The 72,089-nt window shown below is 35.6% G+C and overlaps 4 protein-coding genes across 11 annotated transcripts; all 4 read right to left on the bottom strand.

Annotated features, from left to right (window-relative positions):
- Positions 1–214: 214 nt before the first annotated feature.
- LOC108977624 lies at positions 215–7,969 on the bottom strand. The gene is made up of 10 exons (XM_018947392.1): positions 7,777–7,969; positions 7,477–7,697; positions 7,225–7,406; positions 5,957–6,114; positions 5,260–5,539; positions 5,003–5,110; positions 2,898–3,060; positions 2,580–2,767; positions 2,422–2,501; positions 215–309 (listed from the first exon to the last, which is right to left on the bottom strand). The coding sequence occupies exons 1-10, from the start codon at positions 7,967–7,969 to the stop codon at positions 215–217; spliced, it is 1,668 nt and encodes a 555-aa protein (XP_018802937.1).
- Positions 7,970–11,491: 3,522 nt separating this feature from the next.
- Positions 11,492–34,130, bottom strand: LOC108977648 (proline dehydrogenase 1, mitochondrial). 5 transcript variants are annotated; one of them, XM_018947433.1, is made up of 13 exons: positions 33,964–34,130; positions 28,842–29,570; positions 22,102–22,223; positions 21,310–21,396; positions 21,071–21,252; positions 15,754–15,792; positions 15,428–15,492; positions 15,181–15,359; positions 14,946–15,120; positions 14,728–14,889; positions 14,470–14,661; positions 14,220–14,397; positions 11,492–12,823 (listed from the first exon to the last, which is right to left on the bottom strand). In XM_018947433.1, the coding sequence occupies exons 2-13, from the start codon at positions 29,406–29,408 to the stop codon at positions 12,618–12,620; spliced, it is 2,154 nt and encodes a 717-aa protein (XP_018802978.1). In that variant the 5' UTR covers positions 29,409–29,570; positions 33,964–34,130; the 3' UTR covers positions 11,492–12,617. The 5 variants fall into 5 exon arrangements, with proteins under 5 accessions (XP_018802978.1, XP_018802976.1, XP_018802977.1 ...); XM_018947431.1 differs by lacking the exon at positions 22,102–22,223 and adding an exon at positions 22,430–22,551 and having other exon boundaries at positions 33,964–34,128; XM_018947432.1 differs by lacking the exon at positions 22,102–22,223 and adding an exon at positions 22,430–22,551 and having other exon boundaries at positions 33,888–34,128.
- Positions 34,131–36,441: 2,311 nt separating this feature from the next.
- Positions 36,442–51,330, bottom strand: LOC108977652. 4 transcript variants are annotated; one of them, XM_018947461.1, is made up of 4 exons: positions 51,246–51,330; positions 38,056–39,154; positions 37,914–37,995; positions 36,442–37,855 (listed from the first exon to the last, which is right to left on the bottom strand). In XM_018947461.1, exons 2-4 carry the CDS (start codon positions 39,099–39,101, stop codon positions 36,590–36,592), a joined length of 2,394 nt encoding a protein of 797 aa, XP_018803006.1. In that variant the 5' UTR covers positions 39,102–39,154; positions 51,246–51,330; the 3' UTR covers positions 36,442–36,589. The 4 variants fall into 4 exon arrangements, with proteins under 4 accessions (XP_018803006.1, XP_018803002.1, XP_018803003.1 ...); XM_018947457.1 differs by lacking the exon at positions 51,246–51,330 and adding an exon at positions 47,674–48,044; XM_018947458.1 differs by lacking the exon at positions 51,246–51,330 and adding an exon at positions 41,048–41,122.
- Positions 51,270–53,748, bottom strand: LOC108977653 (translation factor waclaw, mitochondrial). The gene is made up of 7 exons (XM_018947462.1): positions 53,625–53,748; positions 53,210–53,564; positions 52,939–53,157; positions 52,615–52,883; positions 52,058–52,545; positions 51,492–51,937; positions 51,270–51,426 (listed from the first exon to the last, which is right to left on the bottom strand). Exons 1-7 carry the CDS (start codon positions 53,681–53,683, stop codon positions 51,301–51,303), a joined length of 1,962 nt encoding a protein of 653 aa, XP_018803007.1. The 5' UTR covers positions 53,684–53,748; the 3' UTR covers positions 51,270–51,300.
- Between the last annotated feature and the right edge of the window lie 18,341 nt (positions 53,749–72,089).

Consider the following 72,089-nt stretch of genomic DNA (forward strand, 5'->3'; position numbering starts at 1 on the left):
TGTGAATACGTACCCAATAGATTTTTATTAAAAATATGCTTTAATTTACACTTTGGTAAAACGCAGAAAAAGGGAGAAATTCCAATCAATCATGACGTGAGATAATATTTATATATTTCGACCGCTCCTTCGGAGGATAATTCTTGGATGATTTTCTCTTCTGCAACATTGTTGAGAAAAGGAACTACACGGTGCCTTTCACTTGGTTGAGTGATTAGTGTAGCATGGCTGATGTGGGACACACGCCTACCAATTCTTCTCGTTTCTCTTTTAGGAATCTTTCAGCAATTCTGTTATTTTTCACAAGAACTGTGAACAGAAGTAATTAGGAAAATACTAGTAAGCGAAAAACAAAACGTCTTGTCGGTACGAGAGATGTTTGATGACTCTAAATGACAGTAGTGAAATTGCGTTCTTCAATAATGTTCAACACGATCAAGCAGTAATCCCAGTAATCTCCATTTGTGAACTTAAAAATGAAATCAAAAGACTTAAAGTTAAGAAATCGCCAGGATTCAATCTAATAACGGCAGAAGCATTAGAGCAGTTATTATACAAAGTAAATCTCCCCTACCTTTTGAATCTAATACTTTGTCTGAAACATTTTCCAAGTGTTGGAAAAAACCAGTTATTCTCATATAGACTAATTCACCACTTCTGCAAAGGTTAAAATTTATCATCAATGAAAAGCAGTTAATTCAAACGCCCCAGTTCGGTTTCAGAAACAAGTATTCAATAATACAGGGTTTGTATAGAAAGTAATAGGGCTGATTTTCTTTGCCACGACAGTACTTCGAAGCGTACGGCGCTCCTAGCTAACGAACGAGCGGCTAGTCAGATGTCTCCGAGCACCTGGAGAGTCAGCCTAAACCTTTTTCGAGCGACGTGTTTAGGACAAGCCGAAAATGCAGCGTTCGTTAGAGCAGAGGTACGCGATTAAATTCTGTGTTAAACTCGGCAAATCTGCGACAGAAACGTGATCAAGCAGGCCTACCCAGATGTTGCTTTAGCAAGAAATGGTGTGTTTTGGGGCGCCAGGCCTTTTTGGAGGGCCGGGAAGATCGCTGATGAAGACCGTGTTGTGATATTCGTTTAATTGCCCAGATGTTAAATGCATCAAAATCTGTGGTTCATGACAGAGTGACAGAGCACTTGAACATGGGCAAAGGTGTGCGCGAAAATGGTTCCAAAAGTGCTCACTGATGGCCAGAAATGGCGGCGAGTGGTAGTATGCCAAGAAAATTTGAACATGTGTGAAAGTGACCCAGAATTTTGAATAACGTAATCTCAGATAACGGATCATGGGCCTTTGAGTATGATCCCGAGACAAAGAGCCAATCCTCCGAGTGAAAGGTAATCAAATTGAGATGACAGGGGGGCTCCAAGCAGCATGCACCTCGGGTCTTAAGGATATTCCGGAGAGTGTCTTCAAGACGCCTTCAATGCTTGGAAATCGAGCTGGTAGCACTGCATCGACGAAGAAGGAGGCTATTTTGTTAGTTTTTAAAGAATTGTAAAGATTGATTCAATAACATTGGCCATACTAAGATGCAAAAATTTAACCTAACGTTCAACTGTCAAAAATGCATTGAATTGAACGACGAACAACATAATCAAACTGCTCGTTGATTTTATAAAACTGGTTGTAGTGCTAAAAATTCAATTCATATAATACCCTAAAATCAATGTCGCCCGTACTTAGTCCTTTTTAAACTTTTTTTTATTTTTTCCGGATTTCACAACTTCTTAGTCCTTATACATGTTTGTATATTTTTGTATATATTTGTCTGTTGTTATGTTAGAACTGCTTCTTGTAGAAGTGCAGAAAGAGGTCCATCGAACAGAACGTGGAGAAGAAGTGCGCTCAAGTATATCACCAGCAAACACCCCACAAAAATTGAAAACTGTAAATTTGTTGTGTTATTAAGTGTGATGAAGAAATTGAAGAATGAATTTTCCAACTCACCGTTTGTCCGACGGAATTGTAGATAGGCGTGTCAGCTGTAAACACCAACAGCCGAATTACAATCGGACCCACAAGTAGACAAACCGGTGACAGTCGTTCCAAAACATAGAAAATTTTCCCATCAAGCAGAATACTAAGAGGTCTCCAAGTCTGATAGTTTTCAGCTGTAAGAGTGGTCCAGAGCAGCATCAGTGACCACATCGCATGCGAAATAGTGAAGAGTGTTGCTTGGCACCAGCGTCCATATGCCACATGAGGCAGCAGTTTCTCGTAACCGTATTTATAGCCAAATACAAATAAGCCCGCCATTAGCAAATACGCAAGCCAACCTTTTGGATATCTTTTTGAGAGTGTGAAATTCCACAAAATTCATGCAAAATTACCACAAATCAGCACCACCAAATTCATTTTTAAGTTGGATTGCGTCCGTTGAAGAATGTATCCAACACATATACCCATTATATACGGAGATATGCGGAGGCATATGTTGTCGTAGACCAAATTGAATTCGGCTAGCTCCTTATGCATAAATGTTCTGTGGTAAAAACGGAAGAAAATGATTCATGGGGTTGTTAAAAACTTCTTTCAATTATGTTGTTATTGTGCATCATACCCTAACGAAAATTCCGCGTTGGTGATGGGATCCGATTCCCATACTACCGAAGCAAATATGGATATCATAAAGGTAGCTACGCCAATTATTGTAGCATACGCCGAGTGGATTTCAGCGAGGAGGAGAACCAATGAGGCCACAATAAAGAACAGCATTTCCAGCGAAAGAAACCAGGTCCAAGGCATGCACTGTGAGTAAGAGTTGTAAAGAATTAAGAATGAAATGATTAAATGATTTTTGTCATCTTCTTGTCAGGGAATCGTTATATCAGTGCTAATACTTAGAAGTGAAATGAAGTAAGGAAGAATTTCTTCTCACCCGTTGCTCCAGTGCATAGAAATTGTCCACATACAGCACGTTGCTTAATTTCCTATTGCATGTTTTGTAGTCTAGTGAAGGAATTTCTAGGGCAATGTTGTTGTAAAAATGTTTATCGAGTAGATGCTCAGCGAAGGTGCAAAACGCAAACGATGGAGTTACACTGGAATATACAAAATACGTTATTATTAAAATAGAGATTCTTTAAAATGCAAAGGTGGCCATAGAAAATCTTGTACGTTTAGCGTTCTATGATTTCTGCTTAACGAAGTTATCAACCAGACTCCACAGTGCATGGCGACATCTAGTGTCAAAATAATAACGTAGTATCAAAGCAGAGAACGTCTATCATAAATACGTTCTCTGTCTACGATAGACGTTCTCTGTTTATTTTATACGTTCTCTGATAAAATTTTATTTATTGTCCATGTCAAGCTATGGCGATGGGCGTGGCACCGCTTCCATTTAAGCAAAAACTCATATCCCAGGACCCACTCGACCGATTTCAACCCAATTCGATAAGTTATATAGTCCTGACATTGTGAAATTTCATCTGATTATTTCACATAAATCAAAAACCAGTGGATATCGGGGTCATAACCAAAAATTGTCAATGGCGGACGACAAATATTCAAGCCCCCACATGTGGACATCGGTCAATCTGTGATATGTATTATAGAAATTCGGAGAGAAACCTTTTGCAATAATGGTAAGCCTGTATGTTAAAAATGGGTTGATTCGGATCAATATTCCCTCAGTCCCAATATACCTAATATAAAGATTTTCGAACTTTCAGGTGACTTTACACCGCATTAATGGGCCAATTTGTGAGTTATCATAATGATAATGATAGAGCGTGTTTTAAAATAACGGTTTCATCTTTTAGCATAATATCGGGTGAAAATTTGCCGAAACCACACATAACAAGTAACGGGATTTTCAAAGATCTAGTTGACTGTACTTACTAGGTATTCGTGTTGGTATGTGAGATACCCTTAATGAAATTTAAATAATATATAGTGTATATGGCCAAAAATAGATAAAATCGGGTCAATATTATCTCCCAACATATGTATAAGATCTTCAGCCTCCGCCAAGTTAAGGGGGGAGATACCTTTAGAATTAAAAAAAAAGAATTAAAAAACTTTTGTCGCTCTAGTCAATTGAAAAACTATTCAAAAATAAAGTCCCGAAGAAATATATCCTAGAACCATTGCACTTCATGCTGCGGCTATACAACCGGAGAACTTTGAGGCTCGTTTCCTCGAAACTAACTTTTTCATCCGTCCGTCAAAATTGCGAGCGCTTTATCTGACCCATTTACTTGAACTAAAGCGTATTTTATAGACAATTTTATACTCAAGTGCGTGATAGAGCACTTTTCCGAGAAAAATGGCATTTTGCTAGTTGTTTAAGTATTTCGATCTCGAAAAACGCAAAAAATGGCACTTTTTACAAAATCTTGGCCTACATCCCCGATTTTTCGAAATTTTCAAAACCCCTCTACTATGCACTTGAAAAAATACTTTTTTCATTCGGATAGGAAGCCTAGCCAGGAAGTTGACGGCCGGTCAATCAACGGTATCTTTGATATTTCCGTCATTTTGTTTTTTTTTACATAAAATAATTTTTATTTTGTAGTTCAATAATAACTCTTAATATATATGCAAAAAAAGCGGATCTGATCTGTTTTTATCCTTTCATAATAAAAGTGAAAAAATTGCCGTTTTTGGAGGTACTAGAGGTATCCCACCCTTAACTGAAAGTACATAACCTAATATTTAATATACTATAGCATAGGTAATGCCGAAACTATGTGAAATTGGTCTATGAATTATCTGTTATTCTAAGAAATCTTTAGTTATGCTATGAGTTATTTATATAAAATTACTAAAATTTTGATCCTCTGGTTAAAGTTTTCCGCCTTAAGATATTTCCCTCGCTTTGGGCCTGGTTAATTGCAAGAGTATGGAATGTTCGGTTATATCGGAACTTTGCCCTTCCTTACTTGTTTATTTATAAGTCGGGTGTGACCCTAACCCCTCTTTATAAATATACAAATATATGTATCTTTTGTTGTTATATGAAAAATTTTAAATACTTACGAAAGAGCTTTCTGCAAAGTTAGCTTTAAAACAAAAAACATTTGCTGCGAGACCTGATACTTTTCTCTGGGGAACTTTTGTAAAAACTCAGCCGCCAATTTGGAACCACTATTGAATAAAAGAGAGACTTTTAATATTTTAAGACGGTTTTAACAAGTGAAATGAACTGGGAATTTAATTATACAATTCGAAATCAATCATTCGAAATTAAAAATTCCACAGGGGTCTTTGCACTTCACATTCTCAAATGACTTAACTTTACAAAGAAATAGATGTCAATCAGAAAGCTGGCGTACTGCAGCGCGGGAACTGTTGGCGATTCCATTCCATTCTTCTGTTCCATGTTGCTCGAAAGAACTTTGATTTGTGTGTCCAGGTATTCGTAAATAATGAGTAAAGTAAAGACCACATAGAGAAGTGTTTGCGGTGTTATCTCACCAACGAAAGCGTTATAGAAAACATTATGGGGCGAAATGGCATTCAGTATGTCATCCAATTTGTACGAGCGTCGCTTCGTCGAGATTTGCGGCATGTTGACTGCGGAAGAATTTTGCAATGAAGTATAACAGTTTAAACAAAAAATTTAAGACATGTCAACCAAGAAGACTTAGGCAAAAATACGTAGATAAATTATAAATGTTATTGACAATTAAATCAAGTTACAACAACACTAAATACTGAAGTACTGATAAGCTTTGAACAATGTTTGCTAATGCACATATTTACAGTTGAAATTGCGCGGTAAGTTCAAGAGTGATAGAGATGCCATGCCATGCCATGCCATGTCTCAAATGAAGGAGCCTTTTATTCCATGTCGCCACGAATCGACTTCAATCATATGGCAGTGTTCCAAAAAGGAATGCGACGAAAGTATTTCTCTTCAATTATTTTACTAAATTGACCAGGGGCTCCAAGCACGGAGGCAAATAGTATACAATTTGTGCATGAACTTACCTCCGAATTTTATGTCCACAGTTCCGGTGTTGGTTGTAGTTTTACGAGCAAATCGTTTCATATTTCTTAAAAGAGAGTTTTTGTAATCTACCACAAACCCGAAATTATTTCCAAAGGGATCAGTGTTAGAGTCGGAGTTACTGATGATTGAGTGATAGCTGCGCATAACAAAGAACAAGGCATAAACGAAAAACGAACTGCAGACGAATGTTCTGAAATTATGGAATAAATATGCTGTATAAATGCATAAACATACGGTCGAGGGCTAGGGCTAGGGAGATAATTACATACATATTATATATCTGGGCAGGACCAAATAGTTGATACGCTTACAAATTGTAGAAATATATAGGGTTGAGAAGGACTGAATCCTATTCCATAATGTTATAAATAAGTTATACTCTTCTATAATAAATATGAAACATCATACCAAGTTTGTTTGTTCTAATTAAATTAGTTATTGAATGATCCCAGTTTACATTGTGTTATGGACAGGGCCGGCCCAAGACAATTTATTTCCCTAGGCAAATCTATAATTCTTCGTCCATTCTAAGCCTCTTTGACTTAACAAGAAAATTTATAAAATTTAAAATACTTACTTCAAAAGATTATAATTAACAAGTTATAAATTCTATCACTCCAGATAAGGATGATATTCTACTCCGATTTTCGCCATTCCCGAGAGCACTAATAGTAATAGTTTACATGTTTAAATTTACAAAAAAGCTTAAACAAAAACTGAATTTTCTTAGGCAGGAATCTTGTACCGGTAGATAACCATATTTCGGGCCGTGACGAAGTCGTTTAGCCTTAACCCATTTGGGTATGTTTCATCGTGGAGTCTCAATTTACCGACCGTAGTGCCAAAGATAGTAGTTGCGTACTTTTAAAGATTTAAGCATACAAAGAGACATAGGACAAAACGACTTTTTTTTATACTATGTATTGCTATGGGAGTTGAGGTAACATCGACCCGATTTCATCTATTAACTATTGTCATGACACATACTAAAAAATGTTAACTGGATTTTAGTGAGGCACCTCATATACAATCGCCAATCATATGATGTAAAGTCAAGATGTTCGATCTATTTTAGGCACAAAAATACCCTGTTATGATGGTATAAAGTCACCTGGATGTTCGAAAATCTTTATGTTAGGTATATAGAGGATCAGGGAAGGATTGATCCGGTTCAACCGATTCAATCATTATTTCTAAAGTTTAATTATACATATATCACACACATAAGCGATATTTTTATACTCACATCAAAATATAAGAATCCGTGTCGTTTCGAATGCTGTAGACATCGCTGAGGACCCGATGCCTCAAATAAGTACTATTCCTTACAACATGATTGCTTTGAAAGAGGTAGACATCTAGGATCTGCTGCAAGTCCTCGGCAACACATGACGATGGAAAGCAAATGAGCTGTTCCACTTTTTCAAACTAGGTTGTAAAATGAGAATGAAAAACTTTCTGACGAAAACAATTTCCATATATTATTAAAATTTTTCACCTTGAAACCACCTTCATAAACAATCTCCAGTAAGTAGTGACCCACAATGACTTGTACGGCGAAGGGTACGATTGTTTCATTGGCAAGAAAACTCCACGTCGTGTGTTGCACCTGGTCCTTGTACTGATGCAGCAAGGATCGACATATGTTCGGATTGTGGATCCGCACATTTGCTGCACCGCCCAATGCCCCACCCCCATAGTAAGACGTCGCATCATACACTTCAATGAGCATTTGCACAAAAGGAATTATATTTATTGAGATTAATCGATAGAAATCTCGGTGTTACCGGTAACTCACACTTCACAGCCCAAAGAGAGCCACGTCGGAGTCCCTCCAAAAAGTTATACATGTCTCGTATGCAGTTCTCACTTATGTTCCAGCCTTTATCATTGAATTCGAAAAACCGCAATGTTGCATATGGACTGAAGCCTTCAAATATGTAATTGACACTGGTGACAACGGTGGCGCTCACATGACCCGATTCACACATTAATAACAGAAGGCAAGAGCAAACTCCAACTGACGCTGACCACTTCATTTTGCACTTCTGAGAAAATTCTGAATAAATTATAAAAATTTAACTTTGATGACCAATAAGTTTTGAAATTAACGGTGGATACACACTCTAAGCCTATAATTTCGCAACTGAAAGCAAAGCCACGTTCGATTTCTTCATACTCGCTGCCGTACCACTTCTGTGACTGAGCGACTTCAATACAATGATTATGTGCATTGAAATTTTCATGTGTGTTCGGCAATACGCACGCCGCTGCAAATATGGAGTACATTAACACTGCTCTGAACTCTGGGTGAAAAGGAAAGTTAAAGATGAAGATGTTACTTTTACTGCTTTTAGTTTCATTCATCAATAAGCGACACTCCATATATTTCAAAGGGGTTCACTCGCAAGGCACTAAAGCACATTGCGTTACTAAGTCTAAGGATCCAACTGTCGTGGGAAATAATTTTATAAGGTATCCGAGCTTTTCTTCTGCGTGTTACAAACTTTGAGGAAAACTTAACTGCCGGTTCAGGGCATTATTAGATTAAGATAGAAAAATAGTAATAAGATAAGTCATACCGACAACATTTAAACCACAGGGGTAAATATTAAAAAATTAGGTCTACTATGCTCAGCCGAAGGATCGATCTATTTTGTTTTAAGCGTTTCTTTCTCCTAAGATTTCTTGGTATGCTGTAAGTATAAATGAACATCTACACATATATTCCATCCATATTCCGCGTATTGAAGTAATGTCAGTTATAGTTCTAATATACAGTGTTGGAAAAAGTAATAGAAACACGTTAGTTACATTTGTAGGAAAGTATATTTTAAAATTTTTTAATGACAATCATTTATATGAAAATTGAAGTCTTTCGCTTGAAATAAGTAATAATAACATAATGCTTAAGACTTATGTTGGTGTACCCTTATTTGAGATACAGTGAAACTTCGATAAGTCGTAACCTCGATAAGCGAAAAACCTTGATATTTCATTAGTATTTCTTCGGTCCCTTGGAAAATTCGTGAAAAATGGATGTATTTCGGTCCCTTTGATAACTCGTATTTTTCTTGAGACAAAAATTGAAAAATGTGCATCAAAAGCCTCTACAACTCGTATTTTTTTTCACAAAAAACCATACGTGACGAAAACATAGTACGTTTTTTAAAGAAGTTGTTGCTAAACTGCTTGAAAGCATCGAGGAAAAAAAGGATTATTCCATTTCGATTTATGATGCAATGAATATTGCTCATAAAGCCTGGACAAATTTCAGTAAATCGACTATTAAAAACTGTTTTCGAGCTTGCGGTTTTGTTAAGGATCAAAATGTAGTCGTAATCAGCGAAGATGTACTTCGCATAGCAGAGTGGGCTCGTGTTCCACAAAATGCAGAAACACGTGYAAACTTTGATGACTACATTCATGTTGATGATGAGTTGGTGATTACTGGAAGCCTCAATGATGATGAAATTCTGGGGTTCGAAAACATCGACGACGAAAACGATGGAACATTTGAAATTCCCTCAGTTTCCACAAAGGTTGCGAAAACTTCAATTGAAAATTTGCGTCTTTTTTCATGGCATCAAATATTGAAGACACTATTTTTAATGACATTGTAAACATTGATAATGCCATAGATAAAATACGCCAAAATAATGTCCGTCAAAAACATATTACGGATTTCTTTTAAAATGAACACTTTTCTTAATTTTTGTGTACAATTTTTCAAAATACATACATACATATATTGATTGAACAACATATGTACTTTATATTTTAAATTTAAATAATCGCACATAAAGCTGTATCTGATAAAAAAAAAGTTTGCAAAAACTATGCCTAGAGATGCCAGTGGCAGTTGTATGTCTGAAAGAGAAATTACTCAAATTTAGGGAGATAAAAATTAAAAAGGGAATACCCTAAAAACGGATAACAGCTTTGAAGAATACCTGAATGATCAGTAAAATCTCGTCTGAAAATGTTGTCCTTAAAATGCATATGCTGGCCTTTCCTCCGTATTATTTCTGGCGAATTTGAGTGTTCTGAGTGACGAACAAGGCGAGAAGTTCTATCAGGACATTTCCTTAATGGAGAAGCATATGATGAATGCTATCACATTATTGTTAGAGATTTAAAAAATTCATACCAGACCGAGATCACGAGTTTCAATTTCAGGCATCAAATAGTCTGTTGTCACCAGCATCGTTTTTGAAGGAATGTGGGGCTACAAAAAACACCAATCCGTTGCTTTTTCTGAAGAGACAACAATTTTGCTTGTTTGCATAAAATTTTGAAATATTTAGAGCGAAGTCACTTATGAAAGTCGAGTGGCTACTGTTCTTGGCCAATCTGTATTTTGTTCGCTTTTAAATTAAGATCTGGCCGTAAAATGCGCCAAGTCGTCCTATACGTCGGTCCGAGTTGCTGCGAACGGCGCCGTGTTTACTCTTAGCTACAACTGCTATATTTTTTTTCATTGCGTGCTGGACGTAGCCTATTCGGTTGAATATTATCTAATCATTAAGTGCTGGGTCTCAAGATGGGTGATGGTGTTGTGTCAGTAGGGCGACTATGTTGACCATAATTTGAGTGAAGCGCTCGCAACACATTCTTTAGAGAACATGAATTTTCGTAATAAAGTTGAACGAGTTGTAAACGATGTTTAGGCTTAAGTTTTTCATGATGAAATGCCAAACAATTCTGAACAAAAATAACATGTCGGTTGACACGACTCACACGAGATCTGCCCGTAAACGGGCTATAAAAAAAGTACCCCTACTTGGTTTACTCGTTATAAGCTTTGTTTATGTTATTAGTTCACCAAATCCACTTCAGGAGTGTCTTACATAAATTTGTAATTTCATGTGTTTCTGCCATGAAAGTGGCTAAATAATAACACTTTAGATGTAATTTTATTAATTTTTTATTTTGTTCAACACTGAAATAAAGGAATTTTTCTTGTATAATGGAATTTAATAAATACATATGTATACGAACAGTTTACCATTAACGCTTAACTTGCTAACTGTTTTGAATCCCCTTATTCGAATTACTGAATAAAGCATTAGTAACTGTTTACAGTTTTTCAGTATTAGTTCTCGAGCAACTTCTAGCTTCCTTTCTGGTTTAAAGGTATATCTTTAATATGCACATATTATATTTTAGAAACACTAATTGAAGCTGACTAAAACTAAAAAAAGTCCTTTACATTTACAGTTACAATATAGCATAGTAGATTTAAGTATCGTAATCAACATTTATTTCTTTGGGTAAATATGGTAAATATTGGGGTATAGACAATAATTGAAATTTAATTCCGGTGCGGCTGCTTCGAAAATTCGTTATTTTTTAAAATTACACATTTTGTTTATTAAAGTATGTCCATATATTCTTGTAAATGTGCTCCTAACGATGCTTAGTCCACTTTAACAGTTTATTATTGTCATTTCAATATCGAAAAAGTCAACATTTACTACATTTTGTATAGTGAATGCAAAGTGCGGCGGTCGTTCTTGCTTTTGCTTTCGTTTTTTTACGGGCTGAAAATAAATATTTACCAAACAGAGTGGCGATTAATAAAACTGAAGCTTGCGGAGCGCATGAACTTTTGGGCATTACAATCACTTGTTTATTATTTATTATAATACTTGAATATAGTCATAAAGCATATATTTAGGCGCCAAACAAAACTAAATAATAAGCTACCATATGATTTTAACAAGAAATTATACTAAATATCTGTATGTATGTGTAGGTGCATTCAATGATCTAAAAGACTCTCTCGAAATAAAATTCAAAATGTTTACATTGAGTTAATTTACATTCGATTCCACTAGATATTGGTAAAAATATATTTTAGGACTGAAACATCTCGAATACATGTGGGGAGAGAGGTGCTTAGATCTATCTCGCTTACATAATTAAAATAATAAAACTAATACGAGCAGCACTTGCAGCGCTAAGAGGTATGTATGTTGCATACATTAGCATAGTTTCTTAAGGATAAAACGCGCCACCACAAAATATGTCTTATAATTAAAACACGAACTAGATCGATCAACTTAAAGTAAAATAGTGACGAGATTTTTGAATTTTCGAGCAGCGTTCGAGGATTATGCCTCCGCAGTTCGTACACACATGCATGCACCCAACTGCGTCTTTTCTTTCCAGTGAGTCCACAATGTTTGCGTGCATAGGACTGTCTCAGACGCAGTTGCACTTTAATTTGACTTCAGCACTTAAATACATATATACACGTATGTCCGAGTAAACATGTGCCAAAACATCGTTAAGCACATGGTAGCAATCCTCAAATGTGATGTTGTTGTTGTTCTCGAAAATTAGATACAGTTTTCAGGTATGTAAGTCGAATGTTTAACATTTTTCATTTTATATCAGTGGCTTCACATTTATTATAGATACAAATATTTCATAATATCAATTTCTTGTGAGTTTCGGTTAAGGATTTATTTGTATAAATAAAATCTTACACATTTTGATTTTTCAGCAATGTTTTATTGCATCTATGATCGGCAATTGGTGATTCCCATTCTGTATGCTCGACGTACTATTTGTATGTGTGTGTATGTAAGTTTGTTTTCGATTTGTGTGATGGACCTTCTAAGTGGGGCAAGTTTATATGGGCACATAGTTGCCCTTAGGCTTGTAGAACATTTTGCCAGTCAAAAACCGACGCCGTATTTCGGAAAGTAGCAAGCGTTTCTCCTTTTGAATTTTCTTCAAGACACCTTTATTCTCCTGTGCTCGCCGAGACAAATATGGCAAAACTTCATTGACTGGTCCATAGGGGATGTACTTGTACGCTGAGTAGCCGGCTTGACCTGAAATACACCGTAGTTACATATCTAGCAAATATTTAAAAATATATTATGACAAAAAAGCACCTGGAAATTGTAATTAAATTCCCCGCCTAATGGTATTTCAAAAAATGTTTTTGCTAAGTTGGTAGAACTGTTTTCAATGGATAAGAATATCGGACAAAGAATTTGTCTCATATTTTGTATTTGTAACCATATTTCGTGTGCGGAATCGTTGCCAATATTGGAAACGACTTATGGTCAAGAGATCGTTGAAGACATGCCTCGTTCTGAACGATCTTCGAACTCTTCAAATGATGAAAATGTTAAACAAGTTAAATATATAGTGCTTGAAAATCTTCAGGCAATTGTTAGAGAGATAGCAAGAGAGCTTGACTCTCACGTGAGTCCGTTCGAATGATTTTCTTGGATATTTTGGGTATGAAACGCGTTCTTGCTCCACCCGTCCTGATATAGCTGAATTTACCGTAATCCGGTCTCTTTGGACATGCTTAATCCTACGAATTCCACAACTGTCGATGAGACATGGATTTATGAGTTTGACATGTAAACAAGTCAACAATCAGTGGAAGGGAACTGGTTTTGCAGTCGATCGAAGAGATAAGACAAAATTAGCTGAAGGAGCATCACAAAAAGTGCTTCAGAAACATGTTTCGAGGACTGGAAAATTCATTGGCAAAAATGTAGTACACCTGGTTGGGACGACAAAATATGGATGAATTATTAAGAAATTGTCTCAGTGGAAAAATTTTTTTTGTTGCATTATCGGATAGCATACACTGTCATTCTCTCAATCGAAATTCAAATTATTACGCTCCCAACAGCGTTTCCTGCGAAAAGGGAACAGAGTTGGGAACGTAGCGACTCCACCTCCTCTGAAAGGAAGAGGTTTGAAGCTATCTAGTTTTAATTTGGAGAGAATATTTTTGACGTCATTCGCCATCGCGCTTTGGAAGCCTTTTTTTAATTTTCCTATTTATTTTTACGAAAACCTGTTTTATCGGGGTCAAGCTAAAATAAAAAAAAGCATTAATTTTGTTTCTTCAAGTCAAAGAGGAAAATAGTAGGCTTCGAAATGCTCTTTCTACTGTTATTCAGTAAAAACGAACACAAAGGCGCTGAATCTATCATTATGTTCTCATTAATATCGAGACAATTTTTTTTTCGATCAAAAGTCTCTGTGGAAGTAGCGGTATACAGATATGTTCCCGCAAGTATACGAAAATAAATATGTGTACCAGTATTTTACATTGTACATGAAAGCTTACTTTATGATCTCTTGCGAAAAATCAGTCGCAGCCTTAATAACTTTAACTTACCAATTATGTAGATCACTGTCTACCAGTGTTTTAATATTGTATAGTATATGTGGTTCTAAGGTGTAAGAGCCCATACATACCTAGTGGGAAGGTGATATAATCGCACATTCCTAATAATTGACCAAAGCAGATGACTTTATCCTCGGGTGAGATACCAATTTCCTTCATTCTTTCGATAGCAAAGCGCACTGTGTCCTCGTTGTGTGATGCCACCATAATTCCAATCTTCTTAGCGTCCTCACCGGAGTCTTTCAATAACTGTAAAATAAATAGAGCAGGTCATATTTTCAGTTTGGTCTTGAAGGCGCAAATACTCGTCGCTTTACTCACTTTTATTCTTCGCAGGCATTCAGTCAATGTTTTGTGGTACATATCAGTGGTGGCCTCATAATTGGCGCAGATAGGATCCGGATAGTCCATGCTAGCCGCGCGCTCTCGCTCCTGTTCCATATAGGCGCCACGCACTAATTTGGCGCCAAAATAGAAGTTCTGACGTTTCGCTTGTTCCAGATCAGTGCACACCTAAAGTAAATGTGGAAATCAATGAGTTCATGGAAATTTACTGACATTTAAGAGACTATTATCTACCTCTCCGAAGGTTTCTCGCAAGTAACACTGATATGTGTTGAATACGATGGCCTTCTCTTTGTTGTATTTTCGCATCATTTCCAGAGTGATGCGCGTAATGGCAGGTTGGAAATATGTCTGTTCAGCGTCGATCATTATGCGCACGTCCAGATCCGCAGCAGCCTACAAAGCAACAAAATTAGTCAAACAAAAAAGTAAAGTTGAAGGAAAATAATTACTTTAACAATAGTATTGACACGGCGAATCATGTTCCTGAACATTTCCTCTTCTTTGGGCGGAATCTGTGAGATCAGTCGACGCATTTGTCCGGTCTGTGGGTCTGGCACACGGAATGTGTCACTCAACTGAGAGTCCTCATCCACAATGCCAGACCAGGGGAATAAGTGGAGAATACTTCAAAGAAAAGATGTACTTGTAGCTCATGTGCGTATGCAATGTCGATGAGAGACTCACCCTTCCTTGTCCGAAGTAACATTCTTCAAGAAATCCTGCACGTTTTTATTGTCACCCAAACTGGAATAGTACTTTTCCAGATCTTTAATCGTTTTGTGATGAGTCAGTACATTACCCTGACCACCGACTAGGTCCTCCATGTATTTGCGAGTACGCATTATCACTTCCGAAACTTGCAGCTGAAAAGAGGGAATTCCAAATGATTTATTATAAAGTTAAGTCTTTTTAACAGCGTTTTCAAACTCACCAAAAGCTGGGGCCGTCCAAGCGCCGTAAGCTTAATTGCCGTAATACCCGTACCAAAGGTGGCGCCTAGGTGGGACAAAATCAATTAAAAGCACGACAGTTAGAGCGATGGATGCTACGACCTTATATAGCTTAATAGTTATATACAATTATATATGTATTTACATGGCGGGAATACTATTCTATTTATTTACCACAGCAGCAGTCTCAGGTGTACATACATACATACAAAGGACGAAACATTTATTCGTATGTACAAAATGATAAATGCTTGGCCAAGCTAGAATACAAACATTGTATATCTATGTAAATCCATGTTTAGCTTACCCTCAGCAACGGGTCGGGGTACAGTTTTGTGATCGTCATCTTTGTTAGTGGGTTAGTGGAAATTATTGGTTTTGATTTCATAAGCAGTAAACCAAATTTGAGTGAATTCATTGGTGAGGGAAAAAATCAGTAATGTGTTAAAAATAAATTTAGTACCAAAGTAAATAAGTAGTGTAACATAACATTAACATAGCAATAAAAACCGAATAGTTTGAATAATAATTATTTTAAAATAACAAATACACTTTTCATAAAGCAATAGATTTTGATGAAATTTTGTTACAAAGATAAGTTAATAAAACAACAAAGTTTGATGGTAAAAGAAAGTTCTGTACCACTTTTTAAATTTGGTGCGAAAAATTTGTATTTTTTTTGGGTGAATTGGGAAGGTTCAGTATCTGAAAAACTAATGAGAAACAAGTAAGGAAAGGCTAAGTTCAGATATAACTGAACATTTGATACTCGTCCAACTTGCAAGGATTAAACCCGGGTCATATCTTCAAGTACAAAGGGTTTATTATATATCCGACTTTATTCATTCTAAGCACGAAGGTGTACCGTTATTATTAGATACGCTCTCTCAATTTTATTCCTCATTGTAACATAAGTATGTTAGAAGAATGTTATATAATAAATTTGGTTGAAATCGGTCGAGCAAGTCTCGAGATATGTGATGTCATCTAAATGTAGGATGTGCCACACCCATTGTCCAATTTTGAACTCGATTGTTCACTTAACGGCTGAATGTATCACATAAAACTAATCGTGATTGATATAGTGTTATATATATATTTAAATGATCAGGATAACGAGACAAGTTGAAATCTGAGAGAGACTGTCTTTCTGTTCTTCCGTGCAAGCTGTAAGTCGAGTAAAAGTTGAGGTATCTTGATGAAACTTGGTATGCGCCTTCCTTCGTAGGAGTTCGTAAATGGGAGTAATCAGACTACTGTAATAGCAGGAATAGCCAAAATGGCCACTCACTTCGTTCCTTTGCCTTCCTTAGCGAGCAAAATGTGTCAAAAGTTGAGCCCCTGGTAAAAACGCAGAAATCAGCCGTCTTTGTTTGTTTTCATTTGAACAATGTTGCCATTGCTCAATACGCATGTATACTTTTACAATTTTTCATAATATAAAATATGAAAACTGAAAACAAAATATTAAAAATAGTTTATATATTTATAAATAATAGCATTCCACTCTGATTTTCAGTTATTTTAAGAAAATTTCAAACATATTGAAGACAAATTTTATAATTACTACAGTATATCGAGATTGGCAACCCTGCGTTGTGAGACAGCAATCAGCTGACACGTTTCTACGGAAAAAATCCAAATGCTGGGGACTCCTACGGCAACCTACGGAAAAGAGAGAAGGGAGTAGCGTTTTTCGCTGTTCACTTACATTGCACGCCCATAAGATAGGTCGTATCAGCTGACACGGGCCACGGGTATACGTTTTTGGCTGTTTATGCTATAACTCCCACAATGGATCACCTATGTGCAAAAATACTATGAAAAAGTGGACATAGACCCTTCCTCTAATAAATGTAACTGCTCCTAGGTATCAATTATTTTTTAACTAAGTATTTAATACCGAATATATCAGCTAATATGTGAGATATCTTAATAAAATTAACAGAGCGTGTTTTTCTTATAACGGTGCGTCTTTGTGGTTGGAAGAAATAAAATCGAGAAATGTTCGGGTATATCCGAACTTATCCCTTCCTTACATGTTTGTTTTTCAAAGAATCCTTATGTCGAGAACGAGACTCTTTTTGCCACCACTTGAAGCGAATTATGAATATGTGTTTATTAGTTTATTTTTTTTTAATCCCAAATCAAATAATTAAAAAAAAATTAAATAGATTGTCTCGAAACTCGGCATAACTTTCTAAGGTTGTAACTGATGTAATGGGCAAGACTATATTTATGGTCACTAAGAAATTCAGTGCCTTTAATTTGTCTCCCACTCTGGTATACTTTTCACCCAACAGTTGTTAAATATTACATTAGGTAACCACTATACTCAATAATTTCAAAATTTTGGTCTTATTTACAAAATTTATTTTAAGTCCCTATTGGGAAAGAAACCAATGTTACGCTACTCTTTGCAAATATTTGCAAACTCATAGAAACTCCTTAAACTAATTAAGCTCATCCTGGTGCTTACTGGGAATAAAAAACGTACTTTGTTTATTACAGTTCAGGGCGCATTTGAATATAATCTCATTTATTTATGTGAGTGAGCGCAATAAGTGCTCTCCTATTTTAATTATAATGAGTTCACCGCTTTGAAACTCTTTTCTATGGTTTTATATTCTGTGTAGAATTGACTGTCGTCGCTTTTCCTTTGGAAATATTATTTTTTATACATAATTACTTATTTGATTGAAATAAATAGAAACGAAAAATTAATTTGGAAAAAATTGGGGTCTGCGCCTTTGATACGTAAATAAAATATCTTTACAGCGTTTTACTCAACCAGTAACGGAAATTTTCATTGCATTAATTAATTGCAACTACAACTACCTTCAAGAGTTGGGCTAACACATTTTTGAGAATATTCATATTATCTTAAATTGTCACAAGGAGGTATAAACAACGGAGAACATTCTTTTAAACGCAATTTTCTTTTGTGCGAAAACAAATTTGGTGTTTCGATAGCAAAAGCTCTTGGTACAAATGTATTTATGACCATCTGTACATAATTTGTTTGCACAAATGATTTATATTTAGAACATTTGGGACTCATAATGAGTATAAGCTTATACATAGAAATTTATGTCATTGAGAACCTTATGCAAGGAAAATATATTCTTCACAATTTAAAAGATTTTATGTGCAAACATACTACAACAACACAAGCAAAATAAAGAAACTGGTTTTAAATTTTAAAACGCAATTGGAATGCAGACAATGTCGAATAAAAAAAAATCGAAAATCAATATTTTAAATCTTCACTAAAGTGGGACATTCGACATTAAGCCTTAACTTGTTGCTAAAGAGAGTATTATAGTTTTGTTCACATAACGGTTGTTTGTAAGTCCTDAAACTAAAAGAGTCAGATATAGGGTTRTATATACCAAAGTGATCAGGGTGACGAGTAGAGTTGAAATCCGGATGTCTGTCTTTCCGTCCGTCCGTCTGTCCGTCTGTCCGTCCGTCCGTGCAAGCTGTAACTTGAGTAAAAATTGAGATATCATGATGAAACTTGGTACACGTATTTCTTTACTCCATAAGAAGGTTAAGTTTGAAGATGGGCGAAATCGGCCCACTGCCACGCCCACAAAATTGCGGAAACCGAAAATCTATAAAGCGTCATAACTAAGCCATAAATAAAAATATTAAAATGAAATTTGGCACAAAGGATCGCATTAGGGAGGGGCATATTTGGATGTAATTTTTTGGAAAAGTGGGTGTGGCCCCGCCCCCTACTAACTTTTTTGCACATATTTCGAAAACTACTATAGCTATATCAACCAAACTGTATAGAGTCGTTTCTTTTAGGATTTTCCATATACAGTTCAAAATTGGAAGAAATCGGATGATAACCACGCCCACCTCCCATACATAACCTTTGTAAAATCACTAAAAGTGCGTTAACCGACTAACAAAAAACGTCACAAACACTAAATTTTACGGAAGAAATTGCAGAAGGAAGCTTCACCCAGGCTTTTTTTAAAAATTGAAAATGGGCGTGGCGTCGCCCACTTATGGACCAAAAACCATATCTCAGGAAGTACTCAACCGATTTCAATGAAGTTCGGTATATAATATTTTCTTAACACCCTGATGACATGTACCAAATATGAGTGAAATCGGTTTACAACCACGCCTGAAATCTCGATTATCACCATCATGCGAGGGTATAAAGTGTTCGGTGACACCCGAACTTAGCCCTTCCTTACTTGTTATATTGTGGTATTATTACTGTATCAGTATTTACTGCGAAGAGTGAGTTGGGGTGGATGCAGGACAATACCATAAGCGTAGTAATTGAGAAGAACGTTTGAGAAAGTTATAAGAGCCGAGAGCCAAATAGGCAACGTACAATCTTCTACAAGAGTGTACAATTGCTGGCGTATGGCGATGATTTTGATATTATAGGTCTGAAAAAAATCACCGTTAGTTCTGCTTTCCCCAGGCTAGACAAAGAAGTTAAGCGAATGGCCCTGCTGATGAACAAGGACAAGACGAAATATTTAACTCCTGTCATCAAACAAACAGTCAGCGCATTCGCGTCCTGGCTTCTACGTCACTGTTGTCCGTCATAACATTGAAGTTGTAGATAATTTCGTTTATCTTGGAATCAACATCAACAACACCAACAATGTCAGCCTTGAAAACCAGCACAGAATCACTCTCCTAACAGGTGCTACGTTGGTCCGAGTGAGCAATTCATAAGTAAAATCCTCTCTCGACGAATCGAAATTGGTCTACACCAATGTAGTGATAGTAGTAGTATTGGGGAAAGTCGATAGGCGATTTTCTTATAACGGCTGAGCGTTTAAATAAGCTTGAAAGTTTATGGAAATAAGATAAGGAAGAAAGGAGTATATTTCAAAAAGTTGCAATAAAATAAAAAATTGTATTAAATGAATTACATAATTCAAGTAAATGAATGCCATACGTTGGCCACTATAAAACTGGGACTTTATGAATATTTGTCCATATTCGTTGATCAAGATATGCGAAGTTTTGGCTAATATTCGGATATTATTTAAAATTGATTTTCAAAGATAAAAAAGATTCGTGGACGTTTCTCAAAACATCTTTAAACAAAGAAGGAACACATTAACAGATAATCATTGTTCAAGCTTCTTTACGTGTTTTTATTTTAACGTATAAATGATCCTATCCCTATGACTCCAAATATTGGAGTTTTCGGATAGATGGTTAAATGATTCGAATGAAACTCCCAGTTGTACTCATACATTTAGAATGTACAAAAATGCCTATAAATATCATTATTGCCATTATTCGTCAAGTTCAAAATAGACTGGGAGTAATATTATATATTTTCACGGTGGAAATAGGTTCGGAGGTTCGACGTTGATTGCCGTGGGTCGATTGCTATGTAAGACAACTTATTTCGTTCCACTCTCTACACTCACAGTGGTAATTACCCTTCAGGGGTTTTCGTATTTTAGGATAACAACCACAAGGAGACAAAACTGATTTACACATTTCATTATTTATGATATAAGGTAAGTTTAGGAAAATCATTTTGATTAGTTTATATGATATTAGCATATTTGAAGCACTAATAATTGCATTGCTTTTAAACGTATGGCAACTCTCTTTTACTCCCTTACCTGAGACGGCTTCCAAGCATTTTATGAAAATCTCCATGTTACGCTCGCAAGTAGCTTCATTCAAGTAGAAGTAAGTTCGCGCACTGCTCACTTTGTAACGACGGTCGGCGAAGGACTTCTCGACATGATATTGCGCTATCGTACCATCATCTTTGACATCGCCAGCGCTAGAAACTGAAGATCTGTAACAGAAAAATTTGTAAGTAATCACCAAGCAAGTAGAAATAGTGGAAACTCACTCAACTTCACGTTTCTCAGCCTCTTCCTGAGAGAGATCCTCCTCCACAGAGTAATCGAGAATCGGTTTCACACCAAACGAGCGCAACCTGGAAAGTTTCCATAACATGTAGTAAAATCCATAAATAGCAGATAATCGCACGTGTGTGTTAACGGTTATTAAGTTGCATGTGCATTTTTCTGGGTTTCGTATTTGTCATGAACGAGAGTTATTACGGCACTTATGGGCACACATTATTACATGCGGAATTTGTATGGAAAGTAATGGATTGTTAGATGCGAGTAGTCAAGTGAACTGTGACATAATTGCTTTACGCCTTCTGGGTTTGTACCTGCATTTACTTGTTTACTTACATACCATAAATGCAGGAAACTGTTTTCAATAGCGCTGCATCATTGAGAGCGAAATAATGGACAAGTAAATGTCACGAGTAACAGTTCGACTATGAAATTTCAATTGCGGTGGTGAGTGCGGGGATTCACAAATACATATGCATGATTATGGATTATTGATGCTGTTCCGTTTAGTAAATTACCCAACCACTATGGGTCAGTATCATGTGACACACCTATATTTAGTTACTCTATGCTTGTGTGTGTGTGTGTCGTAAGTGTACACAGAAATAATTTGATAATTATTTAATGGTTTGAACGTTAAGTTTTAGTGAATTCTATTTTTTTATTATTGTTAGAGTCATGCCACATGCTTTATTACACGAGTACATACGAAGTTATAAGTATGTATGTGCATGAATATATTATAAACTCGCATAGGTGATATTAATAGTAGAAACCTTTCAAGAGTAGGCACGATAGTACGTCTATTTTCGCCCGCAACAAAGTGTCCATAAAAAGATAACTTCATCAGTAACGCAAAGAGCCGGTCACCTATTAAAGCGCGTGTAATTTTCATTATCTAGGAAAAGCGGCAGCATAGCACGAAAGCCGTTAGCAAGAGTCGTAGCCCCAAGCGCAAATTGTGATTGTATTGAAGCGTTTACGGGGGATTTATTGCGTTTGTCGAAAGCGGGCAATTATCGGTGTGGCATGAATATGGGTTGGCACATGTGAAAATATAAAAAAATAGAAAGAAGTGTTAGTTTCGTTTACTTTGGAAATTACCTTTCTAGTGTTGGGATGATTTTGACTTGATCTTCGCCAGCTACAAAATGACCATAGAACGTAGCCTTCATCAGCATTGTAAACAATTTGTCGCCGAGCAATGTATTGGCGATCTTCATTAGCTGTGATATGTGTGGTATATACAAAATGATGAATATCAAATGTGCATTTAAAGGATATGTAAATAATATATATATTTATTAATTATTTATAATAAATACTTGTGACACAACATATTGCCCCAGCTATATTTTCATTAATATAGTCAAATGAACTGTATGTTTCTAGCTTAGGGTTGACCTTAATTTCCTAACCACAACCCTTAATTGATTCCATATAAAGTTTTTGCTCAATTGCAGGCCTTTAGAAAGACTGAAAAATTAAAAGTAAGATACAATATTCCTATGTCCTTGTACTTAAGATCTGGTCACGTACATATGTGTACATTCCCACTCAATTACTTCATCAACGGAAACTTTGCATCTTGAACCCCTCTGAAACTGTCTCCTGGCATTGAAATAAGTCACGCATTTGATGAAATCTTTCAAGAACAACCCTAATGTAAAAATTACATTTTTGAAATATCAGAATTTTCATTTCGCCGCTGTAAGAGGTGGCAAGGTTTAAGATTTCTGTGCTGGATTCTTAATTTAAAATTTCTAAGCATTAATAATGACTTCTACGCAGGGATAAGGTTGTAAACGCCAACTATTAACGTCTCATAAAATAGTAACGAAATATTTTAATTATTGTCTAATGAAATAAGAAAGTGGCAAACGAATGCACAAAAGTGATTTTCTACTTTAAAATATGAATGATTATTCATTGTCATACATACATATATACTTACATAAGTACATTTAATTGTCTAATATGACTGAAATAAAATATAATTTATGATAATTTATCCACTGACTTCGGCAATGTTTATGAATAAAAATGTTTTTTTTTGTGACTGCTACCTTTCTCAATAGAACCAAACGATACATAATACATTATATATATATAAGTATATTATACTTATTTACTATATAATTATATCTTCAACAGCGCGAACTTAGATCGTACATAACGAACGTGCGAGTTTAGAAAACAAAAATTTTGCACTTTTGCTTGTGAATCTATTTCTGTCAAATATTTGTATATTTTTCATGGCCCGCAATTGACGTGTAATGTTCTCTTAGGAACATTTCAGAACGATCATATATGTATATGAGCAGATGTCTCAATATGCATGTAGGAGCGAATATATGTATTTGTGGTCAGTTTGTACTCGAAATACCTACATATAATATGTATCATTATACAGTGGTGGGATGAACACCAACGTGCAATCGTCACAACATCAAGGCCGCAGTAATTCACCCAATTTCAACCCACGATGATTAGCCACAAATTATCTTAAACACTCGGTCGCCAAATTTAAACTGTCGGATTGTCAGCTTTTCAGATGTTTTTGTTATTTGTAGTCGCTAAATAGATAAAATCTGTTGAGTTTACACATGCTGGTGTATACTGGCCCTTAAGTGGAACTTTTTTAGTAGTTAGTTTTAGGTGATGCGTACAACCGTTGCAAGAGTATAAAAATATATATAATATTTTCATACGCTATACCATCAGTGAGGTAATATAATATATTCCGTTAATATAGCTTGAATCATACCATTGAGACATTCGTTCCGATTATAAATAACTCCCTTATACGCATTCCATATTTTTGGAACATATTACTGGGCATTCACTTGATTCTTGTCTTGAGGTCTACAAGGTGCGTTCCAAAGTAAACAGGACTAAAAAAAAAACAGAACAAATGGTGTTTTACGGCAAAATCAATTTATTTTATTCAAAATAGTCTTCTTCTGCTTCAATACAGCTTTTTGTACGGCCCAAAAGCATGTCGAGCAAGTGTTTTAGCTCGTTGGCCGGTATGGCCGCCAGTATGCCGGTGCCAAATTTTTGAATGACCTCGTCTGCATAATGCTTTCCTTTCAAGGGCGAATTAGTTTTTCCGAAAAGGAAAAAGTCGCGCGGTGCCATATCAGGTGAATCCGGGGATTGGTTAATGGTTGAAATTGATATCCTTCGAATGTTGCATTCTGATGAATTTTTGGTCGTCAGTCAATTTGTGCGGAACAAACCATGCACATACCTTTCGTAAGCCCAAATATTCAGTAAAAATGCGATAAATCGATGTTTTGGAGATGTTCAATTCCATTTCCATGAATTTCAATGATGATTTCGGCTGACTTTTTAAAGAATTCACGCATAGTTTGGATGGAATTTCCGGTGATCAAGAATTTTGATTTTCCCACATGTTGATCGTCACTTTGAAAACGTTGAAACCACTCATGCACTCTGCTAGGGGATAGGCAATTATCGCCATAAACTTGTTCAATTCACTCAATTGAAACATTTCGGTAAAAGTTTTACCAATTTAAAAACAAAATTTAATGTTGGCTCATTGTTCGAAGCTTATTTTCGCACCGATAACACAAACATACTGACACTTAAAACGCAATGACTTCACTTCCAATAGACGAAATGTCATGAAATTCTCACCAGACAGTTGATAAAGACAGCAGATTCTAACGCATCAGTCGACATAGATACATATATGTACGTGGCAAAAAGTCCTGTTTACGCACCTTGTATAAACACTTATTTTCATTCGACGATCAATGGATATTATAAACAGATATAAACCTTCAATAGATGATGTTGCCAATTACTTGGAATAAAAAATGACGCAGTCATAAAATAAACCAGAAACAGAGGACCGTAAATAGAAAATTCTTATAACTTCCTGTGCTACGGTTTCTTAACCAAAAAGAATGTGAACTGAATTTTTGTTCAGTTTTTGAATTTCTGCAGGGATGTATAAATCCTTTAATAGTGGAAGAGTTCAATATCTAAGTTAATCAATTAGTTTGCAATGTTGCAACAAGAGACCAATTTATAAAAGCATCAACGGTTTATTTAATTCAAATTAGGCGTTTTTGCGCACCATCTTTCTAAGAACCCCCACTAGACATATGACTTTGAAACAGTGACTATGGAAAATAATACTATTAGCGTAGACAATGTCCATTTCATATAAGGAACTACTTTTTTTTTATAAGTTAAGTGATTAAGTAAGTTTTAATACGTCGGGAAAAGTGTAGTAAAACTTGTTAATTAAAGTTTCGCGCAGAAACTAAATTGGTGAAATATTTTTCTAGGTATGACTGTCAGTGACATCTTGTGCCAAGTGCCATATCAAAATAATCATTAGTGTTTAGTATATACATGTCTTTCTGAAGTACATAAAGGGCATTGGGCGACTTTTACGATGAATGAAATTATTCAACAAAGAAGTTTTAATAAATTTGGTGTGGGCAATAAAATTTTTGGTGCTGAAACATTCAGAATTTTGGAAAAGGCCTTTGGTGATAATTGTTTGTCGCGAGCAAGTGTTTTTGATTGGTAAAAATTATTTAAACAGGGTCGCGAACACGTTGATGGTACCAACTCAGATCAGAACATCAATAAAATAAAGAAATTTATGCTTGAGAATCTCCGATTAACAGTCAGAGATGTAATTGGCATCGTTGTAATATCGGAAGAATCAGCAAAAACCATTTTGAAGGATCAATTGGGCCTAAAAAATGTGAAAGCACGATCTTAAATATGTTTATTGCGTTATTTGTGAATATTCTAACCTCAATTATTAAACAAATATACATACTCATTATGACTTATTTTGCTTTGAATAAAAGTTAGTCGCAATAATTGAAATCTATTTTTCTAATATTAATTAAATATGCACAATCGAGTATATTATGTTTTATATATTGAAGGCAATATCAATATTCTGAATCCTAAAAGGGCTCTAATTGCGATTTGATTATGCCGCTTACGAAAAGGAAGCCCTAGAAAAGGAAGTCCGCACTAGAAGCCATTTGTGCCATTAGTGCCATTAGTTAATTGCTTCACTGATGCTTCTTTGAGGGTTATTAGAATGCATAAAGTTTTTTTTTTTAGCTGCAACGGCGCGCCTCTAAACGCAAATCAATCACTTAGGAATAGATGCGGCACAGTCATGCGTTCATTTGCGTACATCATTACACATGTATGTACTGCTATTTTCATGCTCGCAGCTGTATATTAATTTCCATGAAGTTACTTAACCACAAATATATTTCTCATTCGAATTATGTGCGTTAAAGTTCTCTAAATTTTATACAAAGATTGCACAATAATAACATACATACACATACATACATACATATGTATTAATCGCATGCCTCTAGTTGGAGTAGATAGTATATGGTACATATGTACATGTACTAAATGTAAGTACTTTATTCGTCCGCTGTTTGCTTAAAGATGAAAGTGTTCTTAAACCATAAACCTGCAGCTACGAAAAACAAATTATATAAAAGCGACTGGTTGAAGTTCAGTTAGTGAATCATCTGAAAAGAACACGCCAATGCCAACGTAATCACATTTTGGCAGCAAAAGAATGTGGTATGACGTCGAACGTCCCCTGTTGGCAAAATTCAAAACTTTGTGAAAGAATACCACATGCATTTCTCTTAATAGCATTTGACACAGCAATACTACCGCATTTTGTGTTTCTCATTCAAGAGTTTCCTACTTTTATTTAACTTAAGATAAGGGAAATACTTTAAATCTCGATGGACGTTGTATTCAGTCAGCAGCAAAAATATATTTTCGGTGTCGTGAAATGGTGTATAGAGACGTCACGTGACTTTTGAAAAAGCTGCTTTGAAGAATATATTCAAAAAGTGCTAATCAAATACACATAGGTTCATACCACTACACACTTGGCATGTAAAAATGTAAGTTCATATATTAAGGTGTGTGTGCATTATTTCCGGCGCCATAAAATCTTTTCATATTGAAAATTTATCTGCATTAACCCGCGCAAACTTTTCTACGGCCGTCAGCATGAGCGAATCACGCGACGGCATGACGTTTGCGCTCGTGGGCGTCTATTTGCTGGTACTCTCCATTGTCGGTTACTCGGTGGTACTCTCTGGTTTATCACGTTCGTTCGTCGTCGAATACATACATACTGCAAGTATTCGTGTTCTTTCGTGTATATGTATGCCTTTCTGTTGGCCGGTTTAGGGGGCTTGTCGTTTGATGGCGTCACCACTATCAGACCTGCGATGCCGGTGGCAATAAATTCCACCATCTATTACACACAAACTCTTGTACATATACATATCTACATAAGCATATACTACTTACAATAGCACGAGGAACCCGTTTTATATAATTTAAAACTTTTCATGTAAGTATAATATGTACATTATGTGCAAATGCAGTGTAAAAGAAGAATCCTAAGAAAGTAGGTGTATCACGCGACTAACCGTCATAGCCGGAACAAATCGCCACACCTGATGTAAGTGCAACATTTGCTTAATTTTTTTCAACGAGTGAAAGCCAAAACGTCGGACTCGTGCCTTCGATAACAGTTGGCTTATGCACTTGTCTAGCTATTTATTTTTGAACTCTTATGTACTAGCCACCTTTTGAACCTTTGAAAGAAAATCGGTTGATTTGCCATACATTTGAATCACAAACAGAAACATTGGGAGCGTAATTTATACATTACATACAGACTGAGATTTAATTATTATTTAGTTTAATAAAAATAAAAGAAAATTTAGCCTTCGTTGTAACCTTCTTGATATAATAATTTGATATGCTACTTGGCTAGTTCTGTTAGGAACTTGCGAGTTTATTATTCCTCTATCTGACATACCCGGTTGTCTGATATGATTTATATTATATGTATATACTATATTTAATTCCCTAACTCTTAAAATTTTAATGATTTTTCACAGAAACATAATTGTACTGTACAATTCCCAGACTTGGCCTTGTTTTGCATTGAAATTAACCTGTTCTTCGTATGTACATATGGTATATCATGATAGAATGAAACTTCATAGTAATATTTATCTTCTTTTTCATACAAATTTTGTCGAAAATTTCTCAAATTTGGAAAAAAATTATGTCCATTGGCGAAATTGTATTTAAGCATAAGTAGTTCAATCAATAATCCCCCCTTTCATATCCCGAATATATCCAGTAATTCTGACTTATTCCGAAATTGTTAGCCCAAAATAACGATTCTCTTAATACAAACTTGGAACACAGAATATATAATTAAAACCTGTCTCCAAAAGTATGAAATAAATGAGTATGTTTTAGTTGTAAAAATAACACGATATTATTTAAAAGAAAAAGAACCTTTGGCAACACTTCTGGCGAAATGTCAGAACTCTGACTAGCGACATTTCAGATCTGTTCTATTTATAATTTATAGGTACATCTACATATATATGTATGTGTATAATTGCATGCGTGCTCTTAAAGAATATGTGTACATTTAATTTACCTTGAGATTGTTCTCCACTACAGGTTCAATGGAACAAACGGTGTACACCAAGTAAGCGCGTATCAGCTCCCATGTTGTTTTGCTCTTGAATGCCGCGACTGGATCATTGAAACTGACATCCAGTGGATCACGTTGGGGATTAACAGGAACATTTGGTTGTTGTTGTGGGGGCTTATGAGATCGGGGTCGTTTTACTTCAGGCTCAGCCTCTTGCCGAGCAGCAACTACGGATCGATCAAGCGGACCTCTCGTGAATAGTGTATGCCGTGAGCTGTAGGCAGGTGAGAAGAGAATGCTGCTGAGAAGTTGGCGTTGCTGCTGCTGTCGTCGACTTAACTGACTCTGTGTTACCGCTGAGTATTTGGGATCGTCTGCTTTACGATTGCTTACATGACGTACTTGCTGCTGGTTCGTTGATCCTAACAATGCCGATGTCGATATTGATGGTGTGGCGGTTGCCTCACCACTCGATCTCCACACAGATGTTGCGCTCCTATTACTTTTATTGCGACTATAAACCAAATTTGATGTGGCACGTTGAGCACAAATGGAACGCAAAAACGCCATTACATACACACACACTTGTATTAAGTTTTAAGTTGTACGACGGGAACAGGAATCAAATCAAACTGATTGTTGCACTGATTAAGCACCCACTATTAAGTTGTCGGCTGTACTATTTTTGGGGTGATTGTGTATTTCTTCCGTGATAGTTCCGCACTTGTATGGCTATATTGGATATGAGAACAATGTGTCGGTGCAAATCGCTAACTTTACTTCAGAACCCCGCAACAAACAGTTGCCAATTGACCACTAACAGCAAGCTTTCCACAGAATTTGATTACAATTCACTCTTTTCAACACAGTTATGTACGTACATATGTATGTACATGTATCCAAAGACTAAAATTTGACCTAACTAAATTCGATTGACGCATGCGTTTACACACCCGCTCTTCAGTGTCGACCGTCACTTGGCGCTCCTTAGATTTTGTGACCGTACTCACAACCGCATATATGTACATACATACGTTTGTGTATATGTATTTATATATAGCAAGAATTCTAAAATGAACGGTTAACTATATTTTATTTTTTATTTTCTTTTAATGTGAGATAGATTTTTTTGGTTTAATTTGGACATGTAATACTTCAAAAGGAAAAATAATAAAAAAATTGATTGTTAATAACGAATAACGTCATATTTTTTGACTTGTTCTATTTGCCATTTTCGTCAATCGAACGATGAAATGAATTTACACCTCAAATTAGGAGAGTTTTATTCATGAAAAGATGCTCCAATTTGGTTACGGAAAAGGTGTACATGTGTATTCTATGAGGTAAGCATATAACCCGTAAGCTAAGCTGTGGAAAAAATCCTCGGATGCTCCACACACGTGCGATTTCCATTAAATAAATGCTTCACATTTCATTTGAAATACGAAATCATTCTTAATCATTAGTTTATTAATTTAAGGATATATAATACATATGTCATATAGGTACTATTAATTATATCACAACTTTAAGATATACTTTGCTTATCTGTTGCTTTGGTGTGGCGCATACCATCATATCCAAGTACATAAAAAAATTAGTGTAAATAATCGTTTCTATTACCGTTTGTCCTTGGCTTTGCTACTACTCCGTAGTAAAATCACTTCATCGTTGAATGAAAAGTGTTTACTTTCTGCTTTACTACACACTGCTTTATTGACAATTCACTACACCGTTATTAATGTGGCAACGCGGCATAGAGCCAAGATTGCGGTATGATTATCAAGCTAACGAACTTTTAAACAGAAAAAGCCTTTTCGTCTTTTAAGTCCAGAGTATTCCAAAAGAGTAACCGCACAAAACTTTCGTAATCCCTTTTTCGGCCTGAAGCGGTTTTTTCGCATTATAAAATGTAGGATTTATGTCATTTATCAAGGTTTTTTTTTTTTAATTATAATGAAGACAACTTTATATTTTTGCATCAGATTATCCTTCTACGATATTTGAGTGAGCAATCGACAATCGATATATGACTATGTAAAATGTAAATGAACTGTGCGAATCTTTGGGTACAAGAAATCCGTCTTTCTCATGTACCTTTGTAACTAAAAATTACCGTTTGTGCTTATAAGTAGTCTATATTTGAGAGTATTTGTTACTATATGCACGAAAACGCTATCCTGTAAACTAATAATGAAAATGCGTAGTTAACGATATGGAGTGAAAGCTGATGCTTACAGTAGTTATTTCCATAAAAGTGCATACTGAATATGCAAATGGGAAGATATTCACACAGCGCTAATTGTAATAGACACAAAAAAACGAGTTTAAATCAAATTGACTCATGTGATCTGTCATACTTTTCCCCCTAAACTTAATGTGTATGGTTAGTGGGTTTGCTGATGCGTTTGTAAGTAGGAATATGCAAATCGTTCGTGTTTACACAGTGATTAGTAGTCCGTCTGTCTGTCTAAATTTAACAGCTATTTAAGATGTGAGAAGATAAAAGTGAACGTGAAACACCACTTAATAAATTTTCGATCCAATTTTTGATCTGCTAAATAAAAATCAACGGGAGTAGGGAAATTATATCCCAAATATGGAAAGTTTCGGTTAAAGTTGAAGGATGTTTTTCAACTGAAAGACAATTGTTGAAGATAAACATACAACTATAAGCAGATATAGTTTTTTATACTCTTGTAACAGGTTGTTTGGCTTTGTTTTTGAAAAAAAATAAACACACATTAAAGGTTTGTATGTTGGACTTGACATTATGACAATTATTGAACTTTTTTTAAGTTCTTTGGGTTAACGAACTAGCTTACGCAATAACTAGGACTCGATTATATTTGTACAAGATTGTGTCAAAAGACCAATAAAATAAAAATTTGTCAGAAATGTTTTAATTCCAAATGTCAAAGTCATTAGTTTGGCTTTATTGTTATTATTCACAAATATCTATATCAAACATTCGAGACAAAGAAAAAAATATGTGCTTAGTGATGAACATGATTCAATTATATGTATGTAGATAGTTGTGTCGATATGGTACCTGCTTTCTCTTATGAAAGAAGTGTTTGCATCCAAGTGTCAAAAATTTTTTTGGATTCAAATATCACTTAAAAACGCAATTTCATTGCTTGAAATAATATAAAAATTTATTTCTGAATCACAAAAACAAAACAGTTGCAAACAGGGCTATCGACACAAACTTATTCAATTGAATAATGGAAATAATTGTAGCTTCTCAATATGATATTTTCACGTAACCGAATTTCGTCTAGACTTCTAAAACACTTGTTCGCATTTACATACATATCGTCGTATGTACACAGGTGATAAATCTTGCCCCATACCAAACCGGCGAAATTGTCGTGGCTTTCGGTTAAAACACGCTTTAACTGCGTTAATTCTGAAAAAGCTCACTTTGTGGTTTTAACTACGTACATATGTATGTTCATATTAAGAAACAAATATATGTACATATGTACATATGTAGGAAAGACAGTAATGAATGTTTAACTTAGACTTAGACTCTTAAAAAATTCAATTGAACTTTGACGCTCTTTGCACATACATATGTATGTATGTACTATATAAATACGATCCGATTCAATCGGTGCATACATATATATATGTATGTATATGTAACGTATATTTCCAATATCAGTAATCATTGAAATTTGGTGATTTCAAATGTAGTATCTATTTGAAATAAACGCACGTATCGCGTATTTATTTCAGCAGAGCCCTTTCTAAAATGCGTCGTTATTAACAAGTTAGAGCTAATAAAGTTTACGTTCAATGCAACGATGCGCATTAAATTAATTAGATCTCTATTTGCTAATTTCACTTTGTTTATCACCTTTTAGTTCGATCTGGTTACGAAGCTATCTGGCTTCGCGCGTTGCTGTCAATTATAATATATGCGAATTTGACAGCTAAGTGTTTCTCTAATTTTCTTATTGGCGATCATTTGCACTGTCAGTTGTCACATGTATCTTTTGTCCTTTCCTAATCAAACTAATGGAATGCTAAAATCAAGTCAAGTATCTAAATATATCTATCTAAACATACATACATATATTAACCAGTGAGAGTGGCTTCTCTATGAATGAATTCTGCTGCAAATGCAATGTACCGTTATTGCAGTTTTTTTTAGTTAATGTGCAACTGCAGCATAGTTTCTTGGTGAGAATGTGACTATGTATTACTAGAAATTGTTTAGTTCTAAAGTTATGGCCGAATTTAAGATACTTGTAATGTGAAAAAGATTCACAAGCTTTTGCTGAAGCAACTGTTCTATCCTGTTCATTATGCTATAAGGAATTATTTTCACTTGTTAGATTTCTCTGCCGGGCATTTATGGTATGTATGTATGCAGTGGTATATATACTCTAGTTGATAAATGAGAACAGGTACATTGAATGCAAGCTTATAGTGCTGCAACAAATTATTTACTCAACTCTGTACTCGTATGCCACTAATGTTGGCATCGAGCAGAAAATTAATGTATACAAAAGCAGTCAATGGATAATTTCAGTATATCTCCGACTCGATTCGGCTCAGCGAGCCAGCGCGAAACACAAGCGATGTGTTGTCTAATGTCAAGCTACACATGTGCATATTTATCTCTGTTGCCTGTGCTTCTCAAAGTACTTGCTCTGAGTTATATAACTTTTTGCATATCCTTTCAGTGTCGCTCTCCCACATCATTATTTCATGTAGATTTCGCCAAAAAAAACTTTTTTCGGAGTTGCTAAATTTAAAATTTTTTTTTATTCGATGAATCATTAAATAAATAATGGCTATTTTAGAAGCCAAAATGTGGTAAACGCATAAAACATGCAAATTCTTGATTTCATTAACACAATCGCTATTTGAGCACATTTTTGCCGTTTCGTTGTGTTGAGATTTTCGCTTATTCGCAAAGAAATCAATACGATTTCCACTTTTCACTAATTAAACACTGTGTTGTTGCGGGGTTGCATATTCTGAATGAAATTCGTGCTAGTTAATTTGATTGTTGAACTTTTTCACAAAAATTACTTGAAATATGTGTTTGCTTAGCAAATTTGCAGTGGAAAAAAATCTGTATATGCAGAGTTCTCAGCGAATCGACTACCTTTTCTTAGATTTTGGTCAACCGACCAGCGAATCACAAGTCCCGAGCTGAACGGTGCACGACTGACTGATTGAGACCAAATTCTGACGAGGTGAATCGAGCCAAATTGGCAAACGGTGGTGGCTATAATGACGACGACAGCAACGACGAAAATGTTGATCTGACCGCGAATTACACTCAGTGAGCGCACGAATAAAGCATACTACAATTTAGCTTAATACCGGTTCTTGTTTTCGCGCTATAAGCTGTTCACACGCGATGCTCGGCAGGAGGCGGTGGCCCAGTCGTGTGTGAGAGATGAGACGCGGCAGCGAGGTACTGGTGGCAAAGAGCATACACACTGTGCACATTTGCAGTCATTTAAGGTACACGAGTGTATCTACAGAGCAATTTTCGTTTTGTAATTATGTACTATAACCACATGTACTTGGTAAAAAAATAGTACTTTCGTTTGAGGGGCTGGGTTAAGAAAAAAAAAACGACAGTAGCGAAATGAGCAACGCGCATGCCATCGATGTCATCTCCCATGGCAACAACAACAAAGGTCAAAAATTTGTGAGAGACGGAAAATGAAAGTGAAAGAGTGAGGAAAAATTTCACCTCTTCAATTATTTTAGCCTTGCTAGTTTTGTAAAAATTCTAAACCGACTGACTTTGTTGGAAACAATAGTAATGTCCCCTTTGGAATTTAAGTTGAAATTAATTCACCACACTTCGCAATTAAATTTTGGGAAAAAAAAATTATGACACAAAATATAATCGTCTGTCGAATGATGAGCTCTGTTGAAATTTCTTAAATTTTTATGACATCAATGCCACTCTTCCATGATTTTTTAGTAATAATAATATTTTATATATTTGTGTATATATAATTTTAATTTAGTAAAGACTGTAATATGTGTAAGTTGATATAGAAACATCCATGAAGTATATGGGCTGCTATACTTCAAGTATGTTCCCCTATTCCAAATGTGTTCATTTTAAATATTTGTAGAGTACTTTCTCTGCGACGGTTTAGTCCTTTCATTATTCGTAAGTGGTCATTTCAATTTCTCATGAAGTTCTTAACACCTACATATATACATATGTATATCTTGCTAACCGATTGGATTATGATCCAATATACATTTATAGATATCTATTATATAATAAAACATTTAAAAATTGTAAGTGTATTGGTTTGAAGTAGTTCTCGCTGTGCTGCCTGCGCAAGCTTAGATTAGTTTAGGTTAGGTTAATATGTCGATCTTAACAGAGATCTCCTTGAACAGTTGTGGTACCTACGACTTCTATAACTGATAAAAAGGTCCTCATAAGTCGGCGAATCGATTTGAGCATGTCACGTTTGTTAAGGCGGTTAATGTCAGTTCCGGCTGTGTCTCCTGGAAAAGTTTAAAGTTGATTGAATAGATACTAAACTCTGGTATGGATGCATTATTTCTTAATAAACACGACATAAATGTTTATACTTCAGAATCTCGAATAATGTAATAAAAAGGAAACCGCCGTAGTAGTAGAAAAATCGCCTATATTCAAGACGATAATAAATGCTGACATCAAAATGGCAAAACATCGACATTGATTGATTATTAAATTAACAAGTAGCGTCTCCTAAGAAACCCAAAAAAAGAAATTTTAGCCCGAAATTGAGCTGAAAATAATAAGAGAACTTATTGCAGTTTCTAAGGAAATTAGGTTAATAACAAACTCTTTAACTACAATAGTAAGGCGTTAAATAATAACTTAACAATTAAAATAATTTAAAAATTATTTTCTGTTGTATTCCAGATCATTATTCAGTTAGTAAGTGTGGCGAGTTACTGTCTGAACACTGTTTCGTATTTACTATACATATGTATATGAGTGTATGTGTAGCTACTGAGAGTCAAACATAATACAATTCTTTCCTGAAGTTTACTTTTATGCAAACTTGTACGAATTCGTTTATGACTGAACAAACTTGTTAATTAATCGTTAGACTTTTAAGGTAACTGACAAATGGGTGATTTCATAAGTTTTTGGTTGGGCTTTGAACTAATTTTACAGTTACAGATTTTGTGTCTTATTAATTTCTTCAGACATATTCTTTTATAGATTAAGTAAACCCGTATCGGTTTAGTAAAATTATTCACTCATAAACGACTTGGGTATTTCATTTGTTCGCTGACATCAATTAATACTGCAAAATCAAAAATCAACAATAACAACAATAAGAAGCTAGCGTAAAATGGATTCACTCTCTTGACTAACTGTATCCAATTCTCTCGATGTTTGCACGATAGTGGAGTCTCCTTTAACTTTCGGATTTCTATCAGTCTAAGGACTGTCAACTCGGCAGCGTTACTCAAAATTACTTGGGGATATTTTGTGCAGCCACAAGGACAACATATTACGAAGAAAACCTTCTGGCACAACATTTTGTGAAAATACAATATAATTAAGATTTTATTTCCGACTTTATGCTACAAATATTAAATATAACTTTTGAAAACAATAACAATTTTTATTACTTCTACAAACTAAGCATATGTGAATAAATGCAACAAGTTGCATTTTTAAGATACAATTTCTTTTTGGTGCTTATATGTTTGGGTTAGTGAATAGTACGGTGATAACCGATTACTGTTTAATTTGTTAGTTCGGTGCGATTGGCAGCCACCTCGGCCAGAATGAGTAAGTCTGAGGTAGACGAATTATCATTGCATAAGTTGCCAAAAACGTTGACGTCGGTGCGCTGATTGTCTGCTCCCGTGGCAGCCGTGGAGTTTTCGATTTCGCCGAATGGTAGACATTTTGATATTGCGCCATCTGGCGATGCGTTGAAGTAATAACAGCCGTTTATGGTACTGAAATTTTTAGGCAATGGAATAACAGACGCGATTTCATTCTCAATCACAGTAACGTCGCGTCTGGTGATGCTCTCCTTACGCGCTTTACGTTTTTGACTGCCAACAGCCTGCTGCGGCGGTGCTTCCCGACTTCTGTTCGGGCACGATATGGTTGGCGCGTGCTTTACATTTATTGCCTCTGAATTTTTGTTGTTTACTGCATTGTTTGAATGGCGTTTCTTCGATGTAAATTTCTTTTTCTTCTTCGTATTGCGCTTGCGCTGTAAGTAAAGATCTAAACTGAGTGCTGGCAATTCCTTAATTTTGTCTTCCAAATCGAAACTTGACAGATCGTTATTTGATTGTAAACCCTCACCCGGGTTTTCACTTATTTTAATATTATTTCTAGATGTCGCTAAGATCGCGCACGTGGATGAGAAATGATTTGTGCTATCCAGCGAAGTTAGATTAGAACTGCCGGATGGAGCAACAATGTGATGAGCGTAACCGTTGGGATGGCTTTGTGATTTGGGTGTTTTTATTTTCTTTGAAACCGCTGAAATTTGCCCTGAATTAATAAGTTCTTGATAGATTTTCCCTTTGCATGCCCTTGATGTTTTCTTCGGCAAAATATCATCTTCACTCCCATTACTGGAGAAGCTATTCTCACTTAACAGGCGATTTTTGTTCGATTGCACACTCTCTGCGCCGCTGGTGGGTGACATGTAAGCGTTCAAAAATTGTGACGTCTCGCCCAAGGCCTTCTGCAATGCATTCTGGTTCGAATTGCAGCTGTTGTGGTCGCTTTCGCCTATGAACAGATGACTGAGTTCGCCCATTTGTGCTTCATCAGCTAGTTTAAAAAGGTGATTGTTGCCACGTGTACTGTTGTTCGTGTACCTTGCTAGCACAGCACTCCCGCTTTGCGCACTCATAAAAGATTTCATGTCGTCTTCCGGTTCCGTGCTTGTATTGCCTGGGCGAGTGTTCAAGGTGCGTAGTGGAGGAGCGGGCAACTTGTACCATTTAAAATTTGGATTTGCGTTGAAAAATGCGTCTTTATTCTAAACAAGATTTTATATTATAACTTATTACAGATGGAAGTGAGTAAAGTAAGCGTACCTGTTGCGCCAAATTGGTAAAGCATTTCTTATCAGTGGCGTCTAAGGAAGCCCACCAGTCTCCAAGTATCTTTGTGATAGCTCTAAAAGATAGGTTTACTAATTAGTTAGTTTAGGGGAAGACAACCCGCTCACATGCTTACCTATTTTCCAACGATTTGTACCGTTCCTTGACTATGGCTCTGTGGCGTTTGCAAAATATCAAGAAAGCATTCATCGGTCTGCGCGCATGATGATCTGGTGTGCTAGGCATTGCCCCTTCAGTTATTTCATTCTGCACTTTGTGCACAGTCTCTACATCAACATTCAGTTCAGTCTCCTCCGTTTCCAATCTGGTGATTTGCATATTAAAATTTTCATGGCATTTCACTCGCTTTCGCTTAGCCGCTAAGTGCTTGCTTTTCAGATAACGTTCGTAGTTGGTCGCGGCATCATCATTGTTATCATCCTCATCTAAATCCTCATCTTCGTCTTCATTGTCTTCCTCATGCATACTGCTATTGCTACTTTCATTCGAATAGCTATAATGGTCCATCTTGGCATAATTGTGCACATCCTCGATGCGGAGAAAGGCATTTTCTTGGTAATCAGTATTATAAATGGACGTCGTGCCCCTATCGGTTGAACCCATAAGAGCAGTAACACCGCGAGCTGTCTTTTTTATGCCATCATTGACTAAGTCCTTATCACATTCTCCATTTTTGAAAGTATTTGGGAAGCTACTACTAATGTTAATATTGCTGGCGCTGCACTTGCTGCTGCTACTTAAACTAAAGGCACTTTCTTTTCTAATTACGTTATTGTTGTGATTTATTTTAGTTATGCACCCATTTGGCGCAGTGTGCTCTCTTTCAGCGTTCAAGTTCTGAAACTTATCATAAATCCATTGATTATTCTGCAAATTGGAATGTATTTGCAGATGCTGGACATGTACACGTTGCGGCTGCATGTTAATCTCTTTGGTCTCGGCACTTTGAATATCGGCTCTGGGCTTAGTATCGACGGTGTAAGTGTAGGGATTAATAGAGGCTTGTATTGCATATGACGAAGTGAATCTTTCGCCGCCACTTTGAGGTATCTTCGACGTATGTACTAGTTTGCATTTGTCCAATGGCACTAATCCGTGTGGAAGTATGACTTTACCATGCTTTATTACATTAAAGTCAACTGTGTTTGCGCTGTTGATCATGTTGTTTTTGTAGTATTGTTATTATTTGTAAGAAAACTTAAACTCATAACGACCTGTAATAAAAAGAAAATAAAATAATTTAATAAGAAGTCTTAGCGTGAAGTAAACATAAAAATTTGCTCTCACTAACAGCGGCTTTTAAAATGAGCTCTGCGACTCTCAAAATAATAAAACTCCCGAGAACCTTTAAGATTTTTCATAATCGACATCAATATAAGTAATAACATCGGCGTGACTGGGATCGGAATATACAAGTGCAATTCGGTGTGACTAACATCGGAACTAAATTCTTCGCTGTACGCCTAAGTACGCGAGGGCTTAAACCTATTAATGTATAAACATTTTTTCTATTTAACTATCGTGAATATACTATCTTTATTATGTAAAAGGAAAAATGTATCGTACAAAATAAATAAATATAATACATTGCATGAATATATTTGAAAATAGGTTGGCTAGAAATGGGAGCAGATATGTACATATGTTAAAACGGTTTAGTACAGTCTCATTGGTTCAGTCGCTTCAACCCACTTTTAAAAACCCATTCAACCCAGTTAAAAAAAAACATGATTGTAGTAGATTAAAATATTCTTGGCCCTTACTCAGGGAGAGTTCCTCAACGCCCTCTTATATAATATTTGAATATATATTTACACCATAAGCTGTTTCCATTCTTTACGAATCTGCCTCGAAATCTGTATAATATTGTTGCGGGGCCCAAAAGTATGAATCACTTTTTGGCTTATAATACTATTAGAGGTACATAGATAATATCGCAAATTGTTGCGTTTAACTAAATTTATTATATGTACACATTTGTTTATTAAATAAACATATTTTTTTTTTTTATAATTTATGAGATTTTCGTGTTATAATAAATTTATTTTGTATTTAAAAAAATCAAAACACAAATTTAATGAAATAAATAAAACGCTCGTCCTAAGTTCTTCTTTAATTGTATTCTCATGAGCACTTTCGATGCAGTGTTCTTATCTGTATATGTAAATATGTTTGCCTGTGTTGCATTTTCACAACGGTAGTGTCACGTCGGCAGACGCAATTGAGCATATTGATGGCAACGCCACGGAGAGGTATAAGAGAATAATTGCAAAGATCTTGTTTACAAACATTGCCAGCTTTTTATTTATCCCCACATATTCACACACGACTTTATATATGTATGTATGTATATAGATCATATACGTACATGCATATATGTATATGAACGTACACCTATACACTCTTGCCCACTCCTCACACATAATTCGCAAGCTTCAATTTTAATAACATACCTATACTCGAAAAGGAAAGAGATGATGGCGACACAGGTGAATAATTTGTAGCTTTTTGAGTTGCGAATTTTTATGAAATTTTTTTATAATTCCGTATCAGTTGCTCGAACACAAAATCACATATGCAAAATGAAATTACTCTTCACATTAACTTTTGATCAAAAAGCAATTTATGAAATTGTTTGGCACAATGTACACGCAAATATATTCACACTATGCATGCACATACAGATACGTAAATATGTAAATTCGTAAAAGCAACTTTTAATGAAACAAAATAGAAAAGCATAGAATTAATCGAAAAACTACGCAACAACAATAACAGCAGTTGGTGATTTCACTAACACTGCCGAGGTCGAGCGTTGAATTTCGATAGTCAAAATAAAATTAAAATATTTATACAAAAAGTCGATGCACAATTGATAACGCTTTCGAAAGCAAATAAAGAATATGCACTTCGGCCACAAAAGCTGTATGGAAAATTATTGCCAATTTTTACTAAACACAATGTCACAGCTTTCGATTTTCATAAGCGTTGGAATGCTTTCAATTTTAATTCATTTAATTTAATTCGAAACATTGCAGATACTCGATGCAGGGATTTCGACAATTTTCACTTTCGGTTTTTGCTCAGTAATTAAGTTGACTTCTTACTTTGAGTTTGTCGTGAAGGATGATGGTGTCGGTGGCGGGCTGGGCCGTTGTTGCTGCTGCTGCTGTCGCCTCTCCAATGCACTACGTGTACGGTCAGACTCGGCGCTGTACGCAGCTGGCCCCAAACGATTTCGGTGCCTCTCCACACACTCGCCCATAGCACATATACACATATTAACAGCTATGTGTGTGTGGCGTGCGACAATCGAGTCTCCCTCCAAACGAACACAAATGCACAGATGTATGTACATACATTGTTAAATATAAATGTGTGGCTACTCAAAGATGTTGTTGCTGTACTTTATGCTTGAACTTGATTGCTACAACATTGTTGTTGGGATTATTACATATTACGTGCATATTTGTTTTTGCTCCAATACAGTAAAAAATGGAAAAGCTTTCAATAAATGTACTCTTAAACTTATCCCACTTGTGTTCCAACACTCATACAAAAATACATATGTACAAGTACACAAGTACAACAGAAATGTAAGTAAGTGCGTCTGAATGTGACAAATAGGAAAGAATAAATGCTGGCGTAAAAAACACATTGACTTTATCAAAAAAATATTTGAACGGAGCTGAGCTGACAAAATGTCGCCCACAATTAGATTGGATTATTGATGAGCCATTCAAAATCTGTGTTCAATTATTGCTACTGTGTCAAGGCAAATATACAAATTGAAGACACTTTGACCATTCTTACAACACTTCGGAAGAGTTTTTTGGGAAATTTAAATCTGATGAAATCAGTTGAAGTGAGCAGTCATTCATAATTCGTTAGGTTTTGTCAAAATTGAGGACTCGATTATGCCTTGCTTAAATTTGGCTATGCTCGCCAGGATTAGTAAAGACGATGATCGGTTTTCAGCGATAATAAAATAGTATGTTATTAACCTCGATAGGCAGTAAGATTATTTCTATTTTAAACAACGTTTAGACTGAGTTGGCGAAGAATGAGACTTGAGAAGAAACTTGAAAACTTGTAGTTTTCATAGAATTTGTTGTAGGCTGCTAGAGAGAAAACCTGGTCCTGGGATGATTGTAGTGAATTGTTGGATACAAAAAATCTTGTTGGTTAGCATTCCAGGGCCGGGAGGAATTGTCCCGATCTCTCCCCTCTGTACTTCACCAGCCAGTTCTTCGGATAGCTTAGGAAAAGACATTTCCTTTACTCAACAAAGTTTGAAACACTTTGCATCGGAAAATTTTTTTAATGCATAACATGCAAATTTTAAAATTTGAAACCGACTGTCTTTGAAGACGAAAAATAAACTGTAATATAAAGTTTTGCAACGGTAAATCGCCGATTATTTACTTATTACTCCCTCATATTTCTGGAAAGTAGTCTCTATTTTCCAATAGTTCCTCGCTTCAGTCCGGAGTACGCGGTTTTTCCCCTAATTCATTCCCTATTATGTTATGGAAATGTACCTTCAACGTGTATATCGTCATTTTAGGTATAGCACAATGTGTTGCTTTCAGAAAAGTTTTTTACTTTTATTTTATTTTACATAAAATCATATAGAAAGGATTCCATTGGAAATATTTGCTTATGATCACAATTAGAAAGGGTTTTTTCACAAAGGGGATGTTTTCAATTTACATATATGAAAGCTCTCTTTTGTGTACATATGTATGTATGTAAATTTCGTACGTACGCGTATAGTATGTTATGCTTAAATATCAGCTGATAGTGTTTGTATACGTTTTTAATAGATGTTTTCGATAATTTTTTTTAAATAAACTCACTTTGTTTCACTTGTTTTTTTTTTGTGCATTTGAATCGATTCTTGACGCATTTCAAATAATTTAAATAATTTCTTGACTTCGTATTACATATGTATGTCAAAAAATGGACCGATATATTGTAATTTGGTGACAGCAAAAGTTTGTTTTGATTATGTGAAAAATTTCTGTACAAAAAGTGTCGCGAAGTGATTCTACTGCTGACGAAAAGAGAAGAGAGCATAAGACGGCAAAGCCGGAGAAGAGAAGAGTGTTGCTTTGCAAAGGTGCGAAAGAGAACTCGAGTCTCTTAGTTTGGGAGCTTTCTAATGATTCGTTTCTATTGCTACTGCTTTGGGGAGCAAGGTTCTTGCCAGTTGCCATTGCATTTTCATGTTTTCATTGTTTTTCTTTTTAACTGTATCGTTGAAAATTTCAAGGTCATGGGTACTTGTAGTAGTCGTGCAGTACATAGTATAAGGAAGTACTAACTTGCTGTGTTGGTCGGTCGGTCGGTAGGTTGGTGGGTCGGCAAGTTGACTATAGGGATGGTTTGTTGGCTTCTTGTTTGAGGTCGTCTAAACATATTTATATACATATATCTAAATATCTTGTACTCGTCTGATCTCTGCTGGAGGGATGGCATTAAAGCCACACACTATATTATGTTTGTTGTTGTTGGTTGACTGTTCACGGTCAGGAAAATTCGATTTACTTGCTTAGAAAAAAGCAAAGAACAAAAAGACGACTTGATCATTACATCGGGTTGTTTTTTTTTCAATTTTAATTATTATTTTTTATTTGAATATCTTCAATGTATCTTTAATGTACATATATAATGTTTGATTAATTACGATTATTCAGGATGCAAATTGAAAATAGATAAAAATAAAAGAGATAAAGGCGGAAGTTCAGAATGCCGCTGGTCAAAGACTTCCCAATGAAAACAAAGTATTGAACAAAGAAGAATTATATTTACAAATTCATAAAAAACACACACAAAGTTCAATGGAATTATTATTTATCTCATATAGTAATATGTATGTTCAAAATTTTATTCACAAAATGATAAAACGGTGATTGTGAACCAGATTTATAAGTTGGACAATAACCGCAGTACATTTTGCGATTGAATGAAAGTCAATTGAGAAAAATTATAATTCATTATGTACATCCCATAGGCATTCTCCTAGTGAGAAAGTTTTTCATTTACCTGGTGCTTTCATTGCCTCTTTTATTTTCCAATTTTAAATGTTTTATATTAAGAGCTTCTCATAAAACTCATCACCAATTCAGGGTTGGGTGAAAACTCCTGGGAAAACTATATCGCTTGATAATTTCGCCAAATGGATATTTTGGTTCTTAAATTGAAATGTGATAAGAGTACCAACGTCCATGTGTCTTTAGTATGTATATGAGTACTATTTGATGATGATGGATAGTAGGAAATACCAACAGTCGAATACGACTTGACAAGTTTGAGAAAAATTACATTAAAATAGATCAGAAATCCAGTTAAAGAGGCGATAACTTTTTGCGATATTTACGGCTGCCAGTTTGACAGGACTGGCGTTATAATAGGTAACAAAAAAGAACGATTTATTAGCAAAAAGTTTTATAGATTCGGTTTCTTTTTATACTTTTGCAAACAGTTGTTACAGAGTATTATAGTTTTGTTTACCTAACGGTTTTTTATACAACCTAAAACTAATCAAGAAAGATATAAGGTTCTGTATACATACATAAATGATTAGGATGAGACGACGAGTTGAAATCCGGATGCCTGTCTGTTCGTCTGTCTCTTTGTGCAAGTGATAAGCTGACTAAAAATTGAGATATCACAATGAAACTTGGTATTCGGCTTCCTTGGCAAACACGTAAAGACGAGTTCGCAGATGGAAGAATTGAATCAGGCATTGCCATGCCCACAAAACGCCATTAACCGTAAACCGCTCACTCCCCATATACCGGTACTGTTCCCTTTTTTTATTGGAATTTATTTTCGCAACATTTTTTAATACAAAGTTTTTTCAGCATCTGAATTAATAAATAATTTCACTGATATATTTCAAAAGTATTATAATATTTTGATATTAAATTAATAACATATTTCTCATCGCTTTATCATATACAGTGGTGACCTTATAATTAGTAACGATATGCTAGAAACTGTATACTTTTTTAAGACGCGCACTGTAAATTATAAGCCCCGCTATAAGTAGAGTAGACATGAATCTATGAATGTATTGTTAAATGAACACGTGACTATTTGTTGATTGGTTATTGAAAAACTTAAAATTATTTGACGGTTTGTGTTTGTTGGCTGGCCACGTAATAAGAAACGCGCAGTTCTTTCTTTCGATTCTCGGATTTTTTTGAACTTAGCCATAAAGTGGAGTATACTCACTTTTTAATTAAAACTTTTTGATTATTAGAATGGGCAGGAAATTGTCATGTACTCCCAAAATGAGAGAGTTATTAGTATGGTGCTATCAAAAGCAGAAATTGTTAATGTCAACTATCGCACAAACTTTTGCTTTCTCCAAAAAAAAAAAAATGGTATTTGGAGCTATTCATTTGAATAAAAAAAAAAAACAAAGACATTTGATATCACTGGAAAAACCACTCCAGCAGAAGACCGGATAATTTGTAGGACGAACAACCGGTTGCGACTTGCAAAGGAAATGATGAAAAATTCCCAATACTGCAATAGAGTTCTTTGGAGTGACGAATCTAAGTTCAATTTATTCTAGTGCGACGGAAATTAGTATGTAAGACGTCCTCCCAACAAGGCGCTGAACTCCAGGTGCACAGTAAAACTGTTATGTTTTGGGGAGCCTTTTCCTCTCGTGGTGTTGGCACAATTGTGCGTGTTCAAGGGGTAATGGACCAACATCTATACAAAAATATTCTGAAGAATGTAATGAAACCATATTCCTTTGAGAATATGCCAGTTCATTACATTTCCTAGCACGATAATGACTCAAAACACACTTCAAGGTTAGTGAAAAGTTGGTTTTCGGATAAAAATATTAATGTTTTGGATGGGCTTTCGCAAAGTCCTCAATTGAAAACTTATGGGCAATTGTGAAACGAGATCTTAAGAACAAAAAACTGCGAAATAATGACGAGTTGTTTCAAATGGTTCAACAAAGTTGGAGCAGCATATCAGTGCAAACATGCCAACAACTCGAAAGCTAGACAAAGTTGTTAAAAATAAGGGGTATTCAACAAAATACTAAACATTTTAATAGATTTTTTCAATTTTATATAAATATTTTTAAGTTCTTGCTGTCGTTTCTAATTATATGACCAAACTGAATTTGGTGCTCTTTGTGTTTACTTAATTTTTTTTTAAATATAATTACTGTTGTTGTTTTTTTTCATGTAAAACTCTAATAAAATGTGTTACTTTGTAGATTCCAATTTATAGTTTTAATGTGGCAATCTAAATTTTTAAAATAAATTAAGAAAACTATATGCAGCAAAGTCGTTTCTGATTATAAGACCACCACTGTATGTATGTACAGTATGTATAATATATAGTTAATTTGCATATTTATGTATGATCCAAATATTTCCGTCTTCGTCGTTTCGTTTCTTCGTCTTCTACTCATTTCACTGTTTTTTTTTCATCATAAACTAATAACTACACTTTAATTCATGACAAATTTGACTGTTTGTCTACTTTGACTCTTTTCATTCTTTCCTGTTTTGCATCAAATAGGCTTAGAATTGAAGACTTACTTCCTACTACAAATCGTAGATAACAGCAGCACATCCTGTATATACATATGTCCGTATACATATATGTATTAAGATTTGTTTCGTGAAAATTACCTTATATATTACTGCATACAATTTTGTCATGAGTAATCCTTGTAAAGGAACACTGACCTTTTCAGAAAATTACTTCGTCTGGTAAATTAATAACGCTTAATTTCATAATAACCTCAAACTTATAACTACAAATACATATGTACAAACACAGATGCCTAATGGTATGTTTGCATGAATGTCGGTGAATTTCTCGTTTTGTTATTCAATGACTGCACTCTATACACCAAACAATTCACTTATTAACGTCATTGTACGAGTACACTTACATATGTATGTGTGTATGTATATGCATATTTGTCATTGTGTTGGTACTTGCCTGCGTATTGGCAACAGTGTATATGTATGTGCATTTGCAATTTGTTCAAAACTATAAAACTCAAATAAATATTGCTCCAATTCGAATTTTCGAACATATCAGTGGAAACATTTCATTTTTGTTAGTAAATAGTTCGCCCAAACTGACCCGCTCAACAAAAGCTCATTTTACAAGCGATTGCAGTTTACGATTTGGTTAATTTAATAATGTACAATAATTAAAAGATTTGTGGCAATTAAAATTGTGTACAAATTTGCAAAATATAATATGCAAATACACATATATGTACATACATGCACACTGTGTGAAAAGCCTTTACAAACACACATATGTACATACATATATAAATGTATGTGTATATTATATAAGTGTGCGTTTGCTTTAAATGAAGATTTTATTTAAAAATTTAAATTTTATTAACTTTGGTATTCAACAAAAGAGTAACTGCATTTTGGTTTATACAAACCCGAATAAACCCTTCCGGAATTGACTAAATTAAGGAGTAACCTGCCCGAGTTAATTTAATGTTTCTGTAATTAAACGATTTGGATGCTACTCAAACAGATCAGCTGTGCATTTAGACTTGCTAAACACCGTAACTTTCGATTTTATTGTGCTCTCAAATAATGACACCTTCCGCTCGGATTTTACGATAAGTTTATTATTTTAGGATTATTTGTTTACTGCAAACCGAGTTGATAATTATAACAAAAATGTAACTTGTTTATTTGTAGGTACCCACATTCACAAAACTCGATTCGATCCAAACTGTCCCAAGCAAAGTTACACTGCAGGCGTACGTACGGGACCGACTAGATGCGATATCAACGGAGCAAAAATGCTTACTCGTCATATACGTTTCACATCACAGCAAAGCGAACAGCGACGAACCGAGTAAACAAAACGACTTAACCAAAGAAGGAACAGACGAAATATATATCAGGCACAACGATTGTAGAAGTGCGCTACACAGGCGTTTAGCTGATAGTGACACACATGTGCTTATCGCCTGTAGGCATTTAATGCTAAGCGATATCTAAATGTTGTTTTTGATGTTGAAATATTTCACTGTCTCAATAGTTCGTGGGAATGCCGTTAAGATGACATCGTTGGTCGGCCTTAGCCCGGGGAGTGCATCGAAAAAGACTGCCAAAGTAAAAATAATAGTTTCTAATCAAAACGTATATTTAAACAATTGGCTGTAACAGTTAAACACGAAAATTTGACTACAAATAATTTCAAATTTAAATTACAAATATAATAACTCTTTAAATAACAGTCGAAAGCCAGACTTTTTCCCACAAAGATAAATTACGTCAGCGGAGAGTATCATCTTTATATGTAAAAATGTGTCACGTTGTTTGTCCGCGATAGACTCCTAAACTACTGAACCGATTTTAGTAAAATTTAGCACACTGTTCGAACCAACTTAGAAGATAGGATATTGAAAACAATTCATATAAAAAAATACATTGAAAGTTCTATTAAAGGGACCCTCCATTAAGCGGACATCTCTATTAACTGGATAGAAAGGCTGGTAATCAAACATTTAGAAAGCAGCCTTAAATTCGTTATTTTTTCCAATGAAATTTATTTGTATGAACATATTCAAAATTAAACCCTAAGTACAATCCCTTGGATTCTTATACTTGTATTTTCACTGCATTGAATAGTTTATTACATGAATAATGCTGTAAAATGTATATTTATAATTTACGTTTGCTGCACCAACATTAAACCGAGTGTTCTTTTGTCACTCGCTTACAAGAGAACAGCTGCTATTCATATTAAAAATCTAAATCTTAATTGTCTCTATTGCAGTCCTCGCCGTTTATAGGGTGCTGTTGGTGAGCAAAATTTAAAAGCTTCTTGCTTTCATCGCTTTATTATCTGTCTTACGTTTTATTTTTCGCTCTTCGCAAACTTGTATACATTTTGCTTGTGTTGGTTCATGCAAGTGTGTAAGTCAGGGATTTGTGTGTTGATATTGGTGTGTGCAAAGATTTTCTGCCCTCTGATTTCTTTTGTTGAAATATTTATTTTGATAGTTCGATTAGCGCAAAAGTCATAAATTAAAACAAAATAGTTAAATTCTTTTAGACTTATGTTAACTTATCAGAAATTTGTTGTTAATTAAAAGTACGATAAAAAGGAACGTAATACTTTTGCTTTGTTATATTTTTAATTAATCTCTTTATTCTTTTATCGTGGTGTTGGTGCGCTCGTGAGACGTCAACAAATCAAAAGCTCCACCAGCTGTTTTGCACAACAACAGAGTGTTGGTGCATTCACCAAAATTGTAAACAAACTGCCATGCCAGTTAGTACTTGAGACTGCACAAAGAGCGCCACGTCAGACACTGAGGCAAGAAAGTCTCTTCTGCTCCTCTATACTAAAGCGACTGCGTTTTAGTGTGTGTAAATTTGTTTTTGGCTGTGTGTGAAAGCAGAGAGTATGTGTGAGAGAGACTGTATTGTTTTTTAGTTATATTACATTTCATTTATTTTTGTAAAATTCTGGTTTAAATTTAAACCCAATTTTAACAATGAAAAACACACGTACCAAAAGGGAATGCCTGCAACAGCTGTGGCAATACATGAAAATTGATTAAAACTGGGGCTTATCTCATAAGGAATGCATTAATTTATATATGTATGATTGTATAAATATATATGCATGTTTATATTTTTTTGAAGAAGGTTGTGGTTTCTTTTTCGTACGAGTGATAACAGCTGGTGTTTATCTGAACGACATGAGAAAGAACTAAATACTTTGCACATTAAACTTGCTTTATATTAGGTTATTAAGGCGATATTTTAATATATATAAATGATATATGAAGCACTAAATATATCTATAAAGGTGCGATTCGATTTCAATATTTGTTTAATTCAGCTACGAAATGTGTTTAAGCTTCAGGACAATGTTTTTATACAAACTGTTGTTGTTGTTTTAACGGTTATCTAATTCCCGTTTGGGTGGTAAGAGTCATTTGCGTTGTCGTCGTTCCAGGAAACGTGCTGTTTCGACGGGGTCGGGCCAAAGGGAAGATAGTGTTAGAAGAGTAGGGTTTGTAGGGCATGCAAAGAGGTGGCCAGTATCATGCGAGGACTCGTTGCATGCAGGATGGATTGGGTATGTCTGGGTCAATTCTAGATAGGTAGGAGTTTAACCTGCTGCAATATCCAGAACGAAGTTGCGCTAGGGTCACTCACGTTTCTCGCGGCACCTGGAGCTCTTCGTCTGCAATAGGTGGTGGTTTGACTCCAAGAACGCCATTCACGGGAAGGGAGTCGGTGAAAGTGTTGATAGCTCCACTGTGAATGGCCTTCAGTACCTGTCGAAAGTCAGTTGCGTCCGAAGTCCGGTCGGCGTACTACACGACGCCGTCGACGTAATTAAGGAAGGACCTTTTGATGCTCCTGGGAGGCGGTTCCACTCCAAGCAGATGGCTGCAAGGGTGATTCCTTCGGAAAGATCGTAGCAGGAACTGTTTGGAGAGGAGTTCATTATGCTCCTTTACAGGAAGCATAAGCGTCTCGCTGTGGAGTTGTTCAATGGGAGACATCAAAAGGCATCCCGTCGTAGTCCGGGGTGCAGTATTCTGGTAGGTCTGAAGTTTCTCATCTGCGTTCCACTGCATCCAGGCGACCATATTGGTGCTGCGTAGTTAAGTACCGGCCGGCGGATTGCCTTGTAAGTTTCCAACAACGTTTCTTTGTCTTTCCCCATGTGCTGCCGACTAGCAACTTGAGGATCTTACTGCTGCTCTGTACTTTGTCGATAATCGCGGTCGTATGAGGAGAGAAGGAGCGTAGACTATCGAAAGCAATTCCAGGCGGTTCTACGTAACGGAATTGGCTCGGATATTATCCGACCAAGGGCTGTTTTTTCGGCGATCTAACCCCGTTTGGATCGGTGAGTACTATTTTATACAAACTAATTATATTAGTCAAAAATTAACACAGAGCTCTACATGCTATCAACATCGTACTCTCAGTTTTTCCCTTCTAAAAATCTAGTATCACAGTCCATGACCTCAAGCAACAACCCTGATTAGGGCTTTAATAATATTTCCACAACAACCTCCTAAGTAGCGATACTTAACACTTATAATTGTGTTGTCCTTAATTTGAAAAGTTTAAGAGATTTTTTAGAGATTTCGGAATTTTAAATAAAGCGTATTGTATGAATTATATAAAAGATGCAGATAAAAGCAAAGAAATCGCCTGAACTACATAAACAAAAACGATATCCTAACACGAACACCTTAAAAAAGGGTAAAATATTGGAAGAAGTCTTTAAGTTACCCACCGGAAAATAGTATCCATTATATAATTTCAGGCAGATTATTTGGATTTTTTATTCACTACCGCTTCAACACCTTTATAAAAGTCTCATGAGGTACACGGATATTTGCAAACATTCTCATTTTTTTTTTACCCTCCGCTTGTTGTTTTAAAAGCTTCATGCGTCGCGTAACATCGCCGCCATACTGCGAAAATATGAATGATTCAATACAATTAATTACTTTAAAATATTTTAGTTATATATACGCACCAGCTTGGCAGTAACGTCTTTCCTGTAAGCTTTAATAGTCTCTCGGGCCAATACTTTTCCTCCCACACAGGCTTGTATAGCGATTTGCACCATCTGCCTCGGTATAAGTTCCTGCAGTTTTGCTACCATTTCACGTGCGATAGTTGTTGCTTTTGAAACATGCACAATCCGACAGAACTCTTCAACAGGGCGACCATTCAGATGAATATCCAATCGCACAATATTGGTTAGATGATAACCGTGATCTTCGTAATTGAAACTAGCATAGCCGGAGCTTAAGGACTTCAGATGATCATTAAAATCTAATATTATTTCACTTAATGGCAGTATATATTTCATTAAAATACGATCATCATCTATATTGACTGATGATTCTTGTATCCCTCGTCGATCAACACATAAACTAATTATTTGACCCAGATATTCAGTGGGTGTTATTATGGTACCTAAAAATATAGTTAAAAACATTAAGTAAATTGGTTTTAACACATCGAATATCATTTTGATAAAAATAATTATGAATATATCGATATAGTGTACAAATAATAAGAAACAAAAATATATACCTTTCACCAATGGTTCGTAGTATTCCTTAACATTGAAAGGCTCCGGAAAAAGTGCAGCATTTGAAAGTTCCAGGCACTCTTTTCCCATTTGTTTTATCATTTTCTGATTCCTCAAAATGATTCGGTATGTAACGGATGGTGCAGTAATAATCGGCTCCGCTCCATATTCTTGTTCTAACCGTTGACAGAAAACCTCCATATGTAGTAATCCGAGAAAACCTAAACGCCATCCTTGACCCAAGGCTGGACTTGAATCGACATTTACTGTGACCGCTGAATCATTTAAAGTCAGTTTTTCAATAGCGCCACGTAAAGGCACGTGCTTGGATTGGTCAGCGGGATATACGCCTGCAAACACCATTGGTTGCTGTGGCTTAAACCTCATGGCAGCTTTTACAGTTTCATTTTTTAGATGAATTGTGTCTCCAATAATAGACTCTTTGCTATTCCTCATGTTACAGGCAATTAAGCCTACTTGGCCAGCGGAGCTGCGAATAATAAAATATTAACTCCATTATAATTAAGTATCGTAAAGGAACTCATATATGCACACTCACATTGTTTCGATTGGATCCTCCTTCGGACGCAATATTGTTATGCCTTTAACCGGGTAGGACTTTTTTGTAATCATCGATTGGATTTCTTGCCCCACTTTCAGTGACCCGTTCAATACACAAATTAAATTTAAAGCGCCACGATATTTGTCGAACCAGCTGTCAAATATTAAAGCGCGAAATGGAGGTTTGCGATCTACTTGTGGTGGTGTAATTTTCTCAATCACTCTGTCAAGAACAGCGGCAATACCGGTTCCTAATTTGGCGGAAATCTTGAATATTAACAATTAAGCTTCGATATATTTTGCAAATACCCCTATATATTACCTTTAGAACGCTATTAGGGTCGATTCCAAATAAATTGTGCAAGTCCTTGCACACACGTTCGGGATTGGCATGTTTAATGTCTATTTTGTTTAGCACTGGAATTATAACCAAGTTTCGCATTTTCGCTAAATAATAGTTGGCTACAGTCTGAGCTTGTACACCATGGCAAGCATCCACCAGTAATATAACTCCATCGCATGCAGCCAGAGACCTCGAAACCTAAAAAAATTGAATAATGTAAATGTTTATTGAAAGTGACTTAATGTTTAACCTCATTTGCGAAATCCACATGGCCTGGTGTATCGATCAAATTTAATAAATATCTCTCATTTTTATATGTGTGGAAAATTGAAGCGGTCTGTGCTTTAACAGTAATCCCTCGCTCCCGTTCTACTTGTAAACTGTCCAAAACTTGTGTTCCCGAATTCTGGGCTATCGCACCTGTTAATTCCAATATCCGATCTGCCAAAGTACTTTTGCCATGATCGACGTGCGCGATTATGCTGAAATTCCTAATACGTTCAACTGGAATATTGTGGAAACCTGCACTCTTCTCATCGGCATCATTAGAATTACTAAAGCTAGTACATTGTCGTCCATGTGCCTTTTGTAATTGAAAATCTTGCCTAAAAAGATACTGAAAATCTTGCAGTGTCTTTACAATTTCCTATTAATTCACTATTTACCAACACCTAGGACGAAAAGTACTCAACTTATATGATATAGTAAAGACTCGTTTCAGCATTTTTATGTCAAATATAACATATTTATATAAATTTTAATCTGAGCCTATTCAAATCTTTATCAAACAATGTGAAGGTATCGATTGTAAAACAGCTGTTTACCGAATTGCCAACTAGCTTCAAATTCTAAGGAGGATACTAATGCATGACTCACGTAAGAAAATTATTCACTCGTATTCAATAGGGGTATTCTCTTGCCCTTGTAAAGCCCTTGCACGGTGCGCGAGTTGCAGATTTTTCCACCTAAAGCAACGGCACAGCAACAAACACATGCAGAAAATTATTTGCAATGGCTGTAAAATATGTCAGACCAAAATCCACATTTATTTGCACGCAATGGCACGTTAAAATATAATTGCAACACTGTTTTAGCTGTAATTTTACAAAAATACATACTTCGCTGTTAAATTGTTGAGGAAGGCTAGTTTTAAATACATTTTTTAATTTCTATTCAATTTATAAAGATTTTTTACAGTTTTCTTTGTTAAGAATTAATGCATAAGGTGCGCCAATTCACAATAGCTATGCACAATAGTTATTTACAATAAATTGATCGAATCAGCCGTTCATATATCACAAGATCCTGCAATGGGTGCTCTCGTGCCCTTGTATATTTCGGTATAGGATTTTTGCAATCTGCAATCTTGCAAGACCAAGAGAATCCCCCTAATAATTTTCGTTAGCAAAGCTGCGCAGGTTTGAAAAAGTGTTCCTGGATATTGATTTAAGATTGAACAAAACAAAATAAAATGAAATGTAATTACACGGTAAAATTATTCGCCTTACAAAAAAAAAAAATANAAAAACAAAAAAAAAAAATAATAATAAAACTAAATTATCTAGCAAGTCGCACCTCTCCGAAAACCCCATAATATGAAAAATTTAGTCTGACAAATAACCTATGCACATGTTGAAACACATTAGCCACATGCGTAAAAATATATACACTGGAGTTTCGGAAGTTCGGGAAGTAACGATATTAATTGCTTTTTTTGGTAAGGCAATTTCGAAGTTCATTCGTTATTCTACCTAGTCAGGCACACTTTCTTTCTTTAGAAATATTATATAAAGATGATTAATGGATGTTTTCATCCGGTTTATTTCAACGCTTTTTTGAATTTTCTGCGATTTGAGTGCTAAGGTCCAATGCGGTTCAACGAGATAATCTTAGAAAAATAATTCTTGAACCGAATAAAGTATTCGATACCATAAGCGTTTTTGGGTGAGTTCGTAATGGTGCGTCATATTTTGTTGCTGCTATTTATTTTCCCTCCTTATTGACACTGATTGGACCATATCCCATAACAAAGTCCGGAAAAAATCGAAAATATTCTTAAGAAAAAGTGGCAACTGAGCCGTGACAGGTATGGGAACTATGAACTTATTTTTTTTTCAGTGGATTAGAAACACATTTGGCAACAAATATGACTCCTTATTTTGACTCGAACATTATAAATCAGTTAGCAGAAAATGATTTTTTTCAAAAATTTAATATTTTTTAGTTAAAAAAAATGTGTTTACGTGCTAAACTATACATTTACCGAAACCAGGATCAAAACCAAACTTATGAATATCTTCAAAAGTTATTGCATAAAGATAAGGTATTTATTACTCGATGATATTGATATCATCGGCCTCAACACCCGCGCCTGCTTTCTTCAGACTGGACAAGGAAGCAACACAAATGGGTCTGGCAGTGAACGAAGGCAAGACGAAATATCTCCTGTCATCAAACAAACAGTCGTCGCACTCGCGACTTGGCACTCACGTCACTGTTAACGGTCATAACTTTGAAGTTGTAGATAATTTCGTCTATCTTGGAACCAGCGTAAACACCACCAACAATGTCAGCCTAGAAATCCAACGCAGCATAACTCTTGCCAACAGGTGCTACTTCGGACTGAGTAGGCAATTGAGAAGCAAAGTCCTCTCTCGACAAGCAAAAGCCAAACTCTGTAAGTCACTCATAATACCCGTCCTGCTATATGGTGCAGAGGCTTGGATGAGTCGACGTTGCGAGTTTTCGAGAGAAAAGTTCTGCGAAAGATTTATGGTCCTTTGCGCGTTGGCCACAGCGAATATCGCATTCGATGGAACGATGAGCTGTACGAGATATACGACGACATTGACATAGTTCAGCGRATTAAAAGACAGCGGCTACGCTGGCTAGGTCATGTTGTCCKRMTRGASGAAAACAYTCCAGCTCTRAAAGTATTCGACGCAGTACCCGCCGGGGGAAGCAGAGGAAGAGGAAGACCTCCACTCCGTTGGAAGGACCAAGTGGAGAAGGACCTGGCTTCACTTGGAATATCTAATTGGCGCCACGTAGCGAAAAGAAAAAACGACTGGCGCGCTGTTGTTAACTSGGCTATAATCGCGTAAGCGGTGTCTACGCCATTCAAGAAGAAGAAGATCTATTACTCGAATCACTACGAATAGTACTGAAAGTGTGAATTCCTCATGCGGATCAACGCCAAATTCTAAACTAACAACCTTGCCCAGAAATTCGATTACTGTCCTTTGAATGCCATTAAATTGTAATGTAGTAAATTAAATAAAAATGCAAAAGTATGACCTTCACCTACATATGTATGTATATTTTAAATATCCTTTTTACAAATGTATAATTTTATAAAAGCTTATTGTTTTCAAGTTTCCTTTCACGAACCAACGTGGAATTTGGAAACAAAGATTCCGTAATTTCCTATATATGCATTAGTATGTACTACATACACATATGTATATTATATATATGTAAGTATATTCACTTTCCGCACATTCCTTTCCAAATGAAGCTCCCAAATATACGGCACTTATCATTTAATCTATTTTTCACATGCGAATAATTGCGACTTATCTGCCAATAGCGGACTCTTTTGGAAAAGACAAAAATGCACGTTGCACCCACATAAGGATATATGTACATTATATGTCTGTGGCTAAAGTGTACATATGCATGTGACATTCATATTTCATAAATATATGTACTTATGTAAGGCCATAGGTGCCGCTTACCGAAGTTAAAGAAAATTATTAGTACCACCAGGCAATTGAGCATACAAGAGTATAGAAAAAGAGCATATCTTCATATGTATTATATATGTAAAAATATGGAGAATCCTCAGAATCGATATCTTAAGAAAAATCTAAACCTAAAATGTAGCTATCGATTTTTAAAAAAGGAAATTGGATTGAAACATCAGCTGTAAAATAAATTTATTTATTTATTTGTGTATGTCCAATACGTATTATTATTGATATTAGAGCGTTTTTTTTAAATATGTGATTCCCCTGAAATCCGCTAAAATTTTTGAAAACATTATGCAGATATCGTTTCCTTCTAATTAGTTAGTCTAAAGTCGATGTCCCTCGTGAAGAGCTACAAAATCTGACCAGTAGGGCAGGTGTCGGCATACAGATCTACGTATGTATGTATATACTATAAGTATGTAAGTATTAATAAGTGCACGCAATTCACATTCGACTTGGAGCGCCAGGTATTCGACCGGATGCTGCGAGTTGCGTACAAATGTTGCAACATTTTTTAAATGAGCTCATCGAGAGTCTGGAGTGTTTAATTGCTTCTGATAGCGCGCACATTCGCCATTGCATTGTTTGCTACGGAACATTACTCAGTGCTGGAGCAGTCATAACAGAATCGTTAAAACGGATGCGAAGGTGCAACCAAGCGGAAGTAGATCATTTCAAAGTGAGTTTCCACGAAAATATTTTTTCTGGCTTTTGTTTTGTAGGTGAATGTCTTAATTCGATTAATACAGCCCAGTTGGTCTTTTCTTTTTAAAGCCAATGAGTAATTTAGGCAATAAATTTAATTAAGAACAGAAAACCGCCTAACACCCTCCTGGTGTAGCTGCAAATAATGACAAATTATTACTGCGAATTTATATTTTTTAAACCTTTCCACGTACTATGTTGAAGGTTAAAATGTAAAATCATTACTTAGTATTTGCAATAAAGTACTATTAGTAACATTTTTGTTAATTTGGATAAAAATTCGTAGGATACATGCAGAAATTGGATTTGACTTCTGGACATCCTAATGGAATTTTGCGGTTTTTGTCATAATTAATTGATATTTCAGTACACTTTATTAAGATGTCCAGATGACCCGGAAATCAGATATTTTGCCAAATATTGTCGTATTTATTAGAATAGTGATGAAGATTTTTTGCGAATCGATATCAAAAGTAATGATACAAGGCGATAAGTCTGGATTATTCATATAAGGAGGTATGCAATTATCCAGTACCTTCAACAAAAAGATGTGCTGTTCCATTGGAGATTTAAGTGACACAAAAGTACAGGATACATATTAAAAAGAAATTGCGCACTCAGAGTATGATCTGCGTATCGTATGAAAATCACTGTCCTGGTAGTCGCGAGATAATACATACATATTATATCATTTGGTCAAAGAAATTATTAGCGGTGAGCCTAGCAGAACCATAAAATAAAATATTCGAGCGTAGACGATGAAGAGCTGGCAAAGAGGATAGGTAGTAGGTCAAAATGGACGATAAGATCTTTCTAAAAACGACAAGGTAAATTTTTATTTATATTAAATCCTACTTAAAAAGCAAGATCTCAGCAGAGGGGACGAGCAAACGCATACCAAGTTTCTAAACACATTCAAGGAGGGTTTGGTGGCAACCATTGTACGGGGTGTTATCACAGACCAACAGAGATGGGGCCAAGTAAATGTAACTTGTCACTGAATGTTTAAACATTCTCCTGGCGTAATATTTGACGGTTGAGAGCTGGGGATCTGTACATGATGATAAACGATTTAGTTCGGTTTAAAGTTCTACACTCACTTATGGATTTCACGTTCATAGATCATACGCGTAACTAAATAAACTTTTTGAAAACTGCTCAATAGACAAGGTTGGTAAACTGGCTTTGCACAACACCATTATCCGACTAGTTTATGCTACGGTGCAGCACTATAGGAACTGGTCGAAAAGGACAAAGTCAAAGCAAATATCCGAAAGAATTTTTTAATAAAAATCCTTTTAGCAGTTATAGAATCTTACGAGTGGGAAACAAGGTGAAAAAAAGAAGTAGGCCAACATATGAAAGACAGAAACTTCAACGTTTTATCAAAGCGCAGCGTTTAAGAGCTAAGCCATGTAAGAAAAATATACATAGTATTCAACTCTAAGGCAAGGGAAGGACCAACATCGAGATGGATGGATCGAGGAACTGGAAGAAGACATAAAAAAGCTTTATACAAACAAATCATAGCAAAATTCACATAAATACCGAATTGTTAACAGTAAACAGTTAAATTTAAAATTTTCTACTTTAGCAATAAGGCATGATGAGGACCTAAGATAGAGTGAATAAATGATGAGGATGACGATACGAGTTGAAATCCGTCCGTCTGTCTCTGTAAGCTGTAATTTGAGTAACAACTGAGTGATCGGAATGAAGCTTGAAACACGTGTTCTAATGAAATCGAATGATAATAATAATAATGATAAGCACTCCTCATATAACGGTAAAGTGAAATGCTACTGAAAGCGCGATAAGTCAGTAACTAAATGCGTTACGTCCGAGATAGTATGAGGGGGCTTTATATGAGCTTTATATTATTAAAATTGGATTGTAGCATATCACCGCACACTTTTAGATGAAATCACATAACTCTGACCTGCTCGACCGATTTCAACCAAATTCAGTACGTGACATTCTTCTGAGATTCTTATGTCGTAATGCGAAAATATAACCCAATTTTAAATTCCATCTGACTCTTTCCTTTCCAGTGTACAAATCAAGAATTAATTAATATAACTGTATAAAACTTTGCAATAATGTTTTTAGCGTATGCCATCATATCGCCATACATTTTTCAAATTGAACAACAACTGTTCAAGCCCCTAGGTACCGAATATTTGGACGCCGGTATCTATAGTTGACTTTTTACCACAAATAGTCAATGCGTGAGATATTATGAAATTCAGGGATAATATTTTTCTGACAACGGCAACTATTTTCGAACTTCCATGTGATTTCCTACTCCATATTTCGGCGAACATGCGAGTTATCTCTATAAAAATGAGCGAGCGTGTTTTACTCTTAACAGTGTATCTTTGTGACTAAAATGGATAGAATTGGGGGAAAACTTGACCTAGTCCCCACATAATATCCGGGAGACTTTTGTTCTAATTATTGGTATATGGAATAAAATCAGCGCAAGATTACAAAATGTTCGTTGGCACCGAACTTAGTCCTTCCTTATTGATTTAACAAGCTTTATGACGACTACTTCGTTCAGTGTGTAAATTATGAGTATATTAATAAAATTATTTGAAAATACATATGTTCTTGAGTATACATGAACAATATCAAAATTATTGCAACATACCCTTCCTTTCTCTTTTTCAATATAGCCTATAAAATGATTTCGTCTTTCCACCTGGACTTCAACTGTTCAAGTTGGTAAAAACGTGTGGTATTTCAATGAAACTAAATGGTTTCATTAAAAATTAAGTGGTTTGGCACTGAATTATAATGGATTTGGCCTATGCCTTAGTCTAATCGGAGGATCGGAAGGTTTCCACTTTAACTCGATATATTCAATTTAGCCTCCTCGGTCGAGCTAATGTCACAAAAAATTCATTTTAACATGTCTTTAATATAATTTAGTGGACGCAAACTTAAATATAGCAATATTTAAAGTTTATGGCATGTAACACAAGTCAAGAAAATACCAAATTTGATTAATCAAGATTTCAACGAATAATGAATGTTTAATTTATTACATATTAAAAATAAAGTTTTGCCAGCATCTGAAGGAATTTCGCGGGCGAACAAAATGTACAAACAACAAAAGGTACAAAATGTTCGGTTACACTTAGACCATACTTACTTGTTAATATTGGTTCACGACTTCTCAATTTTTGCAAAAAGTTGTACCGATTCTGATCAATCCGAAATATGCCTCAAACTTACTTATACATTTATTAAGTAAATAAAAAGTACATGTCACGTTGTTTGTCCGCGATGGACTCCTAAACTATTGAACCGATTTTACTAAAATTTAGCATATTTGTGTCCAGTTTCAACCAACTTAGAATATAGGATAGTAAAAGCAATATATAAATAAGAAATACAGTGAAAGCTCTATAAAATGGGCGCTCTATTAAGCGGACATTTAAATTAAGTGGACAGAAAGGCTGGTAACCAGACGTTGAGAAAGCAGCCTTAAATTCGTTATTTTTTCCACTGAAATTTATTTGTATGAACATATTCAAAATATATTCGATATGTTTTGAAACGTTCACCTTGGGCTTTAGAAAGCCCATTGTGAAACCACTTCTCCGTCTCTTCTCTGAAGCACCTTGTGCTCCTGCTGAAGTCCACTTCTTCCGCTTCTTAATAAATAACTAAAATTAATACAAGATTTTGTCAATTCGTAACTAATGAAGTGGGTGGTGCTGGAAAGCTAGATAATAAACTTACTTACCTAATTGATTAATTAAATTTTATTATTTAAATGAATTGAAATAAGAGCGCATAGTTTTCCTACACTGAAGTCAGGAAGCGTGAACAAACACGAGTGCTTTCTCGGAACGAATATTTCAATATGATCGCCTACCTGAATTGCATCTGTTTGGAAGTTACAAGTTTTAATTGTTTGTAATTGTTGACTTGACAAATCTCATAATCTGCTTACACATTCACCGCACAAATTTAAGGCTGTTTTACACAAACGCAACCAACAATTTGAAACTTTCTAATTCAATAATTCCTTCGCTGCTGCCTTCGGTGTTCGCTGTTCGTTGTAAATGTTGTTATTACTTCTGAAATGCTAACTTCAGAGGTGATTTACTAATGTGGAATAAGTTTCTTATGTGCTTTGATATTTGTTTGCAGCATGTGCGCACAAAAGTATGCAAACTTATTTGAGTGGAAATGCGCAAATGAAAACCCGAAACCGAAGGCTAATTTCTGTCCTCCGGGCGTTCGCAAAAGCTGAAATTAATTTAAATAGGCTTGTTTTACTCCAACATTTAGTTGGATTTTTAGCAGCAATTACGTTAATATGTTGGAGAATAAAAGAATATACTAAAAATAAGTTTGTGACTAAAGCAGCATTTCTCAAAAAAAAAAAAAAATGATAACAATAATAAGATTTTGATCACCAACTGTTTGACCAACAGCGTTTATGATTCACTCCATCAGTTCCTGTGCTCGCAGCTGCAGCAGGAAGAAGAAGAATGCAAATATTAATTACTCTCACGAAGAGAACTAAGTAGGAATTAGCAAAGTGTACGTGTGCTGTTTTTGTCAAAAATTTATTATAGAATAAGTCACCAGAAGCAAAGTTGCCCATACGAAGCATAAGTCTTAACTTCAGCTAAAAGGAATTAAGTTTATTTTATATTTTCGTGAGTAAGTTAGATGATCCGATGCGAAAAAAGAGCTGTATGCACGAAAGATGAAAGCACCTTGGTGTTAATGCTGGTTTCAAAATAATCGAAATTATCTGCGACTTCGCAGTTATGATTGTCATCAGTTACGTACGAGCCAAGCTGCGAGTCCGCGTTCTATCCTGGGGATGAATGGCGCTCAAGGAACTTTCTTCACCTGCGTAAACTTCAATATATGGCTCCATCCTGCAATCAGTTGGTCTCACTTTATTTTAAATGCCGATGCCGATTTCAATGTTCTTCTTCTTTATTGGCGTAGACACCGTTTACGCGATTATAGCCGAGTTAACAACCACGCGCCAGTCGTTCCTTCTTTTCGCTACGTGGCGCCAATTGGATATTCCAAGCGAAGCCAGGTCCTTCTCCACTTGGTCCTTGCAACCGAATGCAGGTCTTCCTCTTCCTCCTCGTCCGTTCGGACAACATGAAAACATGGCCAGCGTAGCCGCTGTATTTTAATTCGCTGAACAATGTCAATGTCGTCGTATATCTCATACAGCTCATCGTTCCATCCAATGCGATATTTGCCGTGGTCAACGCCAATATCATCGGCATACGCCAGCAGCTGTACACTCCTATAAAAGATTGTACCTGCTCGATTAAGTTCTGCAGCTCGAACTATTTTCTCCAGAAGCAGGTTGAAGAAGTCGCACGATAGGGAGTCGCCTTGTCTGAAACCTCGTTTGCTATCGAACGGCTCGGAGAGGTCCTTCCCGATTCTGACGGAGCTCTTGGTGTTGCTCAACGTCAGTTTACACAGTAGTATTAGTTTTGCGGGGATACGAAATTTAGACCTTGCGGCATAAAGGCAGCTTTTCGTGCTGTCGAAAGCAGCTTTGAAATCGATTCTCCTTTCACGGGCATGGTGAATATCTGGTTGATTTGCCAGGTTTAAAGACAGAAGCCAATCAGTTGGTTGACAGTGGGCTTTAATCTTTCACACAGTTAGCTCGATAGAACCTTCGCGATATTGAGGAGACTTATCCCACGGTAGTTTTTTGTTTTTATTTTGTTTATACATTGCAACTAGTTCAAATAAAAGAAAGGACTAACAAACAACTTGAATATGCTTTGAACATTTAATTGCAAAATTACAAAACTACTATGAGAGTATTGGCTAATTTGAAAGATCGCTGGGTTTGAGGCGTTTGAGTCGTCTTAGTGGTCCATTTCTAGAAGTTAACATAGCTACTTCTTCGTTACAATACTGTAGCAATCTTGCACTATGTGCTGTTGCAATTTTTAATATTTCTTGCATCCATAGGGACCGCAGATAGTTTGCGAAACTTTCATTTTTAAATCTCTCAATTTTCCGATTAAGATCTTTAGAGACTTTATTTAAAATAGATTTATCAGCTAGGCAACGAGTTTGATGCCACTTTCTCTTTATCCCTTTCGAACCTGACTTTTTCCCTGTGCTTCTAAAATTTTTTTTTTACTTTAATTGATTTCTTAATCGCTCAAGAAATTTCTGCAAAAAATTTTAGGCCACCACGCCCATCGGTTTGGGCGCTAGAGAATGTTGCTTGTGAGCAACGTTCGGCGATTGTGGTATAAAAATACAATTTTTTTTGTTAGGCAAATAGTGTGAAGTTTATTTATTCAGTATGAACAATTAGGTATGAAACGACAAAAGACAGTTTTTGTTGGTGTTACAGCAAAGATGTTTTGCATATGCTCCAATTTGTCATAGCGCTTTGTATTTGGAGGGTCGGGCTGGACTCTATACCTCTTGGTACTTTGTGAGGAGACACTGCTTGATGGAGTGGTACAAAGGGAGGAGGTTGGTCTATCATTTTCCACATTTGATGGACGACCTCTTTTTTTCGTTACATAATCCTCAGAAGAAGTATATTGCAAGAGTGTATTAGCAATTTCCAATTGAAATTGTATTAGTGGCATATATTTTTTGTTCGGCTCCAGCAAACGTAGGTGTTTTCTATATAGAAGCCATGCATTTATAACGGATGTTCCCAGGCACCAATAAAATACTCTGATATACCACTTTCTTGAGCGATGGGGGATCTTGTAAAGTTCCAATGAGCTTGTCTGCTAAGTCAACCCCTCCCATGCCTTTGTTATAGGATTCAATGATCGCAGGTCTTGGAACATCAATATAAACTTTTTCTTTTGGACATCAACGCTTGCATACCCCCACAGGTCGATGATCTGTACATGAAGACATGACTTGGACTGGCTTATTGTCATACCATTTTAGACATACTAAATTGAAGTTTGTTTCACATTTCACAGCGAACGATCTTCCTTGCTTTTTAAGTTCAGCCTCTGAAACCAACTGGCAACTACTAATTCTGTTTTTTCTTACAGTTCCTGTTGCAAATATCCCCATTTCCTTCAAAGCGATAAAAAAGCTTACTGAAGTAAACCAATTGTCGAAGTAGAGTTTGTAATTCTTGTGCTTTGGAAGATTTTGCCCCAAATAGAGGACTACATCCGAAGACAGTCCCAATCCATAAGACGGGCAGGTACCTTCACCAACATACAATGTAAAATGAAATACCATTCCAGATGTTCCAGCTCTGGTGAACATTTTGAAACCCCATTTGTGAGGCTTCGCCGGGTTATATTGTTTGAAAGTAGACTGACCTATAAGCAAGAGTTAAACCTAACATAAATTTATAAATTTATTTAAATTTTTACTGATACATACCTTTGAATGCAATTATCTATTCATCAACACTTTGATGGTCTTGCTGCGGTAGCTTATTAAAGTTTTCCTTGAGGATGTTTAGTAAGGCGCGTATCTTGTACAATTTGTCATAATTTGAATCTCCCTTTTTAGGTTGTTTGCTTTTATCGCTGAAATGTAAGCATTGCTTAATTTTCATAAACCTATCGCGTGACATTGAGTCTGCAACTGCCGTAAGCTTTATATTTTGGGCCCATGCCATTCTAAACTGAGGGATTTTGAAAACACCCAAGTATAACAAAACACCAATATACCGTATCAAAAAGTTCACCGAAATATTGTACTGGTGCTAGAACGATATCGACTTTTAAGATGTCATACTCTTTCCAGACAGTCTCTGAGTCTGCAAATGGCCTCGATCTCCATTTAAGAGACTTCGGATCAATTTTTTCAAAGCACATATTTACAGCACTACAAGATTGTTCATCATATTCTTCCGCAACTACATTTTCAATTAGGCCGATCTCAATGCTTTCTCCGCTTTCCCTTCCCTTCCAAATTCTTCTCTAGCACTGCAGAAATATCTTCCAACTCATCACCACTTTCTTCGTCGCTAGAGGCATCCCAATCTAAAATTCTTTCTACATCATCATTTGTTAAGCCTTTTTGTTCAGGTCTCTTGTCTGTAAGTAAGTAAAATAATTACCACTATTGCCGAAAGTTGCCCACAAGCAACTTGGTCATTTTGAAAATTACTTACTTGATGTTTGTTTACAAATTATAAATTTAAATTTTTTTAGTGTTTTATTTATACTTTGTTAAAAAACACTGCAATTAAAAAWRMTCACTTTTTGTTATTGTTTTGAAAAAAACCCCAGGTAAAAACAGCTCTTATCAAATACGTAAAATTTTTTTGCACGTCACGCTTGAGTTCAAATGTAAATAACTTTACCAGATCGCCAACAAATCAGCTGTTCTTGAATTGAGCTTAAAGCACACACATAAGGCTTTCGTTACGGATGCATTAGCAAATAAGAACAAATGCAACGCTCACAGTCAGCCGTTAAACATTTGAAATTGCTCACAAGCAACTTCAGGTCCGAAAGGGTTAATTTAATTATTTCTCTTATATCATTACGATATTGAGAGTTTACAGCAACTTTCTTTAATTCCGGTGTACTTTTCCAATCTGTGTGTTGCATACTTGTTGTAAAGTGTAAAATTTCAGACGCTAACTAGCCTGTATTTAATATAGAGTCATATTTACTTTCGTAACATTCCATGATCGTTTTAAAGTATTCCCAATCCGCACGTTTATTGTACAAGGCCGCTGCTTTGTCTTTAAAGATGACAGTTTTACTATAGACTACATGGACTGGGGAATGATCCGAGTTAAAGTCATAAGCCTGATTGATCGACAAATAGTTCCGGGATATTTTGCCGACAATAAAAAAATCTATCAGGTCTGGAATCTTTTGTTTATCTGATGGCCAATATGATGGTAAGTTCGTCGAGAATGCGTAACTTCCTGTTGACTGCAGTGCTTTATAGAGTACTTTCCACTTAAAGTCGTAAGCCTTGAACGCGAGTGCGTGTTCTGTGCGTTGATCACATTATGAATCTATACCTGTATTTGTTTTTTAAGTGCTGGCACTCTGCATATTGGATTTGATGCCTTGGAGGACTGTACACAGAGGTAAGTGAGAGTGAACTTTTTATTCCGTAAATAATCACTGTTGTAGCTTGGAGCTTATCAGTTGCAAGTTTTTCTCCCTCAAAATGTTTAATCGTATTTTTAATTAATATTGCACTTCCGCCACCGGCACAATTGTTAGAATGAATTGTATGGTAAGTTTCGTAGTTTTTTATTTTAAAATAGGTTTGTGAAGTAAAATGTGTTTCCGATATCATACATAGGTACATATAGTTTGTCAACATTTCCCGAGTATAGTACAATTTCGATTTCCTTCTTATGTTTGATTAACCCATTTGAGTTCCATAGAAGAATTTTTATAGATTTAGACATCTTTGGTATTAAAAATATATTTTTTAAGCTAATCGATTTTGTAATGAAGTGTTGAATTCGTCCCGTTTATTGAGTTTCTGTAGGATCTGTGATGGATATATTATCATTATTATTTGCTTTTAAAACATTAGCAAAAGTCAACGTTTGTTATCGCAGATTGTGGGGTCTCCCTTTTTGTGCATTGGGCAGAGGACACTTAAATTCCAATCGTTGGGCATGTTTTCGTCCGACCATATAATTTCTTCTACATGGTCGGGCAATGGAACGTCTGCTCCATCGTCACTTTCACTGCCATTCAGCAGGCTGGAAGTGTTCCCTCCATAATTTTAGTATGCTCTAGGCATCGGTCAAAAGAGCCTTGAAAAAGCCTTCATATACGAGTGTGCACAACCAATTCAAGAAGAACAATGAATTTTTGATTATTCTTGCAAAGCCAAAAATTGCAATTTATTTTAGGTGCAGCTTAACCGCGTTCACTGCATAGTGGCCTATGCCCTTCTGAGACCACATTATGCGCAAATCACGTATTTCTGTGTATATATATGTGTGTATGTATGGGTTACATAACTCTATTGCCGCCACCGATGTAATGAGTTTAACAAGTGGCGTACAGTGTGGCAATTCCTTGGGTTTCAATAAGGTACCTTACATATAACCACCAATCGTATGGAGTAAAGACAGTCGGGTTTTTGAAAATCCAAATAATGGTTATATGGGGCCAGGTCAAGTTTTCGCTCAATTGTATTAATTTTGGGCATAGTGATATATTGCTATGATTAAAACATGTTCTGTTACTTTTATTAAGACAACTCAATTATTGGCCGATATATCCAGCATAAAGTCACCTGGAAGTTCGAAATTTTTGATACACATAATTAATATTGAATGATTTCGGAAATTTTGAGTAAAAAGGTGGCATACTTTAAGGGAATTATTATTGCACAATTTTATTTCGTAATATAAATTAATTTTTGATTTGTGTACTGGAAAGTGGAATAATCAAATGGAATTTTAAACTGTGTTATACGGGAATATGTAGGCGTGGTTGTAGTCCGATTTCGCCTATTTTCATACTATGACATAGGAAAATTAAAATAATCTCATGTACTAACTTAGTCGAAATCGGTTTGTCGGATCTCGAAATATGGGATATCACCAAAAAGTGGGCGGTGCCAAATCCATCGTTCAATTCTCACACCGGCTTTCATAAAACCCTTTTCATACAACCTCAGAGATTAAATTTAATGTCTATTTCGTTATTGTTAAGTTATTGATTTATTGCGCTTTTATTAGTTTTGAACAACGGTATGCGGAGTGAGCAGGGTCATCTTCCGATTCCATAAATTTTCACAGTGTCGGTAGGAATTCTCATAATATTCGAGCTTAGAAAATTTGGTTGTTGTAGTTTTAATGGTTTACAAGATATGTACATTAAACATATTAAAGGCGGGGTCACGCCCACTTTTTAAAAATTTGTTACTCACAAGTTCCATTTGCTACTGCGATCTCCTGTGCGAAATTAGAGTTTTAAATCTCAATTTAGTGCTTAGTTTTGGCACTTTGTATGTTTTCGGTTAATGACGATTTGTGGACGGGGCAGCGGTCCGATTACATAATAGAAATGAGTCAAAATGATAACTAAATTTTATTGCTTGGCTCGGATCAACAATTTTTAAAAACTTCTAGAGACAACGAAGTTTCAACTCCTCAAAATAAGCGTATTGCAATGCAACAACAAATATTAAAATATATTTCACCGTCACACAAATTAATAATTCTGAATTCTAACAATTTAAAAAAATAAAATACAAAGTATTAATCTAGGATATTTTTGTAGACAATAAGTTTTCTCGTCGGGTGCAACTATGTGTAAATTCTGGGCATGAGATACACGTGAACAGGCTACATAAAGTTTGCCATGAGAGAAGCATGGATTTTCTAAATGAACTACTGCTACCTGTAATGCTTGTCCTTGTGCCTTGTTTATAGTAACAGCAAAGCTAAGCTTGACGGGAAACTGAACCCTTCTAAATTGGAATGGAAGGTCAGTGGGAATAATTGGTATCCGAGGTTATACAACACTATTTCCCTTACCGACACCTGTTAAAATAGTAGCACCAAGTATGGTTCTGTTCCAATTTTGTTATCCGAAGCTTTGTTCCATTACATAGCCGAGGAGCATCTAGATTTCGCATAATCATTACTGGTACATTTAGGATACACAGTATATGAAGCACTTAGTTTTCATTGACAAATATTCCTTCATTTCTAAATGACCGTCGTGTAAAATGTCAGTGTTGATCCTATTAACAATTTCATTTCTTGGTGCTAATATTGCTCTTGCACACAACCACTGATCACTACACAAATTTTGTTGCAATTCCGGAAAAATATTAACAATGAGATCCCCATCACTTTCTACTAAATCACAAAATTCTCTTAACAGTTATATATAGCCTTCAACGTCAACATCTAAACAACCGTCACCGATTTTTAAGAACATTTCTGCGTAAAGTCCTGAATCCACGTCATTATGAAGATGTACTCAGGCGGAGTTTTTCAATTGTCGACCATAAGCGTGATGATTTAATGCACGCTTGAATTTCATCTGCTGGTGTCCCCTCAGAACCACTGGGAGGGTTTGACGGAAATCACTAGCCAATAAAACTACCATGGATCCCATTATATCTGTACTATCTTGTCCTGGAGCGTCCGGTTTAAGCTTCTGTAGACTTCTTGTGAGACATGGTACTTTCATCCCACACTAAAATCTTGTATTCTCGCAGCATCCTATCTCGTGAACTTTTTTTACTAAAATTGCAGATGGAATACCGTCGCGGCAATACCTGACGAAGCTACATCAACTACTTATTTTTGGTATTTTCTGACGGACATTAATAATAAGTTAAGCAAAAACGTTTTTCCAGTTACTCCTGGTGCGTCGAGAAAGAAGAGTCCATCACTGCCGGAGTCTATTTTACGTAAAACGTGATTGAAAACATGATTGTGCTCTGGAAGTAATTGTGGGACTAATTCTGTCACTTAATGTTGCAGTGCTATGAAATCATAATCTAGCTCTCAAGCAGTTTCATTATCAAAACCATCCATAGTATCTCGTCGAGGGCTCGACAATCCAAAATCATCTAATTTTTTTCCAACCATCGCGAAAACCTTGTTATCGTTTTATTGTAGCTATGTTCATTGAAAGTGATATCTGTGGTAGTACTTGCTGCAGTTGATGTAAAATATCTTCAGCCATTTATTCTTTTTACTTATTTCAAAGAATTTTAGGGTTAGAAAGGCCGCAAGAAGATAAAAGCGTAGTGTAAAGTTGCCTTATTTTATCTGGCGATCGGCACTGCAGAGCTTCTTCCATAGTTTCGTCCCAATGATTGTCATTTTCTAACAGTCGCCGAGCTTCACATGCTTCTCGGTGTGTTTGACATTCCTGACCATTGACCATATTAAGTTCTGTAATGCTAATTGGACCTCTAACATGATGCAACAACATGTGCACCAAGAGCATCCGATGCTTTAACCCCAGGTTTGTTTTGAACAGGTGTACCATGAATACGACGACGCCATTCCTTTTTTGAACTGTTAATAAATATATAAAAATTAGAAATAGTTGAAACTATGTATATTCAATTGAATTAGATATTGTCGTCACAGCCGTCATTACTGTAATGTTAAATGGCGCTGAAGCAGCTAAATTTCATGATTTTTTGACAAACAATTTTTTTATTTTTCTTAGAAATTTTTTTCTTTTAATATAAAGTACCCTATTTTGCTTTCAATACCTTGAGGAGTATATGTACAAAGTTTCATGATGAGCGGTTAAGTAGTTTTTGCGTGAAAGCGTAACAAACAAACTTACATTCGCATTTAGAATATTAGCACGATACATAACCCTATATCTATCTCAATTAGCTTTAGGTGATACCTACAACCGTTAGCTGAACAAAACTATAATACTCTGTAAAAACTGATTACAAAAGTATACAAATTGACGAGAATAGTTCGTTACGAGGCCCACATAACCTCAACAAATTTAGACATGGCCTATTTTTTTGTGACTCCAGATATATTTGTTTATAAAAATTATCAAATTTTGTACCGAAAAGTGATGATTTGCGGAAAGCATTATCTTTTTGTTTCCATTTGAAGAAAAGTGTTGCAGAGTCGCTTCGAATGGTTGTTTAGGCATATATGTTCATGCTCTACCCGAAGCAACTGCCAAATATAGTTTCAACGGTTCAGAGATAATGACCTTGATGTGAGAAAGACCACAAAAAAGTTCGAAAACGCCGAACGGCAAACAATATTGGATGAAAGTGATACTTTGAGTCAAAAGCAAATTGCAGCCATATAAAATGGTGTACAACAAAAAATTTCAAACCGTTCGAGAGCTATAGGAATAATCCAAAAGTGTGAAAATGGGTGCCATATGAATTGAATGACAGACAAATGGAAGACCGAAAAAACAGTTGTTAAAATTTGCGAATCGAGAGAGAAAATCAGTTTTGCATCGAATTGTCACTGGCGATGAATAATGAATTTATTTTAAGAACCGTAAAAGGAGAAAATTATTGGTTAAACCGGGACAACCATCAACATCGACTGCAAAAACAAATAGATTCCGTATGAAGGCAATGTTCTAAGTTTGGTAGGATCAAAAAGGCGTGGTATATCATGAGCCTCTAAAACTTGGTGAAACTGTTAATACTAATCGCTACAGGCAACAAATGGTCATTTGAACCATGCATGATCGAAAAACGACCGGAATGGGTAAGACGACGCGGTAAATTAGATTTGCTATACCACAAAGCACCTGCACACAAAGCAAAAACGGCTTCAAGTACTCGGCTGGGAGTTACTACTAATTAACGAACATTTCTATTGGCATGGTATCCACAATTTATCAGAAAGATAGTCAAAATGCTAAAAAACAATGGTCAATACTTTGAATATATATATACATTTACTTTTCCATTCAAAATTCGTACTCTATGTTCACAAATTTAAGGAAACAAGTATAGTATATTCTCGGACTTATATACAATATTTACATTAGATATAATATTTAAAAAGTAAAAAGTTGGTCCCAAACATATTTTTGCTTTAAAATGAGATTTAATCTGAATAAGTTTGACAACGCTCACAGTTGAAAAGAATTTTTAAAATATTCAGATAAAGAAGTTGAAATCCGTAATAAACTCGTAAATGCTGAATAAATATGGGTGTGGAACTAAAGCAGTTTGGATGGTAAATTATTC

This window comes from Bactrocera latifrons, unplaced genomic scaffold (genome assembly GCF_001853355.1).
Source record: "Bactrocera latifrons isolate USDA-ARS-PBARC rearing strain unplaced genomic scaffold, ASM185335v1 scaffold_93, whole genome shotgun sequence".
Taxonomy (NCBI): Eukaryota; Metazoa; Arthropoda; class Insecta; order Diptera; family Tephritidae; genus Bactrocera; species Bactrocera latifrons.

Coding starts and splice junctions, on each gene's coding strand:
- LOC108977652 (XM_018947461.1), bottom strand. CDS start 39,101: ATGATCAACAGCGCAAACACAGTTGACTTTAATGTAATAAAGCATGGT. Junction 37,996..38,055: donor TACAAATCGTTGGAAAATAG/GTAAGCATGTGA, acceptor CCTATCTTTTAG/AGCTATCACAAAGATACTTG. Junction 37,856..37,913: donor TTACCAATTTGGCGCAACAG/GTACGCTTACTT, acceptor AATCTTGTTTAG/AATAAAGACGCATTTTTCAA.
- LOC108977624 (XM_018947392.1), bottom strand. CDS start 7,969: ATGTGTGAATCGGGTCATGTGAGCGCCACCGTTGTCACCAGTGTCAAT. Junction 3,061..5,002: donor ACTTTGCAGAAAGCTCTTTC/GTAAGTATTTAA, acceptor TGTATATTCCAG/TGTAACTCCATCGTTTGCGT. Junction 2,502..2,579: donor AACGCGGAATTTTCGTTAGG/GTATGATGCACA, acceptor TTTTTACCACAG/AACATTTATGCATAAGGAGC.
- LOC108977648 (XM_018947433.1), bottom strand. CDS start 29,408: ATGGCGTTTTTGCGTTCCATTTGTGCTCAACGTGCCACATCAAATTTG. Junction 21,397..22,101: donor ATCGTGCCTACTCTTGAAAG/GTTTCTACTATT, acceptor GAAACTTTCCAG/GTTGCGCTCGTTTGGTGTGA. Junction 14,890..14,945: donor GTGTCAATACTATTGTTAAA/GTAATTATTTTC, acceptor GTTGCTTTGTAG/GCTGCTGCGGATCTGGACGT.
- LOC108977653 (XM_018947462.1), bottom strand. CDS start 53,683: ATGCTGAAACGAGTCTTTACTATATCATATAAGTTGAGTACTTTTCGT. Junction 53,158..53,209: donor ATGTGGATTTCGCAAATGAG/GTTAAACATTAA, acceptor CAATTTTTTTAG/GTTTCGAGGTCTCTGGCTGC. Junction 52,884..52,938: donor ACCCTAATAGCGTTCTAAAG/GTAATATATAGG, acceptor TTAATATTCAAG/ATTTCCGCCAAATTAGGAAC.